Source organism: Erigeron canadensis, chromosome 9, assembly GCF_010389155.1.
Source record: "Erigeron canadensis isolate Cc75 chromosome 9, C_canadensis_v1, whole genome shotgun sequence".
NCBI classification, from domain to species: Eukaryota; Viridiplantae; Streptophyta; class Magnoliopsida; order Asterales; family Asteraceae; genus Erigeron; species Erigeron canadensis.
The window spans coordinates 27,232,070-27,290,597 of NC_057769.1; the positions used below are offsets into that span (position 1 = coordinate 27,232,070).

At 33.8% G+C, this 58,528-nt stretch overlaps 4 protein-coding genes and 1 long non-coding RNA gene across 5 annotated transcripts; all 5 read right to left on the reverse strand.

The window, feature by feature from the left end:
* Positions 1–2,908: 2,908 nt before the first annotated feature.
* Positions 2,909–5,586, reverse strand: LOC122582830 (glucan endo-1,3-beta-glucosidase-like). The gene is made up of 2 exons (XM_043755266.1): positions 5,509–5,586; positions 2,909–3,987 (listed from the first exon to the last, which is right to left on the reverse strand). Exons 1-2 carry the CDS (start codon positions 5,564–5,566, stop codon positions 3,029–3,031), a joined length of 1,017 nt encoding a protein of 338 aa, XP_043611201.1. The 5' UTR covers positions 5,567–5,586; the 3' UTR covers positions 2,909–3,028.
* A 25,008-nt stretch (positions 5,587–30,594) lies between these two features.
* Positions 30,595–33,391, reverse strand: LOC122582910 (glucan endo-1,3-beta-glucosidase A-like). The gene is made up of 2 exons (XM_043755340.1): positions 33,294–33,391; positions 30,595–31,609 (listed from the first exon to the last, which is right to left on the reverse strand). Exons 1-2 carry the CDS (start codon positions 33,349–33,351, stop codon positions 30,672–30,674), a joined length of 996 nt encoding a protein of 331 aa, XP_043611275.1. The 5' UTR covers positions 33,352–33,391; the 3' UTR covers positions 30,595–30,671.
* Positions 33,392–34,469: 1,078 nt separating this feature from the next.
* LOC122583457 lies at positions 34,470–42,134 on the reverse strand. The gene is made up of 15 exons (XM_043755859.1): positions 42,126–42,134; positions 41,819–42,012; positions 41,615–41,735; positions 41,355–41,531; positions 41,195–41,263; positions 40,971–41,081; positions 40,601–40,658; positions 39,757–40,104; positions 39,364–39,678; positions 38,839–39,277; positions 37,799–38,742; positions 37,363–37,711; positions 36,861–37,266; positions 36,395–36,815; positions 34,470–36,133 (listed from the first exon to the last, which is right to left on the reverse strand). Exons 1-15 carry the CDS (start codon positions 42,132–42,134, stop codon positions 34,470–34,472), a joined length of 5,625 nt encoding a protein of 1,874 aa, XP_043611794.1.
* Positions 42,135–42,169: 35 nt separating this feature from the next.
* LOC122581042 lies at positions 42,170–42,666 on the reverse strand. Its single transcript, XR_006320959.1, has 3 exons — positions 42,550–42,666; positions 42,347–42,431; positions 42,170–42,244 (listed from the first exon to the last, which is right to left on the reverse strand). It is a non-coding gene; the product is annotated as an uncharacterized LOC122581042 (long non-coding RNA).
* Positions 42,667–42,770: 104 nt separating this feature from the next.
* Positions 42,771–43,424, reverse strand: LOC122583458. Its single transcript, XM_043755860.1, has 3 exons — positions 43,349–43,424; positions 42,963–43,236; positions 42,771–42,862 (listed from the first exon to the last, which is right to left on the reverse strand). Exons 1-3 carry the CDS (start codon positions 43,367–43,369, stop codon positions 42,771–42,773), a joined length of 387 nt encoding a protein of 128 aa, XP_043611795.1. The 5' UTR covers positions 43,370–43,424.
* Between the last annotated feature and the right edge of the window lie 15,104 nt (positions 43,425–58,528).

The following is a 58,528-nucleotide window of genomic DNA, read 5'->3' on the forward strand; positions in this document are numbered from 1 at the left end:
GTTTCAGGTTCACATCATCTATGTCGTTTAAGCAGTAGAACCTTTCTGACATTCTATTGTAGTGTTTCTCCAAGTCTTTTAGTTGGAACGAACAACACTTCATTTTTAGAAATTCTTCTCTGGCGCGGACAGTGTGTTGTGTCGGGTCCCCAATGAACTCTAATATAATAAAGTTCATAAAAACTTCTGCAGATTATGCATAAAGCAGCTGATGGGCTCTGTAATCACCAAGACTCATATACCAGTCCCTGAGCCTGCCTTGGCATCTGGTTAAGAATCTTTTGATGACTATGTCTATGTTGTAATATTGGAGTTCAGCTGTACACCAAGTCAACATTTCAATACTTCTTTCTTTCCATTTTGATGGCGGGATGCCATCAAAAGTGAACTGTATGTTTGAATCGTTGCTCGAATGCCTGTGCATGTTTTCAGTGTTTTCATTTTGAGTTGTTCCAGACATAGCGTCATCAACCTCAGATTAAAAATCGTTCTTTATAGTGGCCTTCTCTGGTTCTGCCATGAACAGATGTTCGAAGGCAGTTGTTGGTGGTAAGTCTTCATAAGAGCCATTTTCAGTAATGATGGGAGCTACCGTTTTCAGTGGTTTTTGATCTTCCCGACATAAGTTATAAAGGTAGAGAAACTGGAGCCTTGGAAGAGGCTATCATCATGCTGTCATCAACTACTTGCTCTTTTATGTTGCTTGATGATGATGGTTGGTTGACATAGCTGGGAGGGTTCTGTGTTGGGGAAGCCTTTCTGGCTCTCTGTTTGATCTGGGTTTGCTCTTTTGACCATAGTTTCATTGATGGAGACGGTGTTGCAAACAGTGATGTTGACAACGGTTGCGGATCAAAAGCTGGTCTAACAAATGGGGTAGTAGACACCCTCCATGGATCATCAGAAAGAGTGTCTAATCGTTGCTGTTTGTGTTGTCTTTCCAGATCAGTTAGTTGTGCTTTAAGGAACTTCATCTCTTCTTCTTTTTTGACAAGATGCTTAGGTCTATGGGAGAATGAGATATCTTTTACCATCTCAAAGAGTTCACCATGGACTTCAAGAATCTTAGACTTAAGATCATAAATGATTCCTTCTAAGCCTTGTACTCTTGTCAGTATTGCTTGCTGTTCTTTTGAGGCCGTCTGTTGTTGGGTAATGATTGTTTGAAGGGCCTTATTCTGAGCAACAACGTTTTCACTTTGCCAGTTTAGTGTAGCTTCAGCAGGAGAGATGTTATTTGTGACACCATTGGGACCAACAATATTTGGTGTTTGGACTTTCCAGCTGTGTTTGGTTTTTTGTTGGGGATTTTCAAAGGAGGACAACGGAGGGAATTCTGTTTGGTATTCTGAGGATGTTGGGGATGGGGTAATGACGAAGCATTCTTTCCAATTATAATCTGGTTGGATCTCAGGTTTTGTGGGTGATGAAGGTTTAGGTGGTGAGTCTTCATATGAGACAAAAAAGTCAAATTTTTCGGACGGTTCACCAAGAAGACCAACAGTAGGGTCTCCAGCTTCATACCTCTTTTTTAGAGATGTTTGTGATCCTTTTTTCTTTCTCTTGGGAAAAAGATGGGAAAAAAAGAGTGATTTTCGGTTATGATGGAAGAGATCATATGGAGAAAATGAGTGTAAATGAATATGGTTTGATGAAAATAATGTTTATAGGGGTTGTTTTTGTAAAATTGGAAAAAAATTTAAAAAAGAAAAAGAGGTAGTCGTTGGAAGGGGGGGGGGGGGGGAGACGTTGGTGGTGTTTGGTCAAAATAAGTGTATTAGGCGTCCAAATTCGAACTGTGAAGCCAAATTTTTGGCCTAGAGCGATGTGTTGAGCGTTCCACGAGCTTTTTTTGGTGTCCCTTGGGAAGGGCACGCCTCACTCCGTTCGGCCTAACTGGTTTTGACATCAGTTGGTTCAGTATTGAATACCTTCCCTAATAATATAAGTGACATCTTAGTCTAGTGGTAAGAGGTGTTCAGTTATGGTTAAGGATCTTGGTGACACACTGACTCATGACCCATGAGCGAGCCCGATTAACCCAACATATCAAGCCTAGTTCTTCATCACCCTTGATCTAATATATAAACCCACAGACATGATTGAATAGAATAGATTGTCGAAATTGGCGGACTCACTATTTTTACCAACAACGACAAGCCAGTTAAAAAATGATCATCATAGAGTTACATGTTTTATCCAATCTAGAAACATCTTATCAATCAAGGTAATTACTTTATACCTTATCTTAATATATACGTAAAGTCAACTGACCTAACATCAATTAACCAATTACAGCTCTCAATTTTTCAAAATTAATTAAATCAGCACATGTCTAAATTAATTTACACATTTTGATTTTTCATCACCAATTTATATTTTTAAACATTTTTCTTAAAGTAATAACTTTATTAAAAAATAGATAATATATAAAACTTATGTGTATCCCAAATATCCAACTAACTAAAAAATAAAATACAGTTTTTTAAAAGTTAAAAATATTCAATTTTGTTTACAATTAGTCTTCATATAGCTATAATTATAAGTTATTATAAATAAAATAATATATCTAACAAATAACAACTATATAATCCAAAACTTACATTAATTATATTTAAATTTACCAATTAATTTTGTCATAACTTTAATTACTTCTTTTTTTTTATTTTTTTTATAGTTGAATTCATTGGTTTGTTTTTTCACAATTTTTCTTGGATTATATATATTTAATTTATCTCTAATATGACATAAACAATCCGTGTATTTGACACAGGTCTAAATCTATTAATATCAAAATCACAAAGCCTATTTTATTATAAGCGAATTATATCCAAACATGCATTATTAATATGCTCCATTGTAAACATTTAAATGTATAACAATGCTTTTTTTTTATTTCAATGTCTTAACAATAGCAAAATATTACATCCCTTGAATAATATTACAAGTATATTAGAAACAAGAGTTTTGTTTCATTATTTTATAGTATATAGATAGATTATCAGAAAACCTTCTGAGATTTTTTTTCTTAAAACCTTAGGTTATACTTGGATCTTTGATTAGGATAGAAAACACCGAAATGTTTCTCAGACTCCTTTCCCCTTTTATCATTTTCATCGAACATTGCAAACAAATATGTCTCTATAGATCTTCCTGGTCTTAAAGGTGTCCCTTTTGCACTCTTGACATGTGCAATCAAATTTCTATAGTAAGTTCCTGCGATTTCTAATGTTGTTCCATCAGTGCCCCCGGCAGACGGCCATCCACTTTCGGACACAACAATGGGCACATTAGCTCCACCAAGACGTGCTTGAGCCGCATAATGAGCATCATACATTGCATCAAAGAGGTTTGAGTAATCACGACCATTATCGTTGAACTCTATGCTAGGATTGGTGAAAAGTGCATATGAGAGTTTTAACTTAGGGTTAGTCCCATCATAAGCAAAGTAAGGGTAAATATTAGCAAGCATTGGCGAGTTGTTTTCGGCTAAAAAGGTAATTATTGGTTGGATATATCCTATAACATTGTCATGGAATACACCTTGACTAGGCGGATATGAGGTTTTTAGAAGACCTGTGTAGGTTGCAGTTGAGACCTTGATTTGGGTACGACGCGCGTCTTGAAGGGCTTGTTGAACATTTCTCATCGCTGGAAGTACAAAACGTGTAAAACGTCTATTTTCATTATTATTGGGATCGACTTCATTTCCAACAGAGATGTATCGAAAGTTGACTCTAGGATAATTTAAAATGTTGTTTTGGACCCAATTTTTTGCTCCACCTCCAGCTAGGGACTCAAGATCATTGTTTGGAACGTCGAGAATAAGTTCAATATTGGTTCCCCCAAGAGCTCGAAGAGTGGCTGGATCAGGGCCGTAGATCCGCATCCTGGTTATGCCACTTCTTTGGTAAAGGTTTACCACATCTTGTGGGGAAGGTAAATTGTTTCCGACCCTCCCATTACAAACGCCTACTGATTGCGCATCTGCATGTGTACACCAATCACCAATGTAATAAAGATATATTATGAATAGTATATATATTTGCGTATATAAATAAAGTCTTAAATTACTAATAATTAGATCATTTATATCTATATTACATTATAAAGATTTCATTACAACGTACATGTTAAAAATTTATTAATTTTTTAAATAATATATACCTTATATATATATATATATATATATATAGGGGTTGGGTATTGTAAAACAAGTATTAAAGTAAAACAAATAAGACATGATCTTGACCCTTGGATCATAGTTAAATTGATGCACGAAGATTCACGAAGCAATTGATACACAATGATTTTCATGCTGCACGGTGATCTTCAGTGAAGAAAAACCTATTGTTTTATTTGTTTTATTTTAATACTTGTTTTATTTTACCTAAAACCTATATATATATACTACTTATTAAAAAAAATACCTCCATGTTGAAAGTTACATGAAGGGAAATGTCTAAAATGCCCTTCCATGTAATATTTTCATCTACCACCCTTAAGATATGTAATAATTTTACTTAGCACTAAAATATTTTTACTTACACTATCCCTTAACATTAATGATTAAGTTATACTATCGATCCTTTATTTTTTAAAATATCCCCATTAATAATTTACATCAATCGACGTCTCATCTACCACAAATAGTCGCATCTACCACCACATCCTCGCCGTCACGACTACCGCCACATTGCGCGGGTAATGTGCTAGTATATATATATATTATATATATATATATTCAACTTTATTTTAAATAGTAATTAATATTTTTCATATATGTTTCTTTCCGTTTCTACAATTATATTCTATCATAGGATTAACAACGGGATACTACAATGTAAGTTAAAAAATACATATATTTCATACGAGAATCTCAATATATACCATTTGCTCACTACGTACAATTTTTCCTCCACTAAATCATTATTTTATGAGTCTTGTTAATGAAATCTAAATAAATTGTGGTACATTTTATTATGAAAAATATTAAACAAAGCTCTTAGAGCTTCATTTAACGTGTATAAAATTAAAGATTGTAAATTTTAATATTAAAAATTCACCCCTGAATTTTATAATAAGTATACAACTAATTAATGCAGTTTAACGAAAATCCTAACGGCTTCGTTTAGCAAAACTCTTTTTTTAATTAACAGCCACATTTCTATAATAACACAAACTATTTCTCACATGGAGACGCATCTTATAATAAAGGCTATCTCTTCCATTATATAGATTTACTAAAATAATTCTAAATTCATTCTCCTAACGCAACGAATCTTATAACAATAGTATATGTAAAGAATGAAAAATGATGATTGGGCTATTAATCCGGTAATTTAAATCGACACCATAAAAAATATTTGTTCTAACTAATCACGCACGTTGTATATGTACGTGGGGATGGTTGGATAGTTATCATAAAAAAGAATAATGCCCATATTAGACCTAGATTTGTCGTAAAAAAAAATGTAACTGTAATTAAAAGCTAGAGATATGATAGACCTGAAAATATGAGTAGTTTTAGAAAGAGCAAGGAGAGTAGTAGGAATTTAGCTGCCATGAGTTCAGTTTATAAATAATATGTTTGAGATATGAATTTTGCTTTTGAGATGAAGCCATATATATATACTTGACAAGAATTCACATCGAAACTCGTCTAGTCAACTATGAATTTTCTTTTAAATGATGTTTGTTCACAAGTTCAACTGAGAAAAAAAAAATATCAAAATTAAAACTGGTAAAATTATATATGAAGGTATCATACCGTCATAAAATTTTTAAACTTTCAATAACATCTCTAAGAGGGGATATATTTTTGCTTAGTTGGTATTTATAAGAACATGTCATGTAAGATTTTTTATGAGTTGTCATTTTTTTATTAATTTCTTAATTTTAAGGTATCATATGTTTATCCATGTCATTTAAATTATTCCTAATCATCATTATAATTATTAAAAATAACTTCTTCCGTTATTTGTTATTCATATGAAGTTGGCTGCATCGTATCATAAACCTACAAAATTAATATATAATAAGTTGCACAAATATTGATTCAGTAAATTAGTATATAATAAGTCGGTTGCAAACCTATATCATCTTGAATCAAATTAATGCTATCATATAAGTTTTCTTAAATCTGTCCTAAAGATATATTAAATTTTAGTAATTATTTAAATTTAATTCTTTATATATAACTAAAAAATTATGTATTTTTAGGTGTCATCTTTGCATAGGATTTATAGATATTTACGTTTCATTAGTCATGTTTTAACATATTTAACATATATCATATAATCATATATTATAATTTTATTATTTGCATAAGTTGTAATCTAACCAATTATTTATATTATCATAAATCACGAATAAAAATGTATTTATCTGTTACGCTTTTAGTCAGTCCTGCACAACGTGCGGATTTAATTTAGTATTTTATATACAATTTTCAGATCAATAGAAATTTATTTTGATTTTACTTTTATTATGTGTTTAGATGGTTTAATTTGGCCTAGTGACGTCACTTAAGGATATCTTCAATATATACATTTGGATCTGGTTTGTAAATTAATTTGCTAATGTATATAGTTTTGAATTAACAAAAAGTAGAAAGACGAATGTATACAAAGGTTTTGGCTTAAATAAGATTAGAATTAAAATGAAACAAATCAACCAATTATATACTCTTAACTAAATACTAGCAGAAAACCTGCACAATGCGATAGTATAATGATGGTTGTGGTGGTGGTGGTGATGCGTCATGGTGGCGTGCGGTAGCGATGGTGGTGAAGGTGGCGGTGATGATGTAATGGCGGCGGCGGTGGCAGTGATAATTAGCGATGGTGGTGCTAGTGGCGGTGGCGGCAGTGTGGCGCGGTTGACAGTGATGATAGATGGTGGTGGTGTTGATGTGTGTGTATGTGTGAGAAAGAGAGATATGATCGTGTGGTTTTATGTGTTAAAATACTTAATTTACTTAATGAGGGGCAATCTGTTTATTAAGGAGTATTAAAGTATTAATTTTGTCTCATCATGAAAATGTTTATGTATCATCAAAAATTCAAAATGTAATATATATTCATTATTATACAAACCATTTTATTGTATTTAATTTATATTATAAGTTTATATATTATTCTATTTGTTTCATTAGAAGAGGTTTTGATTTTTAGAGTCTAACTTTTTCAATTTTAACATTATATGACCTTTTGTATTTGATAATATTATAAGAATTGATTGTGTTTTAAAAATATTTTCATTGTTATAGTTTTTATTAAGTTTTATATCACATAAAAGAAAAAATGTAAGGTCAAAATTTTAAAAATAAGATTTTAAATATTCAAACTAAGAACTTCTTCTAAATAAAGCAATGGTCTACTACATATTATAATAGACTAGATAATAGATATGTAGATATAAACAATGTAAACTGCCATTTTTCAAAATGGGTAGTGTTGATAAAGTTTATAATAACACATAAAGCGATTTAAAACTTCAAGATTTGAGGGTATGTGAGATGACGCTCAAAACAATAATAGTATAAATCAAGTACTTTAATTGGAAGTCATCACAGACTAGATGCTTAGGGTCTTTTTTTTTCTCCCCCGCTTTAGTATTGTTGTATCAACCTCTTAATTGTACGTACTACATATATATGAAATTAAAATTTAGTGAGATATAAAACACAAAATTGTTGAGCTATAGCTTCTTTTTTTTTTTTTTAAAAGATCAAAGTTCAATATTTGACAATGGTGTAATTTAAGATATTTAGAATAATTATAACTAGATTTTAGACCCGTATCCAACACTGGATACAAGATTAACGACATCATTAATATTAGATATTAGTACATGTAACTCATAAAAGCTTATAAGTTCAAAGTTGAAGATATAAGTAGATACTAAATGTTCAATTCAAATGCCAAAAATATTAAGCTTATAGAAAGAAAACTAATATAATAAAAGCACATTGGAAGCATAGACCCTCCTTTATCATATGAAAGACTTCTTTATAAACGAAATTTGTTGTAGTGTTTTTTGTCTTCTCATCTTTGTCACATATTAACACCTTAAAACCCCTTCTCGACTTAACTCGAGATACTGCAATGTACAATTGTTCGTGTGTGAAAACCGGGCTTTGTATATAGAAACAAATTTTAATAACATTGTAAAACTAATTATTTTTGTTGTTTGTTTTTTATTAGTTAAATAAAATTATGTAAAAAACTAAATGATCACATCAGCGAGAGTCAATTTGATAATTTGATAAAATCGAACGATATGATTTGTTAATAAGCCATTAGTTCAACAGTCTTTTAGTATATATTAAAATTAAAATAGTACAATTATTATCAAAATCTTAATATATTTACATTAAGTTTAATTTTATTTTTTATTAATTATATGATAGAAGTATAGAACATGTTATTGGATACATATTAGTTATTATTTTATTGGATAAATATTAGTTATTATTCTATCGGATATATAATAGCATTATTGTTTATTTATTATATTAAAATTATTGGGTAAAAAGTGTAAATTGGTGTGTCGACATAATAATCGTCCTCCGTCTCGTCATCAAATTTCAGCACCCTACTGGTGCTACCCAGCGCTCTGACTCTTCGCAGATGACTCATAGTTTATTGGACGTGGCTATAATTCCGGTGGATATATTCTGGATCGAACAATTGTGGGGTACTGGACGGGGATCCCCGAAAGAACCCGCCTTGTTCACCTTGTATCTGGGTTGATCGTCCCGAGTTTCCATCGGTCCGGCAATTCGCCTGTTGATCGCCATTCGTGGGTGCTTTAGTTGCTGGTCCAAATATGGGGGGAGTATTTCCCCCAGGTTCATTTTCGGCCGCCGGTTGGGAATCTTGCCTAAATCATGGCGAAACATCGACCAATTCTCCCTAATTTTGGTTCGACGCAAAAAACAAAAACGAGAGTGGTTTCGGGATCCAAGTGTGGGGTCCCACGGATGGCGCCAAATATTTGTGCACCGAACCTGGTTTAGGTTGAAGATGGGATGATTGGTGTTTTTGGTCGTTCGTTGGCGGTTCCTCGAAAATAAGGTTGTAGCCTCTTTACACCAATCGAATGAGTATGTAGTCTAAGTGTGATCAAGTGTGTGTTGAATGCCTTTAAAGGTCTTTTGGTCCTCCTTATATAGGGAGGAATCAGCTTGGAGAACAAGTAGTTCTCTTTAGGCTTTCCCAAGTCTTAGACTGAGAATATCATTTTCATAATTATGGGTGGGAAGTGATAAGGGTGAATCCTGGTTTTATAGGAAAGCAATTCTTATCCCTATTTATCTTCTGCGGAACCTTTTGTTATGGAGAGGCCTTCGTGCCTCATCACCATATTTGCTATTCCACCGTGTGGCAGGTCCTTCGTATCGCTGGGAGAATATATCATCAGTATGTGTTTGTTTTGATGATGTATATATAGTAGCAATATACTAAAATGCATCACTGATGATCTTAAAATTATTCTTCATACAACTCGAGATATAAAAAGATCATTAAAAATATTACAGTATTACTTGCTCTATATATATAACAATTTTGTCTAAGATTTATGTACAATAGGCTGCTCAAACGTTACTTCATTTTTGATAAGTATGATGCGTGACGCTTTATAACACACTTCTTATATATAGATTCTATCATATAGCAATGTAATATTGTAATGCAAAACAAGATTTTGGTAACTTGGGTATCCAATTATTTTTTAGGGATTATGACCTGGGAATGTAATTAATTATGACAAAATGTTTATATTATGTAACTAACTACAAAAACGTTTATGTAATGTATAAACTACCTGTTTTTATCTATAATATGTATAGGATTACCAGTTGAACACATAGTCGATCACCATTATGACCTGGGAATGTAACTAACTATGCCAAAATGTTTATGTTATGTAACTAACTACAAAAACATTTATGTAACGTAACAAACTACCTATGTTCGTCTATAGTATGTAAATTACTGGTTACCATTAGAAAGTAACCGGTTGTGCTTATAGACCTGGATACCGATTACTTTGATACAGTGACCCTCTTATATTTAGCCAGACAGAGTTGATTATATGGAGGTTGGCTATATACGTGTATGACAGATTATTGCTCTGCCATCTCCACTGCCACCTAATGAGCGTCTATTTTGTGATAAAAACCCCTATCGAAAGGCTTTATATCAGTGCATAAATGAGTTAATATTCCAGAACTATTGGTACTTAATGGAATCTTATGTTTATGCAGGTTCGCGGAAGATGCGAGAGAGGGTAAATGACATCAAATGACTTAAGAATGAAGCCTATGAAGTTACAAGACACAAGGAAGTGATTCGGGAGCGGAACGAAGAAGAACAAGTTGCAGCAGGAGTCGCCGCCGCCACCACATCAGCATTTAGCAGATTAATTACATTTTTCGTTCAGTTTTAGCAGGTTACTTACACACAATGACCCAAAACAAAGTTTCTTTCCTACAATAGTAGCTGAAAACAAGTTACATACACACACAGATTCTTTTCCTTACTTTCCAATGGTAACCGGGAATTTACATACTATAGACGAAAACAGATAGTTTGTTACATTACATAAACACTTTTATAGTTAGTTACATAACATAAACATTTTGACATAGTTGTTTGTACACCGAACCGAGGTTAGGATGAAGATGGGGTGGTGGATGTTTTTGGGTTGTTCGTTGGCGATTCCCCGAAGGTAGGGTTCTAGCCTCTTTACGTCAATCGAACGAGATGTGCGTGTGTATGTCTATATGAATGAGTTGTGTCGTGCCTTGGGGGTCTTTTGGATCTCCTATTTATAGGAGATAATTCGAGCGGGAGGAAAATGGCGCCAAAGTAGACTTTTCTTTAAGGTTTCCTAGGTCTTCGATCGGCCTCAACCATTTCCTTAATTATCTGCTTACAAGGATGGAATCGAATCCCTTTATTTATGGATAATTAGTTCCTTCCCTTTTTGCTTTGTGCGATATCTGACGTTCTTTCGTGCCGCAGCGCATTCTGTTGATGCTTCGTGTAGCAGGTTTTGCATATCGCAGGGTGGGTACACCATCAAGCCCCTCAGTCCAAGGGGACTAGTGTTGCGAAAGACTAGTGGTCTTGGACTTTTCTTGCAATTCCTTACTTTTCAAGGGATTTTGTCTGTAAAATGCCCCCTGATACTTTGGTTTAAATTGATTTGAAGGCTTAATTACTCTTGGTAGGTTGTCTCGCATCTCAAGGTGCCCTAATCCAACGGCTCTGAAGCGCATGCAACCATATATAAATTTGACTTCTTTTTTTCCTTTTTATTCCAACCGTCTCGAAAAATATCTCTCTCTCTCTCTTAGGGTTTCCGACGCGACTCTCATCCGATTACTTTGCTTAGGTACGTTATTTCCCTCTCGTTTTTTAAGTTTGTTTTCCTTGTGATTATTGCGATGCCGAAATCTGGTATTGAAGTCACTGAATCGACCGTGATTCGGTCGAGATTAGAGAAATTTGTAGGCAAATACTTTCCTGGTAAAATAGCATCTTTTAAACTTCCGACTGATGGCGAGACGATTTTATCCCCACCAGAGGGGTATGTTGGTTTTTATATAAAATCGATGTTTAAGGGGAACATTAGGTATCCTTTTTCATCTTTTCTTTTGGAAGTTTTGGACTATTTTGATGTGCATATCTCGACTGTCACCCCATTAGGTTTATCAAGGATAATAGCTTTTGAGGTTATGTGTAGGGCTTATGGTGGGGAACCGTCATTAGATTTTTTTAGGCATTTTGCATAGACTTGTCCATCCGGTGAGTGGGTTACTGTGGGGAATCGTTCCAAGAGTGGTTGTTTTCTGAGGGGAGGGGGGGTTAGATATTCGTGATTGGAAGAGTGATTTTGTTTTTATAGAGTCTTCTCTTTTCCCTCCTGGTTTTGATTCTGTTGTGGATAAGAATTTGTTATGTGTTCATGAAAAGTATGAGAATCCTGTTCCCAAGTTTGTTGTCGATGATTTCTGTCGATACATTCGCTCTAACCCTATAAGAGTTGTTTCGTATCCTGATGTTGTTTTGTATAAAGCAAAAGTGATTGGTTTTCTCCCTGGTGGTGTAAATATTGATGGTAAGGCTCGTTGTCTTATATTTGCTGATGGAGTGTGAATTGTTTGTATTTATGTGATCTGTCTTTTGTTTTGCAGATATGACCTTCAGGAAGTTTGTAAAAAAGGGAGTGAAGGAAGTGACTATGGTACCTTCTGGTGGTCAAAAAAGTAATGTTGCTGATAATCCATCTCAGAATGCTGAGTCTGCTGATGTTCAAAATGACGTTCCTGAAATTTCCAGTTCTGTGAATCCTTCTGGTTGTAGTGTTGATGTCTAAGATCTTGAAGTTGTGGAGGTTTCTGCTACAGATAAGAGGAGGAAGAAGAATGAAAGCTCTGTGCCCAATACTGTTGCTAGTCGTTTGAAAATGAGGAAAGTTGGAGAGGATGTGAAGGCTGCTGAATTCCGAAAGCCTTCTGATTCAAAGACAGGTACTTTGTTTTTTTATTTGTTTTTTCAGTTATTATTTGTTTTTGTTCAGATTTCTCTGAGTGTGTTTCTTTTTTGCAGGCTCCCATGGGATGTTTGGTTGGATGGAAGGTGAGGATATGAATGCTGAAGATGTGAAGAGAATTGATGCCATGGACAACGAGACTTTTCTTAAAGTTTTCAAGAAAGATCGTCAGTTGCATTCATACCTGGATTCTGTTGCTGCTAAGTGTTTCACAAGGATGTCTCTGGACCTTAGGTCTAAAAGTCTTGAAGTGTAGTCTATGTTGGCCACCATTGATGATCTGAAGGCAAAGGAAGCTCGGTTTGTTACATCTGTGGAGTCATCAGATATTGTGCAGGATTTGAAACAAAATATGAATGATCTGAAGGCTAAGAATGTTGTTTGTGGTGAGGCTGTGTACAAGGTTAATCAGGATCTGGTTGTGGAACAAAGCACTTGCAGGGCCCTTCATGATGAGTTAAATATGTTGAAGGACGAGAGGGTTAGGCTTGTGATAGAGGCTACTCCATATGTTTGCAAGTCATTGTTGTATTCTAATGAGGTAGGGCAGTTGTTGGGTGAGTTGACATTCGTAGAGAGGGCTGAGGAAAGGGCCACCGTTCTGGATGAATTTGCAGCAGAGGGGAAGTGTGATGTCAGGTGCAGAGCTGACTACGTTGTTGATGCTGCTCACCAAGTGGACCTTGTGGACCAGAAGTGGAAGGATGCTGTCTTTCCTTACATGGCTAAGGTTGTTGCTGATCCTACTGCTGCTGTGGATGACTTGCTGAAGATTGTTCCTGATACCATTGTTCCAGAACCTGAAGTTGACCCACAATGAAGTGTTTGCCGGCCTACGTGCCTTGAACTGGCGTTTGTGCCACCTTGAACATCTTTGTTAATTTCGCAGCTTGTAGTGCTGCCTGAACAATTTACTTATTCTGTTTGAATATTCTGCTTATGTTTAGCAGGTGAACGTTTTGTTAGTTTAGGGGATAATTCCAAACTTAGTATGTGAATATTTAGCTGTCTATGCAGCTGGTTCGTTATGTTTTGTTGCTTTGCTTTGTTTTTTGCAGGTGGGTGCTTGATTTGGCCTTGCAGTTTTATGACATAGTAAATTCCATGGGATAGATATTACGCGTTCAATCGCCCGAGATAGGGTCCTTCGCTCCATGATAGCCAATGTGGCCCGTCATGTCCTTCTTCAGTTATCCTTTTTTCCTTCGTCTTCAAGGTTTGGTTCCTCCGTTCGACTGGTACTTGATCATTCCGTGCATTACGGAAGGGATCATCTCAAAATTCTGAATTCCAGGTCTTCTTAGTATTGCTTTGAAGGGTGAGTCTCCTTGCACCGCGAGGAACGATATTTTTTCTGTGCGTTCCCATCGTCCTTTTCCAATGGTTACTTTCGCTGTTAGCTTCCCGATGGGCTTCTCGGTTCCCCCTGAGTATCCTTGGACCAGAGTATTGGTTTTTTTGAAATTCATTCGTGACACAGGATACAGTTTCCAAAAGGCCTTTTCGTAAAGGACATCGCACTCACTTCTCGTGTCTACACATATTCCCTTTACTTTTAAGATTTCAAGCATCGTTGTGATGGTAAGTGGGTCACGAAAGGCCCGGGTGTTGCAGATCGAAGGAAATGTGATGTGCATTGTGTTTCCCTTATATGTCTTCTGGAACGGATGTTCTGCTCCTGTTTTCTTTTTGACGATTGTATAAATGGTTTTTTATGGTCCTTTTTTCTTTTCTTTTAAGTCATCCTCCTTCTTTTGTTGCTGCCGCACGGTCTTGACCAAGTGTGACAATTTTCCTTCGTTGATTGCTTCTTCGATGGCCCTACGGAGTTGCCAGCAGTTGTTAGTGTCGTGCCCATTATTTCTGTGGAACTCGCAGTATTTTTCTGGTTCCCTTCTGTTCCTTCCGCTTAACCTAGGTGGCGTTAGGAAGGCCTTCGCGGTGGACTCAGTAATAAGTATTTCCCTGGGGCTTTTATACATCTCTGGAAGGTTAATTTTGACTTGCCCTTTTTCTTCTTTGTAATATGGGTTGTACCGGGAAGTTTTATAATCTTTTTCGTTTCCCATTTTTCTTTTCGTCCCGCAGGGGATTCTTTGTCCTGTGGAGGATTGGCATTTCCTTTCGAGGCGGTGTCCTTGGCGTCTAGGTACACATAGGCCCTCTTCTGGACCTCTTCATAGGTCTTCGGCAGATCTCTGTATAAGAACTCAACCAGTCCTGGGCTCTGAAGGCCGTGTAGCAGCGCTGAGATCCTCTGGGACTCAGGCAGATCCATTATGTCTTCAGTTTCATGACTGAATCGGTCCACAAATGTCCTACTCCCTTCTGTGCCCCCTTGCTTTATTCCGTGGGTAGCCACGTGGAGCTTCTTGTGTTTCTTTTGCTGATTGAAGCGCACTCAAAACTTTTCTTTAAGATCGTCGAAGCTGGTGATGGATCCCTTCGCTACGCTCTTCAGCCATTCCCTAGCGTCTCCCTTGAGGAGGTGTTTGAAGGCTCGGCACGCAACTGGGACGTTTCAGACTTTCACCTCCGATACCCCTTCGAATGCTTCCAAGAAATCGTCGGGGTCGCTCTTCCCATCGTACGTCCCTAAATAAGAGGGATACTTCAGGTCATTCAGGAGGGGGTAGCTTTGTATCCATGCTGTGAACGGAGAGTCTTCGATATTACATCCGACCGTCTGTAATTCTAGTGGGTTCTGGACGACCTGTGTCCTCTGTCTCGGTAGGTCATAAGATCCTGGATCGGTCACATGTCTTCTTGCGCCACGAGGGTTTTCCGGGGCTATCGGAACATAGCTCCCCTGAGGATGACCGCCTGAAGGCTGGGCCCCGTACGCTTGGGTATCATACTTACGAGCGTCTCCTTCATACAAAAAGCTTCGGTTGTTTGGGTACCTTCCCGGTTTACGAACAGCGTCACCCCTTAGATCATTATCCCGAGGGGCTTCAGAGCTCGTTCGCCCCTGAGAGTCCCTGGGGTGCTCGTTCCCTTGGTGACGGAGGCCTTTCGGATCTGGGAACTTCGCTGATCTGAAACGACCTTCGGTCTGAAGGAGTTAGGGTCCGGAGGCCCTCACTGTTGATCCCGAAACCGTAAGGGTTTCGGGGCCCGCCCTAGGGGAGTCTCCTAAGCCCCCTTAGCGATGTCACCAGATCGTACTCTTCCTCTGTTGCTTCGTCGAAATCTAGTACTCTGCTGGTGCTGCCTAAGGCGCTGATCCTTCTCAGATGCCTCATTGTTCTTTGAATGTGATCATAATTCTGGAGGACATAATCTGGGTTAAATAATGGCAGGTTTCTGCGAGGGGATCCCGCTGAGAATGTCCCTTGGTCTCCTCCCGATTGTATCGACTGGTCGGAGTTTTGATTAGCCTGACGATCGGCTTGTTGATCGTCGTTGCGTGGTACTTCAGTTGTCGATTCTGGTCCAGGCGGGATGTTTCCGGCTAGGGCATTTCCAATGGTTTGTGTGTTTTGTTCGGAGCTGGGAATGTCGGTCATTTCTCCTAAATATCGATTCGCTGTGAAAAACAAGATTAAGAGTTTGAGGGATCTGAATGTCGGGTCCCACGGATGGCGCCAAATGTCTGTACACCAAACCGAGGTTAGGATGAAGATGGGGTGGTGGATGTTTTTGGGTCGTTCGTTGGCGATTCCCCGAAGGTAGGGTTCTAGCCTCTTTTCACCAATTGAACGAGATGTGCGTGTGTATGTGTATATGAATGAGTTATGTTGTGCCTTGGGGGTCTTTTGGATCTCCTATTAATAGGAGATAATTTGAGCGGGAGGAAAATGGCGCCAAAGTAGACTTTTCTTTAGGGTTTCCTAGGTCTTCGATCGGCCTCAATCATTTCCTTAATTATCTGCTTACAAGGATGGAATCGAATCCCTTTATTTATGGATAATTAGTTCTTTCCCTTTTTGCTTTGTGAGATATCTGACGTTCTTTCGTGCCGCAACGCATTCTGTTGATGCTTCGTGTGGCAGGTTTTGCATATCGCAGAGTGGGTACACCATCAATAGTTAGTTACATTTATAGTTCATAATTTTTATTTTTTATGAACTAATTAATTCCAAGACAACTATCCGGTTTGTGAGTAACTCAAAGTAATAACGGCTGAACCATGTGAAAGTATTTATCTATAATATAACTAAAAGAGGGGGTTGGGGGTACACTTGGCACCCCTAATCCACCTCCTTGAGTCTAATCCTTCTTCTTTATTAATCCTTTAATTTTTAATATTAATCTAAATTAATTTACACTTTTTGGTTTTCCATTACCAATTTACACTTTAACCCCAATCTAAAACAATTAATTTACACTTTTTGGTTTCCCATCACCAATTTACACTTTAACTAAATTTAAAATAATTAATTTACACTTTTTGATTTTCCATTACCAATTTACACTTTAACCCAATTTATTGGATTAAGATCCTCTAAAGTTCAAGGTAAAGTTGAGGGATTTCAACCATTGGATTAAAATCAATGGTTAAGATTAAAAAGTCATCTTTGAATCTTAACCATTGATTTTAATCCAATGGTCAAGATTCCCTTAACCTAGAAAGTTACTCTAACTTTAAAGAATCTCTATGCAATTTATATTTAATTATACTTTTATATAGTTTACACTTTTAGAATATAAGAAACTATAAATTTTTTATTTAACTAAAGTTGAAAAAAGGGGTAAACTGGAATCAATATTTATATGGAGTTAGTTTTCGTATGTTTCTTCTTTGGTCGGATAATTTTTGGAGTATTTTGACCGATAGAGTGGCTATTCAGCTAGCTTATTTGCAAGTTGATTTCGGTATCTCTATTTAATATATTTGAATTCCAATTTTTTAGCTTTGATTAATATATATTGAGACTATCCGTCCATTGGACGGGTCTGAACACTAGTTATATATATAATGTAAGTTGTCTCTTAAAAAATAACAATTAATAATAAATTGTAAAAATAGACTTGTTTGATGTTCATGTCATCATGTGTATTCTTTTCAATATTGAAGAAAAGCTTGAGTTTGTTCTGTATGGCAGTATACCATCCTCATTCTTGGCAAGTGGCATATAACACTTTTGTCATATTATTTTTGTTAAATTTTTTTTTTTTTTTATCAAAACTCCTAAGTCAAAAATGTATGTCTTTTGACTCTTTTCTCTCAAACTTGATTTCAAAGTCCCTATTACTCAATTGATGAGTTGATTAGTGGGCAGATTATCAAGTCCAAGTTTGAAACGCTGTCAGCATGGTCGATGCTATATGTCCCACAGAGAGACCAAAATCAATATGAGGTTAACCTATTTGGTAGAAATATTGGTCCGGAAAAGACCGTGATCCAATCTTAAACAATGATGTTTATTGGTGTATATTAAAGTAGGTTAGGATTTGATGTTTAAAAAAAGGAGAGACCGAAATTTAAAAGGATTAGTATCCTGGAATGTAACAAACTTTGAACGAATGTCTATAGTAGGAAATAATTAAAGTTGTGTGTAATGTATGTAAATAACTTTAAAAAATGTTTATTGTATGTAAGAAAACATACGTGACAACCATATAAAGGTGTCACTTGTCTGATTTTAATTGATTAAATACATTTTCTTACATACAATAAACATTATTTTCGAGTTGTTTACATACAATACACACAACTTTAGTTATTTCCTACTATAGACATTCGTTCAAAGTTTATTACATTCTAAAATACTTATCCCAAATTTAAAAGGTACTTAAAAGACATAGTACCAAAAAGTTTTATAAAAGTTCAAATAGTATTTCAGAGCCTAGAAAAATCTTTCCCACTTTGAAGGGAGTGGTGGTATTATACCTATGGAATGATTATGGATTTATGGGTATTTTCCTTCACAGTGGGTTTTTTCTTCATAGTGGGCTTTTTAATTGGTTAGTGAAACGTATTGGGTCACAATGGGTTAGAAGTGGGTATTTTTTTTCTTTCAAAGTGGGGTTTTCTATTCTGCTCATTGGAAAATTAACTCACCAACTTATGGATTTTGTGGGCTTTCTTTGTTCGTATTGAATTGGTTGACTTTTAGTTGAAGACTGACTTTTTGTGGTTCGAATATAACAAAGGATAGTAAGGGTAAGAGTGTAGTCGGCAAATTTTTATTGGCAAAATGAATCGGCTAGTTTCGGCTCTTTGGCACGCCTATAGCACATGCATCGGCTAGTTTTGGCATGTTACATCGACTATATGTCTATATATATTGGCCACTTTTGTCCGATCCTTGTGAACGTTGGGAGCGTGTCTTGTGACCGTTTTTTTCTCTTTGTTCTTGTGCCAAAACTCTTTATATTATACCGGAAACGTATTTTTTATTATAATTTTTTTTGGTTAAGGGGGAGGGGGGGGGGGGGGTGATTTTGAGGCTAATCCTACAACTTTTTATACTTCTATTGTTGTAATCTATGTTGGAAAAACTTGCCAATGCTCCTAACGTACAAAAACCTTATTCCGGTGAGATCGGAAACCCTTTTTATGGGGTTTTCGGTGGTTGCCGGCCAAAAAGTTCACTTTTTTACGGCCAAATTGTTGTTTGGATTTGGCAAGGGTGTAGTTGACACATTATTGGCTCTTTGGCTAATCGGTTTTCCAGAGTCCCCTTTTTTGGGGTTTCCGGTGATATCCTTTTTTGGGGTTTCTGGTTTATCGTTGTTGCATGTGACCCTTTTTGGGGTTTCTGGTGTTGATTCGGTTTTTCGATTTATACAGTTTTCCGGCGAGCCCTTTTTTAGGTTTTCCGGTTAACTGCTGCTGCTTATGCTTATATACGTATATTTATATATTTTTACATTGTCGCTAATTGCATGTTTGTGATTTGCTTGGTAGTATTAATTTACCGGTAGCGTTGCCGAATTTTTTCCTTGGTAGTGTTACCGTATTTTGTTCCATTAAAGGAATAGGTAACCGGAAAATGTAGTTTTAGCCGATGATGATATAGTTAAACAGTTAGGTTGTCGGTGTTATGCTAAATGGGCGATGATGATACAAAATGTTCGTAAAAATGGGACTCAGATGATCCGGGTCGTATCTTGGCGGGGTAAACCTTCGGGTTGGCAGCCATGGCGTCCCCGCTTCTGAAATTCCGGACCCCCAAATTCTGAGCCCAAGTATCCTTTTTTACTAAAAACGGTCATTTTTTTTAATCTTTTCCGATAACCTAAGACTTTCCCGGCATCGGTATTTTGACAAGTTTTGGCTAGTTTAATTTGTTGCACTACACCATGTGATTTGACAAGTTTTGGTTAGTTTTTGACAAAAACACGTGACGTATTTTGATTCAACAAAAACTTGTCAAAGAGCCAATTTATAGCACCACACCCTAATTATTATCATAGAATTTGATTAATTTATCAAAATTATACATTGTGTGTTTGCAAAGTAGTCATACAATTTGTATAGTAGGGTAATTTATCAATATTTATACTACCAATTTTTTTTATTTAAATGGTTTTTTTAGTAATGATTCATGTATCCAAATTATATGAGTAACATGTCAAAAACATCATTGAACGACACATTATATATACTCAACGTTTTTCCGTCACTTTTCGGTCATATAGGGTTCGCTTATTGTTAAAGGTTTGAGATCGTTTTGGAGGTGATGTTTTGGAGGTGATAATCAAGGTTTGGTTCGTTTTGGATCTAGATATGGATTCTTTTATATATGGCTCTTCAAGTATCATTGTTCGGTTGTTCCCATCATATTCCTTACCCATAACAAAGTATTGTCGATATATATACTCTCAAGATTAGAATCAACTATGCTGGAATAGTGCAATAATATCTTAAAAAGTCGTCATAATATTTACCAAGTAAACATGCAAGCTATGAACAATGCATACTCGCAAAAATGACAAAGAAACAAGCTAGGGAACACACAAGACTACCTCTCTTCCCGAAAGCTTTTGCTGGGCTACTTTACGACGACGGATGACCGCCCGTAGAGTTTACTGCACACCTTGAGAAACGGAATGGCAAGATACATCAATAATGTTCAAATGCAATGACACAAGTAGAGCTGCCCAAACTAACCTGTTTTGGGAGATCCGGTTTTGGAAAACCGAAATTCGAATCGAAAAAGATCCGGTTTTTCCCAAACCGGTTCAGTTTTTGGAAAACCGCAGGTTTAAAACTGGTTTGGTTTCGGACTCGAGAATCTGTTTTTTACAGGTTTCATATCAGTTCGGTCTTTAGGAAAAAACGAAAAAAACGGACCAACCTTTTGACCAAAACCGATTTCAAAGCGGTAGTCAAAGCCGGCTTCGATTGCATTGACCCAAACCAGTTCTGGTTTTGGTTCCAAAATGGTTTGGCCCAAAACCGGTTTTTGGGCACGTCTAGACACAAGTGCTAAACGAGCCAACTACCCAGACCCTTTCAGTACATAATTCAAAGTGTTCTCTAACCTGCATCCAAAAATGGGAAGAGGCAAAGAACAATGAAACATCAACGGAATGAACTTTAAATTACAACTGCAACTAAAATAGACACTTTTATGTTCTATATTTTGGAGCAAAATCGTAATCGTTACCCAGGAACCAAACCGCCATTTTGCTAACACTAATTTTGTTGGCCGGTCATTTTACCTCTATAAATTCTTGGCACAAATACAAGAAAAGTACAATCAGAGCCTCCCTAAGCACCCTAGAGTTTAGGGTGCAGCCTAAACACCATAAACACATATCAGGAACTCACAAGTGGACCTAGCTAGAAAGAAAAATAAAAAAACCTTTAAGATTGTACTGATTGCATGAAAAGTAAGGCATAATCTTAGGGGGTGTTTGGTTCGTAAAATTCGTTGGAATTCGATGGAATTGGAATCTGAATTCTATTCCATATCCTGTTTGGTTGACAGAATGTAATTCAGATTCCATTTCATTACGTGTTTGGTTCGTAAGGCATTGGAATTGGAATCCTTTTAATTCCATTATATGAAGGAATTCAAAATTCCTTGGCAGAGTGGATGGAAATAATGGAATTCAAAATTTAACTCTTCTAAAATTATTATTATGTTTATTTCATAATATTCTATTTTTCTATTACTACTATTTATAATAATAATAATGATAATAATAATAATAATAAAAGGAATAAAAATTACTTATACTATAATTTATTTAATTCATATAATAATAAATATTATTAGTTATTATTTTTATAATATTAAAATTATAATAATAGTTATTATTATTTATAATAAATAATTTTATATAAATATAAATAATAATTATTAATAAGCATAATAAGTATTAATAATAAAAATAATAAGTATTAATAATAAAATAATAAGAATTATAACTATTATTAGTTATTAGTTATTATTAAAGTTTATACTTAATTATATTATTATAGTTATAAATAATTATCATTAATATAAATAACAACTATTATTATAATTAATGTAATAATATAATAAAAGTAATAACAATTAGTTATAATAATAATTATAATAATAATAACTATTATTATTGATAAAATTAATACAATAATTTAATAATAATAATGACTATTAATTAATATTATTATGTTAAATAATATACAATAGTAAAAGTAATAATAATATTATTTTTATTATAAATTAATATTGATTATTATTCAACAATAAGTCATAATTTTATATAAATTTACTTCTATTTTATAAAAAAATATTTTTATTTTATATTAAAATCTTAATTAATAAATAATTATTTATTTCATATATTAATAATGTTATATCATATAAATTTTATTATTTTATAAAAAGTTATTGTATTATAATATTTTTATTGTTTTATAAAAACTAATATTATTTTATAGAAAGTACTACTATTTAAATTTTATAAAATTATATTAATTATAATTATTTTTTATTATTTATATTATAAATTCCATTCCATTTAATTCCGGTCAACCAAACTGATACAAATTATAATTCATTCAAATTCCAATTTCACCAGGTTCCAATCTATTCAGTGACCAATTCTTTCAAATTCCAATTCTTTTGATAGATTCCAATTTTTTCAAAAACATTATGCGAACTAAACGCCTTTTAAAAGATGTTTGTGATTCCAAAGCCCAGAAGCGCGCATGAGCAAAACTACTCATGTTATTATATATATATATATACACACACACATATATATAATGGAAAATGATTAATCCTTCTAAAAATTAGCTTAAAAATTCTCTTAAAAGATTCAAAACATGAGTACATGACTATTTGACAAGTGTTATCTACTAATTCTCTTTTCAAATCTCACCCCCTGATTTTGCCACATGTCTCAATTTAATGAGGATCTTTAGGCTATTCTTTTAGAAGAATTTATCATTTTACATATATAATAGATGTATAAGGGGGTAATGTAAGTTAGTACCATGTTAGTACATTTTAGACAATAACATTATTTATTACATATCATTAAACAAAAACATCTAGAGGTGGATGCTCCATTAACTATGAAGGTACATTCCAACTCCTCCATACCACAATAGTGGGATTCGTTGTTAATATGATTGTCTGCTATGAGTTTACCAAATGATGCTATGAGTTTACCAAATGAAGCAAGAGGAGGAGGATGAGCCTTTTAATCATGTCATTTTGTTCAAACTACACAAAGTTGTTGGGCTTGCTGAAAAGATAACACAAAAAAGGCATCGTTTTTGAAGTAATTTGTTAGTGCATTTGGGAGGTTCAGAACCAAAAACTGTTTGAGAATGAGTCGTCATTCATCGACTAACATTGAAAAGATTTTTTAAGACGTCTTGTCTATTGGTGTCACACCGCGACTAAGGTGGAAAACTCGGGATGCGATGCATAGTACAAGCGTCATGGATATTACATAGGAAGACTAAATGAATCCACAAATATAGGAAGTCTTAACATATAGATTAACGCAAACATTCAACATTTATCCTAACACAAATAAAGCATAAACCAACTCCCACGCAGGGGATCAAAGGTTAGGCATAATGTCGTACTAATACAAAAGAGAACATAAGATAACATAGCAGCAACAAGGAATCCTAGAGTCCAAAATCTTCTATAAAGGCTTCATGCTACTCTCCTCAGCCACCTCTAATCTGTGCACCTGAAAGGATACTTAAAAACGTCAACACAATGGTTGGTGAGTTCTTAGGTTTATGTTATCAGGTTAACGTGATGCATTTCATGTATACTCAATGTGGCCATGTCACAATGTTGCCATAGATATCTCAAGGTTGACAGCACTTACGGTACCAGGCTAAGGTTGACTATGAAGGGACTTATGGTTCAACAACCAGCCGTGCTAACAATGAAGGGACTTACGGTTCAACAACCAGTCGTGCTCAAGAACATGTATCCAATACATCCAAATGTATCCATATTGTAAATCAATAGGTATCCAAGTTATGAAATCATATATGTCTCCAAAACATGTTATCAAAATGTATCTAAAATATGTTCCAAAACATGTAGCCAAAATAGGTCGTCACAATATCATATCAAATAAATACAGTTTTATAAGAAAACATTTTTGTATCCTTTCATCCCCAATAAAACACGTAAAAAGGAGACTACGAAGCTCACCTGAATGCTAGCAACAAATTTAAGCTACACAAGATATCAGGAAACAAGTAACCGGCACGCAACAATCTGTTTCTAATTATCACTATAACGTATGTGTTCATTATAGGTAAACGTGCTAATAACGTGCTGCCAATTGTTGACTATGTTGTCCAAAAGTATACTAGTTTGTCTTTGACCAAAATTTACAAGTTTGACCCATGTTGACCAATTTACGAGTTTGACTAAGTTGACCAAATCGACTAAAGTTGACCAAAGTTGACTAAACCGACCAAAGATTACCAAGGTTGACCAAATCGAGGTAGTAATCGAAGCCCAAGGTCTCAATTAATATTGAGGTCTTAAATTGAATTTGAGGTCTTATTTCACTAAAAGACAAAATTGAAAATGAAAGGCTAGATTTGAGAGGCTAAATTTGAGAGGCTAGTAAATCTGGGGTCTCAATTGGAAATACGAGGTCACATTTGAAATACGAGGTCTCAATTGGAAATACGAGGTCACAAATGATATACGAGGTCACATTTGAAATACGGGACATATTTAAAATACGAGGTCACATGTAAAATACGAGGACTCAAATTAGAGGGGTCGCAAACTGGGTTGTTCTTCCCCAAAGTTCATTCTAGAAAATCGTTTATAAAGGTGTTTTTAATATCACATTCTACTTTTAGACTGACAAATACGATAGAAAAACAATACTAACATTGGAAACTCGGAAACGGACTTTAACCCAAAAACCCATTTGAACAAAGTTTATAAAAAGTGTACAAAAATTCTTATATCTCAAGATTTTGTTCACGCGAAACTTTGACAAAAGTTGTAGTATATGATTCTAAATGTTTTGGACGTTAAAAGTTTGATACTTGGCGGATGTAGTGTGTGTATTAAAAGAAAAACCGAAAATATTCAAAAGAAGAGCATACAAAGGGTTTTGAATCTTACATCAAATCTGATCAAAATAGATGTTTGTAATGATGTTAAGATGGTAGAAACTCAGTTTTTGACACTAAACTAAACAAAAGTAAGGTTGGATTTCATTAAAACTTGATGTTTATGGAGTAGCAAAGGTGAGGTAGCAAATAAGGGGTAGCAAAAGGTGAGGTAGTAAGTATACGTGTGTGTTTTGCTTGGAGACTAAGTTTATATGTAGGGCAAAATAGAATATTCCATACAAGGCCTTAATACTAGGCCGAACCAAATACGATGCGGACACCTAAATACGAGGTCGACACAATTACGAGGCTAACTCCAAATACGATGCCAAATTAAAATTACAGTGTCAACTTAAAATACGAGTCTGGAACCTATTTACAATTGGCTTCTTATAATTAGGATTAGATGAAAACAGTGTTCAATTACTTGGGAAGTCAATTATAACTATTTTCCAAGTCGTAACCATTGGTTTATTTATTACTTTTTTTTTTCTTTCGAGCATTCAGTCGGTAACTCGGTATACAACATCAGGGAAACCTCACTGTACAATGGTGAAGCCCTGCACGTACTCTAGATAACGGGATTTTGACCATGAGCCGTTACAAGTATTCAGAGGGAAAAACCCCAAGGTTTTGTCATCCCTAGAAATCGAACTCAAGACCTTGGATAAAACTAGGAGTGTCTCTGACCAGCTGTACTATAACAACTCGATCTTTTTAACATACTGATATGATGTTTATCATTTCCTTTAACTTATTAGCTATTACCAACATTTTTTATGTCATTTTGTTCATTCAAAGGTAATTATTGAATTGGAATATAATTTGCTACTATTTTTCTCACATTGCAGGAGTTTATCGTTTAACGAGTTAAGTACTTTTTTTCATCCCTGTGGTTTATGGTTTGCATTTCGTCCTACCATTATAACTTTGCCGTTAAACCCCCCACCCCCATGCAAGTCATGAGGGGCATTTTTGTCTTTTCACTCAGTTAAGTGCAAAAAATCGTCCTCGTGGTTTGTCGTTTTTACATTTTTCATCCTCGCCGTTAACAAACAAAAATTATCGATAAGAAATTTTTTTCGGTAAAAGGCCGTTACCCCTGGTTAACTTCTATTAATAAAAAATAAGAACAAGCAACATGGCTGAATGTCAGTTGACTTAAACATTTACATAGTAAATGCCCTCAAGGGCCCCCACACTAAAAATGGGACCCATGATTCAGGAAATGAATCAAGTGAGTAACTCTGGACAGGCCCAAAACACCTAAGAACAATCGAACTAGCAATATAAACGATAAGAATGAAAAACAAAGCTAGTAGTCAATATTTATGAACCAAAACATCTACATGAACGGATGAGTGTCACCTTCAATGGATTCAACTTCATCGCTATCAGACTCATCCTTGAAATCATCATCAGCAGGAACAATAGGCTCAACTGAGGGAGTACTGACCTCATCAGTGTTAATCTGACAAAGTGCATCGTACTGGTTCGTAGTCTCAACACCAAGTGCAGGAGGGGTAAGAATAGAATCATGATTTGTAGTAGCCTGTGTACCTGAATGAGTATCTGCAACTGTAGTAGTAGCTGTATGAATCTGGAGTGGTCACTAAGGGGTTGAAGCTAGAGTAGTAGGAAGTCTAACTGGAGCTGATGAATCTATAGTAGCTGTAGTAGAAGTAATTGCTGCTGGAGCCTTTTCCTTTGAACCTTGTGTCTTCTTAGGAACATACATGACCTGAGGCTTAGGAATAGAAATTGAAGGGGCCTTTTTAGGCCTCCTTTTACATCTCTTAGGTTTCTGAAACACATCATCTGCGTGGGCCTCTGCTGGATAAACCTGTTTGGGCCCTGATGGGCCATCATTGGTCCTAGATGGACCGACCTGTGATGCTGGAGTTGCAATAGCCATACGGGTTTCCATCTCTTTCTGTGTCCTTGGTCTCACACTACAATCATCAAATTTATGCCTGAAAATCTTGCAATGTGAGCACCTAGGAAGGAGCCAATGATACTCAAGTCTGAACCTTCTCACAGAATCTAAAATCTCAGCCTTAGCAAACATAGGAATATCTCTCAAAAAGTTAAACTCAACTAAAACTCTAGCAAATACTGCCCTACCTTTCTTATTTTCACACATTTCAGTAGTAAATCTATCAACAGCAATAGGGATACCAATAGAACTGACCAAATAGCTAAGAATGTCATAACTCCACACAATGGCTGGCAAATCATAAATATTAACCCATAGGGTAACCTTATCAAACCAGATTTCAGGTTCCCATTTTCTAAGCATGATGGGAATATCATTAAACAACCATGACCCATTCTCAAACACATGCAATTGACCCTGCTCAGACTCGAACTTAAACAAAAAGAAATCCTGGTCATTCAACATCACATCCTCTAACCCAAACTTTTTCCACAAACGATTAACATGAAATTGCACAAAAAGGAAAACAGGACGTTTGCCAATAAAATGACCAACTAAAGTATTATTCCAGCATTCACTTTGTTGCAATAAAAGATCACGTGGAATAACAGCTTTAGGAACACCAGAAGTAATGACAGGTGGGATGAATCTCAATGTACCTTTCTTGCGAATGTTAGCAGCATCCTAGAAGATGGAAGCATAAGAACGAGGCTGCTGAATCTTGGGGCTGCCAGGATGCCCACTAAGATCATTCGAGTTGACATCATTCTTTGGTGCTTCTTCTGGAGTCATGTGGATATCATTTGCATGACATGCAGATGGACTAAATAAGTAGAACCTGGAGGGAACTTTGGCATATCCAGCATAGGAGGCACTTGAGTAGTACCATCATTTGCATGCAAACCATGCAAAGATGGTTCGGCTGTTGACTTCAACCCATCACCATGCAAGTCATTAAACTCCCTATCATCATCAACCCGTGGCTGTGAATCTGACCCCATGGCCTCATGTATGTCAAGAGGACTCACATGACGGGTGGCAGCCAAAACAGTAGTGGCCGATGGTGAATTAACGGTGGGCAAATCAAAATTAGGGTTTTTAGCCAAATGTTCAACTAATATCTTAATCAATTTGATCACTTGATCTTTAGAGAGTAATTTGTCATTAGCATTGAGCAATTCCATTCCACCCTTCATGATGGAGAAAAGATCATCAATTTGTTCACTATCCTCAATTGACGGTGACTCATCCGTGGTTAATGGCGGCTGCACGACAGTGGTACTATTATCTTGAGCAACATTAACCGTAACCCTAGGAGCATCAAAAGTGTCCCCATGGTGGCTGGCCATCGGTTCTTTAATCAAAACCAAGTCCACCCCATCATTTAATTGCTCCGGCGGTGGAAGAATGGTAGTTGATGGTTGCGGTACGGTGGAAGGAAACAAATTAGGGTTTTCGTCAAAAAAATCGGCTGCAACAACCCTAGGTCCGATTAATAGAGGATCAGAATTAGAGTTTGGAGCAGCCCCACCCCCGATTAAACTCCCGCAACCGTCAATCGAACAACAGCTGCCGGACAAGGTGGTTGTATGGCAGTAAGTGGCGGCGGCTGAATGATTTTGAACGACAATTGAAGGATCAGAAGACAAAACATAAGCATCCCCACCCTCAATCTGATCATGGACGACATGAAAGTGATCGGTGGAGGCCGGAATTGTAGCAGACGGTGGCGGATGGGCAGCAAACAGCGGCGGCTTGACAGAGTTGGGCAGCGGCGAGATTTCTTCATCTGTTTTTTTCTTTTTTCCTCTTTTTTTTTGTCATTGAGACATGATATGTTACATGGACTTGTAGAGAATTGTAAAAGGAACAAAATGGTGTAAAAATCAAGAACGATTTTCGGCCAAAAATGGCCGAAATTTGCTAAAAAGGCTGGCGGCCCATAAGTGTGTGTAAATCTCCCATTTTTCCAGAGAAATTAGGGTTTAACAAAAACCAATATATACCTATATTTGATGATCTAATCAATCTCCTTCAAATGCAAACACGTATATACAATGTTTTGAATACAGGTATATACCGGTCGGTATTACGGGTATCGGGGGGTATTCCGGTACAACTATTTCTGGTATTTTCCATATTTTTTGGTATTATCGTTCCGGTATTCACATTTTTTATTTTTTGATAAAACATTTTATAATATTTTAATGTTATTTTTTTTGTAATTTGTGAACTTTAAAACTTATACTTTGTTATAAAGTACCTATTTGATATTATTTTTGAGTGTATAGTAATTATATTTTGACTATTTACGTGAAAATAAAATAAATTAAATTAGCCGTACCGGCCGGTATTAAATTAGATCTTCATATGTAGTTATATATAGGTTTTTGATTTGAGTTTGATTTGGTTTTTTATTAGATTCTTGTTTGGAGGTTTGTTAAACACGAGGATGAAAAATGCAAGAACGACAAACCATAAGGACGAATTTTGTACTTAACCATAGGGACAAACCATGAAGATGAGTGAAAAGACATAAATGCCCCTCACATGAGGGGTTAATGGATCCAAGGGCGAAATGTAAACCATGAAGATAATTTTAGTCAAAAGTTAAGGACGAGGACGAAAAGTGATAAAGCGATAAACCACATGGATGAAAAAAGTACTTAACTCTTGTTTAATTGATCACATGAAGAAAATTGAAAAAAAAGATGTGAGAGTAACAATACAATATTGTCGTTGTTCTCATAATTTTTTGTAATATCACAATTCATGTTATACCCAAACACTAGTGTTTAGACCCATCTATTGGACGGGTGGTCTCTAAGATATATAATAAATCTTATAATAACTGTGAAACAAAAAGTATATGACCAATATCACAATTTAATAAATACAAAAGCTAAAGAAGAAAAATAAGAAAATTAACTCCATATAAATATTGATTCGAGTTTACCTTTTTTTTTTTTTTCAATTTTAGTTAAACAAAAAGAGATTAAAAAAGTGTATGACCAATTCACAACTTTATCAATACGAAAGCTAAAAAAAAATATATGAAAATTAACTCCATATAAATATTAAAAGAGATAATAATAATAATAACAATAATATAAGAATTTAATATTAAATAATAACAATAATAATTAAATATGAACAAAATATATAAATAAAAAAATCTTTTTGGTAGTCGATCGTAACTTTTTTTGGGGTAGTTTTTTTTTTAGGGTTGAGAATATGTAAGAGCTTTTTCTAAGTAGTATATATATAGATAATAATAATAAAGATTTTTTTATAAGATTTTTTTTATTAAATGTCGACTATTTTTTAGTAATTAAGTATTAAAAAATAGAGGATTTATAAAGAGAGAGTATTAGGCACCTAAAGGAAAAAGATTAAGGATGTCAAATATATCCTCAACCCTCTCTTTTTAGTTATCTCCAAACATTATCAACTATATTTCATATAACATCACTTTAACAAGTTACAAGTATTTTAATACACGTGACTCTTAAACTATATTTAATTGTATAACCCGTACTATTAATCCAACATCTTAACATAAGTAAAATATTACATACATGTAAAATTATAAAAACAACAACTTTATTCCATTATTATTTATCAATAGATATATCGATCACAAAAAACCTTATGGTTTTTCACTCAAAAACTTAGGTGATACTTGGGCATTTGATCGTGAGTAAAGACCCCAAAATATTGTTCTGACGGATCGTTCGGTTTTTGATTTTCATCAAACATCGCAAACAAATATGTCTCTATAGATATTCCTGGCCTTAAAGGTGTCCCTTTTGCACTCTTGACATGTGCAATCAAATTTCTATAGTAAGTTCCTGCATTTTCAACCGTTGCTCCAAAGCCTTGGTCGGACGGCCATCCACTTTCGGACACAACAATAGGCACATTAGTTCCACCAAGACGTGCTTGAGCCGCATAATGAGCATCATACATTGCATCGAAAAGGTTAGAGTAATCTTGACCTTCTACCCCTTGGGTAAAAAGTGCAAATGAGAGTTTTATATCCCTAGGGTTGTCTTTATAAGCAAAGTAAGGATAGATATTAGCAAGCATTGGCGAGTTGTTTTCGGCTAAAAAGGTAATAATGGGCCCGATAAATTGTTCATCACGGAATGTACAATTACTAGGCGGATGTGCGTCTTTTAAAAGACCTGTGTAGGTTGCGGTTGAGACCTTAATTTCTGTACGGCCCTCATCTCTAAGGGCTTGTTGAACATTATTCATTGCTGGAAGTACATAAGTAACAAAACCTTTTGTTTCGTCTTTATTGGGATCGACTTCGTTTCCAACAGAGATATATCGAAAGTTGACTCCAGGGTAACTTAAAATGTTGTTTTTAACCCAATCTTTTGCTCCACCAGCGGCTACGGATTCAAGATCATTGTTTGGAACGTCGAGAATAAGTTCAATATTGGTGCCCTTGAGATAGGTAAGAGTTTCGTTATCAGGACCATAGATCCGCATCTTGGTTATGCCTTTATTTTTGTAAAGATCTACCACGGCTTGTTTGGAAGGTAAATTATCTCCGACCATCCCGTTACAAACACCTACGACCGATTGCGCATCTGTTTGCATCATCAAGTAGCTAGATATGTCGTTAAATCTATATTTATACTTGAAAAAATAGACGATAATTTTATAAAACATATATATATATATACACACATTTAATTTCCTACGTACGAGATACCAAAGCGACAATTATGACAATTTATAATGTCACTTTTACCTAAAAATGCATGCATGGAGTTAGTTATAAAATATGGGCATGTTTTAAAAAGAAATTATTACTTATAAAAAAAGCTAGTACAATTTTGTTATAAAACTCTAAAATGATTTTTTTTTTTATAGGTAAAGTATCATCACATGTTATAAGCTAAAACATAGGAGTAACAAAAATAATAATCCTATCAAAATAATGTTAGTTGCAGTGGAGGATCTTGGCATGTGCAATGCGTAGGTCAACGCACAAGGCCTCTGCTTTAAAGCGGGCCCCAATTTTCTAAGACAGGCCCCCATTTTTAAAATATTCGTAGTTTTATATTAACGAGAGCAAGTACCCACGCGTTACGACGGTGAGATGATGGGGGTGATAGGTCATAGAGTGTGATAGCCAAATGCCTTAGCCGTACAGGCTCCGCCCTCGGATTTAAAAATTCGTCGAAAGTATATCGAATGACATCTCTAATGAAAGAGCATGAAATTTTAAGAACACCCATATAATTTTTATAATTTATCGATGTGCGGTTTTTGAGATAAAAGATTTTAAATGAATTGGAGAAATAAATGATTTATGGAGGAGAGAGAAAACAAATGATTGGTTGAGATTTGAGAAGAGAAAAATGGTATTAGGTAAATATAGAATTGAAATATGGACATTTTGGGAAAATAAATGTTAAAACTTAAAATGTAAACAGGGGAGATCTGCTTTATAATATAGTATACATATAATTTAAATATTAAAGTCATACTTGCAGTCGACAATATCACAAGAGGAGTTGAATGGATTGACAATGATAGTAATTGAGAATGATTTATTAGATAATATTGATTATAAAAGCTTGATCAATGATTTTAATTGAAAGACAGCTCGAAGAAAGACATTATTCAACCAAAAATGAAATCAATGGTAGGTTCTAACTACCTTTATGATATGACATTTCATGTTTAGGGAATCTTATAAACAATTAATACTTTTTTATACACTTATAATAATTATTGTAATATATATATATATATATATATCTTTATTTTTGTATAAGGGGCCCATTTTTTAAATTCGATATCGGACACAGAGATTGACATTCACTTGCCGGCCTTGGTTAGTGGAGAGAGTAGTAACTTAATTTGTAGCTTGTAAATGGGCAATGGTATTGAGATTCTCGTATGAGATTTTTGTAAATGAACTTTCTATTATTATTTTTCAATTATAATAAATATATATCTAAGTATAAAAATAAAATTAATATAATACGAGTATAACTATATCATGGCCCATGAAGACATTTACAAAAAGCGCATTTATGTGCCACTTAATTACATGCATGCATGATACCTAACTCGTTAAGAATTAAGAAAATTACTAATAATACTCATACTCATAAACGTGGATACTTTACGTATACAAAAAAATAAAAATAAATTTGGTTCTAATTAATCACATTATATATGCGTGGATGTTTTGGGTAGTACTAGTTGTCATAGATAAAAAGTATAATTATAAAACAGCTAGAGATATATATAATAGACCTGAAAATATGAGTAGTTTCAGGAAGAGCATAGAGAGTAGTAGGAATTTAGCTGCCATAACTTCAATTTATAAATGTTTGCGAATTTAAGATATGGATCTGTGTTTCAGATGAAGCCATATATATACTTGAAAAAAATTCACATTGAAACTCATCTAGTCAACTATATGAATTTTCTTTCAATGGTCTTTGTTTACAAGTTTAAAAGAAAAAATATAATATCAAAATTAAACTGGCAAAATTATGTATGAAGGTATCATGAAACCACAATAAACTTCCAAAACTTAAAAAACCACAATAATGCCTATACACGAATCGAAGATAAGGTTATTCGAGGTATGAACACCACTTAAAAAAATATCTCAAACCATTTGTTATAATTTAAATCTTTTGTGAGACGGAACCTTAAATTCAGTCTACTCCGAAATGACCGTCTCAAACCTCAAAATCTGCTCCTAAACAAATTAAAGTAACAAAAAATACTAATGTATCTCCTAATCAATTAAGAAAGGAGATAAATAACAACATATTATAAACACATGAAAAATAACAAATTAACCCACATATCTTGCATATTTGTGAAGAGAAAGAAGATTAATAAAATAGATGGAAAACCTATTAATTTTTTTATTTTTTTATTTTTATCAACTTATAGGGATTGTGTCGATAGATGGACTATTATTTGGAATGAGAAGGATCTATAGAAATAAATAATATATTTACGAAAACTAATGTCTCTAATCAATTCTATTTATTTTAAGAATTATTTGTCACGTACATAATTAATGGAATTAAAATATTTACTATAATTTTTCATACGGAATCTCTCTCTCTCTATATATATACTAGTTAATCAACCCGGGTTCAGCCCGGGTCTTCTAATTATAATTCTAAAACGGTATAAAATATGTACAAATCCTAAAAAGGGTAACATTATTTGAGTGTCAATGGTTTCAGTCGTTTCTCTAAAGTCACCCACCTTAGTTCTGAACAACCACCTAATGGAAGATATCAAGACTTAAAAAAGAAGTTACGGTGATCCAGGAAATTCCTCTGAAATTTAAGTGAACATTGAATGATAATTAAAGTATGAAAAGTAGAAGACTAAGTTTAAAATGGAGACATTCAAAGGTAACACATTTATGAAAACATTACCAGGCTTGATTATATGAAAATGTCAAATCTTTTGTAGCACTTCTTTATAGACGACATTGGTTGTTTTGCTTGAAGTTTTTCCACCTTTATCGACAATAAGGACCTTCAAACCAGATTTGGTCGTAACCCTTGAAAGTGCGACATATAGTTGACCATGTGTGAAAACCGGACGTTGTAAAAACAAACCCACTTGAGCTAACGACTGTCCTTGGCTTTTATTAATGGTCATGGCAAAGCAAACAACCAAAGGAAATTGACGTCTTTGAAACTTAAACGAAATTCGTATGTCTGATGGTGTAATCTTCATCCTTGGTATGTACACTACATCGTTCACATTTGAACCTGAGATGATTTTTGCTTCAATGACATGGGGAGCCATACGCACAACTTGCAATCTTGTTCCATTACACAAACCTTTAGACTGATCTATATTTCGAAGGAGCATAACAGGAACACCTGGTTTTAAAAGCAGCTTATGGTTTGGTGTGTCGGAGATCTTAAATCCATTTAGAACATCTGGTGAATATAAAGATTGTTGAAAGGCGTCAAGTGATTCGGTTTCACATGGACGATCAGAACTGAAGTATGTCCTCTCTTCTGCTTTTATCAGGGACAAAACATGGTCATTGATGCGATCAACCTCGTCGTTAGTTGGAACTAATATAGCCTTGTCACGAAAATATCCAGGTTCATGAAGGTGATCGTTAATATTGGGATAAATTGCATCAACAATGGCCTTAATATGATCACCATCAGATTTGATAAGCACATCATCCGGGAATTGAACATCAGCTTCTCCGCCTTTATTGTTATCTCCGATAGTTCCTTCACCAATTTGTATGAGCCAATCTGAAAAGGCCTTGACTTCAGTGAGTGATGATTGTGGGCTCCCTAACTTTAAACGCATGTTTTCGGTTAGCCTCAAAACAGTACAGTGACGCCATATGTCAGAAGAATTTATTGATGCGTTAACAATTTGTGCACGAGTGCCTCGTTGAATAACTGGAAGAATCTGACGGAAGTCACCCCCAAAAAGAATTACTTTGCCTCCGAAAGGTTTATCACTTGAAGCACGAGATGATGAAGCAAGTATGTTACGCAATGTTTTGTCCAACGCTTCAAAACAATGTCTATGCATCATAGGTGCCTCGTCCCAAATAATTAATCTTGTCTTTACTATCAATGCTGCTAAATCACTATCCGGAGTTATAGAACAAAAAGAATCCTCATTTATGTTGATCGGTATACGGAATCTAGAATGAGCTGTTTTGCCACCTTCTAGCAGTAAAGATGCGATACCACTTGATGCAACATTCAAGACTATCTCACCCTTTGAACGAATAGCCGATGATAAAGTCTTCCAAATATATGTCTTACCTGTTCCACCATAACCATATAAGAAAAAAACCCCTCCATCATTTTTGTCAACTGCGGCCATGACACGAGTATAAACATCCTTTTGTTCATCTGTCATTGTAGAGTACAATGTGTTGTGAAGGTCATTCATAAGTTTTTGGTCATAACAGAGTTCCCGATGAATCAACATATTGCAGGATTCTTGAATGACGATATAATCTGGAAATGGCATGTTCGGGATGTTTTTTAGACTTGATCCGTTAGCAACCAACAGTTGTTCGATTTTGGCCAAGGCATGGTTTTTTCGTGCTTGTGTAGATAGGTTCAGATCTGTATGGATGCAAGAAATGTCAGCTGAATAGTGTAATTTACGATAGTTTTGTAAAATTTTACAAAAAATGTCATTGTAAATATTAGTTTGTAAATGCGGAATTAAAAAATATGTGAAAAGCTTAGACTTTGATTGGATACGTTTTTAATATTTAAAACTACTACATTAGTGGAATGGGAAAATTGAAAAAGAAAATAGTAGTGAGGCAAATATAATAGTAGGAGCGGGGTTAGAGTTGATAGCAAGTTTATGATTCGTACCGGGGATACCAGTTTCTTTACGACGTATGTAGTTAATATCTTCGGACAGAATTTCCCATGTTTCTTCCCAAACATGTTCCGGTCTTGACAAACTATCAGACATGATCAACATAACGAATATTGACCTACAATATTCAGCACTTGCCCACTGGTTGGTTTCTTTTATGCAGCAAATATATTCGTTGTCATCATCAAGAAGTCCCAGGGCTTGGCAAGCTTCCTTGAAGGTTTCATAATATTTTCCGTCTACTGTATTGATGTCTTCATAGCTTGTTGCACCCTTAACTATGTTGAGCAAAATGCGTAGGTAATATAAGTCACCTACTTTCGGAGGTACATGGTGTAGTCTTCCAATTGAGAATCCTTTTTCTCTTGGAGTCCATTTCCTGTCCGTGGCGTTCCAGACAAACTTTGTAGGGAACTAAACATATGTAAGAGACTGCGCCCACGGATATTCTATGTTCACCTGAAACCAGCCTAGAAATTGTGATTTTGCAACAGAAGGTTTTGCAAGAGCATCTTCAATTGGCTCTTCACCATCATAGACAACAGGCTGGGAACCTTCGATATGAAATGACAAACGCTGAATTGATGGTGTTCGATAATGAATATCAAAAGCAAACAACCTCCAACACGCTTCGCATGCAGATATATACCTACAGTCATACCATTCTTCAAATTCATCTTTTTTATCTGTCGTTGGTGCTTCAGAGTTGTTTGGTTTTGGACGGCAAACTGCAGCAGTAATGCGATCATGACCCTTGTTCACGTATTTAAATAGGTATTTTATTGATCCAACTTGATTGCACCACTCGGTATTTATATGCGATTGATAGCGTTTCAGCAAAGTACCGTTGTAACCGACAACATTTCTGCATAGCAATAAAGAAAGGTGTATGACCTAAAGATTTAAGATATCATCTTTAAATAGGAACGAAAATAAGCATAGATTAAGTACAAAACCATACCTGTTATCCAACCATTTTGAACCCTTTTTGACTCTATGACCAAGGTTACGTCTCTTATAAATTGGAAATCCGTCTTCATCAAGATGCGTTTCTTCACTGAATTTTTTTGGGAATTTTTTCGAGCATTTGTCTTTTATCATGCAAGGACATTTTGGATTGTCTTCGCCACAAGGACCATGCATCATGAACTCAGACACGAGCTCATAAAGTTGTGCATCATCATCGATATTAGGTATTTCAGCTGAGATGAATCGATCGGCTTCTTGTGGGTTGGCTATTTTCTGTTCTAGAAATAAACATATATGACAATGTGGGAGGCCACATTTTTGAAATTCTACGGTGTAGACAACTGTAATTTAATAAGGAAAGAAACGTGTTAATTTAAATTACAAATAATATAACCTTATATAAAAACTATTATTAGTATTAAGCTTACTTGCTTTGACGGCCCCAATAATTTCGTTGTCTTTCAGATCAGAGATAAGCATATCAAGCTTCATCTTAAACATACATGTTGTTATATCAGGCCGGTCTTCGGGTTTAAGTCCATGTTTCTCAAGAAATCTGAGAATTTCGGGCCATTTAGGATTGCAAGTAATGGTAATGAAGAGATCAGGGTAACCATACCATTTGCATAGAGTCATTGCATCCAAATAGTTTTGTCTCATGTACCTTGTTCCTTCGGTAAATGAAGATGGAATGACGAGACGATTCCCGGTTTTAGATCCATCTGTGTTGCCTTGGTTATGAAAGGTTTTCAAATTGTTTTGTGGACAGATTCTTAATACTTTCTGGTTGAACTTAAAGTAATTAAGGCGTTGTGATTCAACCATAGTATAAATATCTACCAAGAACTGTTGGAACAATCTACGTGCCATAAGCAGCAATGACACCTCATTTGTTCTTTGTTGTATCCGATATGCAGAAAACTGCCGCATAGTGAGGCTGTTACGTTTAGAAGTACTTGCTTCTATTATATCACGATGTAAGATATCCGTACGAAATCTATCTTCAGCATAAGGAAAGAGCAATGGATATTGAAGAGCTAAGTAAGATGGATGCAACTCATTGATTCTCTGTAAAGTACCTGAATGTTTTTCAAGAATGATGTCCCTGTTATCATTTCCATCAATATCACCGACAATTAGAGCAGCTACCTCGCTTGCAGTAGGGAGGTTATATTGGCGGCCGTCTGTCTCCCTACGACCAATGAGTATCAACTTAACATCATCATTCTGGCTGAAAATTATTCGATCTTTAGCCATTCTGAATTGCTTAACTAAAGGGTTTATTTCATCCAACAGTCCCTTTAGCTGATGCGCAATCCAAAATGGAGTAGATTGAATTTCTGTAATTGATAATTTGTGGAGGTCGTTGACACTGCAAACATTATCATTACGAAGTATAAAAATATCAGAAAATAATGCAAGTAGTAGTTAGATTTATTTAAAATATCTAGAAGCAGTATTCACATACTCAAAAGCACGAAAGCGGTGGTTAAGTTCATTGTCCGTGTCGAAAATGTATAGTTGGCAAAACTTTGGTGGTTGTCCTTCCTGTGGAAACAAATCACCTATAGAATGGTAGTTTTGACCGTGTATTCTATATACATATGGACCATGACCGCTGTTAACACGGTGATCAACTTTTGCACCCAATGAAGTAAAACTAAACATTATGTTGTAACGCCTGATGTTATCCAGAAAATCCTTTGATGCAGCATGTTTACCGCTGTAAAGATCGAGCAACATAGTTGGCGGTTTTTTCAGGTTGGATAATTGTACTTTTCCGCCACCACAACAAAGTGAGAAACTTGGCTTTGTTAGGTACGGGTTGTTTGTAGTTGCTTCGTCATACCACAAAAGTGCTTTACATGTTTTACAACACTGGTCTGGGTCGCCTACATCCAAATACTCTACACAACAAACAATAGTCAAAAGGGTAAATTTACAAATATCATATTTGTTAGAAGTATAAAATATTATATATTTTTTGTATTACCTGAACAAATTCCTATAGATTTGTTCTTTTGTTGCACCATGTCATCGGTTTCTGTATCAGGAGTTTGAAACCGGGGAATTGTTGGTAAATTCATACGTCTCTTTTTTGGATATCCTGGCCTAACTGGATAGTCAGGCACATAGGCTCTTTTGCATGTCGTGCTCCTTGAATTGATATTATCAGTAGCCCTGTTTATAGTTGTAGATGACTGACCGTTATCAAAAGTGGGTGTAAGTGTAAATGGAGTTTGTGAAGAAGTAGCGTGGAAGGATATGTTTCTCGGCAATACTTGTTCATGTTGAGCATGTTGTGTGCCTGTTCAAAATAAGTGTATAATTAAGAAAGTATAAGTAACATTACTATAATATGAAAATTAGAAAAGATTGATATAACCTGCTGATGCATGTGTGTAGGGTCGTATGAGATTAACATCTGTTTGTGTCGATGAAGATCCATGAAGGTGATCTGTATTTGTATGAGTGGATGGTAAGACTGTATTTTCATGTTGTCTAGGTCCAGGACAAGCACGTTTTTTAGGATTATATTGATCTTGTCTACGTCCAGGACAAGCTCGTTTTTTAGGATTGAATTGATCTGGTCTAAAAGAATGTTGTAAACTTAGTAGATGTCGTGGACGTTTTGGAAAGGAGAGTGATTTTCTTCGTTTTTCTGATATAAGAATCCTGCGGCGTATCTTGCTTGAGTACAATAGTAAGGATCCATTAACAGAAGCTTGTAGGTCTGTTGCAATACAAATACAAAGTAAAAGTATTAGAAGAAGAACATAAATAATTATAATGATGAGTTTAAAGTAGATAATGATATAGAAATGATGAGAAATAGAAAGTAAATCAAAAGCTAAGTTAATATAGAATATTTTTTTTATTATTGAGATATAAATAACATAAGAAAATGGAAAGAAAATAAAGATCAAAATAAATAGATGTATAAGGTTAAATTATCGACCAATGTCATATAATTATATGTGAATATTTTATCACATGTAAATATACTTTAGATTTAGATTAAGTTTTTTAACTTTAGAAATTGATATATTTTTACAATATAAAAGTTGACAAATTTATGTAGAGATAGGTGAAATATAATAAGATTTTATATTCATATAGAGATAAGCCAAAAAAACTTGACTACAATTATTAATCAAAATAACTTTAATAGAATATTTGCCTACTAAGACATGCTATGTGCCAAGATTTTATTAAGGAAGACGAATTACCTCCAAAGTATCTGTTAGAAATAGAAAGTATTATGGGATCAGTACCCACATCATATCCCTAGATAGGAAATTATGACTTTCACAGACAACCAAAGAGATTATCTCATATATTGTGAATATCAAACAACTTAAAAAGGAGAAATCATAGAAACAGGATATTAGGAGACAACGATCTTATTTTATTCAATATCTAAAGGAAAAAAATGCCCAAGTAAACAAAAGTACTTGTTCGACGAACGAAAAGTCACAATAGGAAAAAACAATCTGGAATAATGAAATAGAAAACATTCAGCCATAACAGGCGAAGTGATCGTTGTCATAGATATGCATATCAAAATTTCTCCAGTTTTGGAATTTTTGGAGCTTTCACATTTGAAGGAGTTGCAGAAGTTGACCCTGAATTGAACTCTTGACTGCCATACTCAAGTCTTCTTTTGGAACTCCTAGGTGTGATATTTTCGCCCATCAGAGACATATTAGCCTACAGAAAAGTTAATTGTGTAAGTAAGGTTTCATAATATGAAGGATTCTTTAAAGTATCAAGACAAAAGTAGTTATAATGGTAGAGTAAAACCTCCTTAGAAACATCCAAACCTTGGAAGATGAATCCAATTCTTGCTGGTCTGATGTTAGCAAATGAGTATCATCTTCAGAAGGAATGTCCTGCGAAAAATAATGAGGTCAAATACTTTAATGAGTTTATTAGAAGGGTTAATTGAAAAGTAAAAGTTGGTATACAGAGGTTAATATGTACCTCAACAGTGGAGTTCTTCAGAACAACATCAATGATATCCACGTCATCTGAGAGTTTGTTAACCATATAGACACGGTAATTGTTTTTCAGATTGTATTCAGAAATGCGGATCTTGAATGCGAATCGTTTGTTAATAAACGAATTGAATTCCTCTGGGTATATTCCATTATCATCAATCTATAGACATGAGTTAAAGGATAAATAAGTTTATTAATGTACATAAACCATGTGCTCTAGATTTATAAAATAATGGTAATAACCTTCTTATATTTCTTCAACAGGACGGAAGCAGGCTTGCCAATGTACGCAGTAACATCGCGTTCAAACAGGACAAAGGAGATTGATCCGGTGTCATCTTGAACCCTAATCTGGACTTTGATTCTTTATTTTTTGAAAACAAATTAGAATTAATAATGTGAGAATACAAACAAATAGAATTTAGTATAGTATTTGTATTTCATTACCTAGGATAGACATCAGTTACTGTACCACATTCCCCACAGTCAAAGGTGGCAGTTTGAGTGACATCAGTGTCACCATCTTCAAGTGTAGTGACAGAACGATCTACTTTTTTTCCACATTTGGTGCAGGCAACATAATACCAGTCGTCATCTGCATGTATTTTGATTATTGTTGCGATGACAACACATGAAGTAGGCTACAAATAGGACAGAAGTGTTTAAATTGATTTATTTGTATGAAATTCTCAATCATGAAAGGGGAATAATAATTTGTAAAATAAATGAATAAGTTTTACCTTTGTTATGTCACAGATCTCATCAATTTTTCTAACATCGAATCTTGTCCAGTAATCTTGAGGGTTAGTGATAATTGTGTTGGTAGAAAACTGTCGATCAGAAGTGTTGATCTCGAGTTTGCTAGACATCAATCTAGGTAAAAATATATGTGATATTAAAATCTAATGAGTATAAATGTTAACTTGTTTAAATGTCAACACAAGTATTTTGTCGTATAATTATTAATGTGATTACCTTTCTTTGAAAGCAAGTGTCTCTGGAAGTTGGTCATTAATCCACAGTTTTGTTCCAAACATGGAGTTTGATACTTGGGGGTTGCCTACACAAGGTAATTTAAAACGTTTCATATAAGTTTTTACATCACATATCGATCAAATGTGGAACTATATTAGGAGGTTGTATTTATTATGTACAGTTTTTAAAAAAGGTCAACATACCCTGCCACTCGCCAAGTTTGGCATTCTGAATTATCATTAGAATTCTAGTGTCTTGGCTTGCTGGATCATTCAAGAAAGCTGATAATTCTTTAGCATGGTCATCCCATAAGCAACAGCTAATGCTTATCCCCCTGTGTTGCAAAACCATGTAAGAGGTGTAAGGGTTTAAGTACGTAATTATATAAATACTTAAAAAGGTAAGTTAAAACGTACTCGGTGTCTTACAATCGTAACGACTTAACACAATGTTCACCACCATTTTTTGAGCTCAGTATATTTGTGTCATCACATTGTATTAGCTCGCCAATGACATCTATATAAGAATACAGATTTGAGTGAAGATTAATGATATGGGGTATATATATTATGAATAATATATATAAATCCATTTAAAAAGGTCAAGAAAATTTTACCGAAAGCATAAATGGAGTCCAAATTTCTGGAAAGGATGTCATTAAAAGACATGAAGGAGAAAATTTGGGTGTCAGGCACAAAATCAGTTACAGCACAGGCTTTTACTGACGTATGTCTGTAAAAGTTGATTTTGCATGGGTGATGTATCAGAAGAAACCTCCCACTGTTGTTGGTTACACCAAAGTTTGATATTGTTTTTACAGAGCCTTCTTCAAGCAGCATATCAAACATACTTACGAGATTCCTCTTAATGGTAGCCTGGATCTTATTTGACTGTAATTGTTGAGAGAAAAACGGTAACATAAGTTTTTGTAACAGTAATTTGAAATTAACCTAAAAGTTGTATAGAACGTATAAAATAAGGCATTCAAACACGCAATAAAACCTGTTCATCCATGAGTAGCATTTCGATGCTCGCAGTATTTGATGGATTGTTTGAATAGGACTGCTTCCAGAGGTGGATAATCTTCACCTTAATTGTGCATGTAACATCCCAAACTTTTTATTTAACGGTTGACTTGAGTCGTTAAGTCAACGTAACGTGTCCGTTACGTCCATGTTAAATTTAGAGCTTATATGTAGTTAATGTGTTATGAGTGTGAGACTTGAATGTCTTATTGATTGACGTAGTAATGTGTTCAAGATGTAGTTATATGCCTTTAGAGGTGTTCAAAGTGTTTATTGAGTTGTATATAGTTCATATAGGTGTTTAGGGCTAATAATGTGACGTTTGGAAGCTTAGGGACGAGTTTTGACATAGGGTGAAAGTCAAAAACGGGATTAGGGTCAAAGAGCAGGTCTTTAGCTTCTAATATCCTTTTCTCTTTGAGCTCTAACCATTCCCCATTGCCATAATCAATTCCTTGTTCGATTTCATCTTCGTTTGGTTGATTCGAGAGTGTTTTGATCAAGTTTTTGTATCCTCTTTGTAATCTCCAGGTATTCAAGGTATAATAACATTGATTTTATGTCATTCCAATCATATAATCAGATCCATAACTGGTCTAGGTTATTAGAAGATCAATTGATGTCAAAAACGTGTGTTTTGATCGATTCGGTAACCTAAAACGTTTAATTATGTGATGCAAATCAAGTAAGGATTAATCAATGATTTCATTGCATCATTATCGTCTTAAAATGGTGAATTTTGAGGTACAAAAGTCGTTCATAAGGTTTAGGGTCGTTTGGGGTGTGTTTGGTTAAGTTTTGGAGGTTAAACAATGAGTTTTGTGCAGAACCGGGACTAGCTGCGGCGCAACTGGAAACCAGTGACACATAGGTGCGACGCAACTTGGTAGTTGCGACGCAATAGCGACGGAATTTTCAAATGGCCATAACTTTTGAACCGTTACTCCGTTTTTGACAAATAAGATATCCACGGAATCGTGAGAGAGTCTACTTTCTAATGGAAATGTTTTTGAAAGATGATTTTAATGTCAAGTTTCCAGAAAGGTTAATTTAGTGAGTGTATCCCGAGTTTCGTCGAGTTATGTAAGCTTTAAAGTATTAATCGAATGTCCGATGCATCAAGCATTGTCATGAGTCATGTTTATAGGTATTTAGACGTGAGTCATGACCATAAGTGAGTGGGTATTTATTAGCTCATTATGTCGTTTAATGATTATAGGTAGTCGGGAATACTTGCAAAGATCGGTAACTTACGTTATCATTTGTTGTGTGCTTCTACGAGGTAAGATACACTACTTTGACATACTGAGGGTTCAACAAAAGATGGTTTTCATATAATAATATCCTAAATGGTATCTTGTTTGCTTATGGGTATTCGGGATTACACGGGAGGTAATATGGGCTATGTAGATGCATATAAAAGCCTGAAATGCTACCCCAATGATACGTATTGCTATGAGATGTTATGTATGCTTAATAGATGATATGATATGAAATGATGTACGATCTAAGATGATAAATGTTATGCAATGTTGTAATGATATACGATATGCAATGATATATGACGATGTACGTGATGTAACAATGTATGCGATGTGATGATATGAAATGAAACGCTATGAAATGTGATGTATGATGATGATATGTGAAATGTGCATGATTACATGGCTTGTTCATCTAGTTCACTAGACTTATTAAGTTGCCATGACACGTGCACGTTTAAGGGCCCAAACATAAAAGATGTATATGTGATGGTTGTTTAGGTTGTGTAAACACCTAAACTATATGTGATGTGAAATCGAGCTCGTAAATTTGATGTGAAAGTGTTAAGCTTAACCCGTACTTGCCCTAGCCCGGTTAAGTGCGTTGATGTGGTTGCTTGGGTGGCTCCTTGCAACATGGTACAACGTGAAGAGTAATACGGGAGGTCTTACCAACCCCATTGTCATTGAACATACGGATTACTCCTGGATTGGCTTGCCATTCCTTAACGACATTGATGTACTACTGAATGGTGGTTCATCTAGTCGGGTGCGACTTATGTCACACTTAACGAGATGCATATGTTATATGAGATGCGTGACTTTTGTCACAATTATAAAGATGTTCAAATGTGATATGTGATGATGCAAAAGATGACTAGGCACATTTAGGATGACCCATCCTAATATGAAAGATGTTGATGCTATGATATGTATGTGAGATGATATGTTGATGATATGTGCCTTAACGACTTAATATGAATTTTATATAATGTTTTAAATGGACAAACGTTTTATAAACCATGTGTTATCTTACTTAGCTAATTCGTTAGCTAACACTTGCTCTTTTAAAATGTGTTGTGCCCTCAGGTCCAACAATAGTAAGCAGGTAGATGTGTGAAGATGTGAGGCATGGGTAGATGATCTTGAAGCTAGCTATAGATTACCTATAGTGGCTGCTCGCTTTAGACATTTGCTTTATGTTTAAATATTAATGACTTGTATTGATAATGTACTCGGTTGTTTAATGTTGGGCAACCGATGGATTTCCATTTAGACTTATTTTGATGATATGGCTAGTAACACCATTTAATGAATAAACCAAACAGATTTTACTGGTTTGGACTTTTAAAGTTAATTCCGCTTCTTTTAACGCCGTTAGGCAAAAGTTTTTGGAAATCCTTATTCTTAAATGTTAGGTGTTACAGTGCAGCCTTCTGTTTTTGCGTTAATGGTATTGATGAAAGTAATGTCATTATTATTAGCCATGTGGAATTGGTATTGTTTTTTGAGAGAATGTAAATGAAAGAATGGATGTGTGTGAATACCAATTCCCGTAATGTATTCTTTATATAGGGATCATACAGATTTTTTTATAGAAAAAGATCTGTTAAGTTGTTAAAATTTTACACAAAATATATGTTTTGATAGCTACGAATCTGTGTTAGAAAATAGATATAATAATTAATTGAATTGTTTCCAGAATCCTTTGTATGTATATAGATTGTTTCCAAAAAATAATGTACATATATATAATATATCATATAAGTTAATATAGATTGTTTCTAAAATAATTTACGTCCCTCATATTATATAAATATAACTTAAGAAAATAAAAGATTTGATATGAATTGTTTTGGAAGTTAAGAATATTTGATTATGATAGTACATAAATAAATATAAGATAAAAAGTTCTACCAATAAATTATGTCTTACGTGGATCATAAGAGGCGGCCCAAATTTTTGTCATAGTCCATGTAGAATGTTATTGTCAGTAGCCTTGCAACCAGGCTAAAAGATGGGCCAAATACGCCAGGTGTTGCAGACATAGCATGCTTTAGAAACAACATATGTGTTGCAGTATTCTCCCAAATAGGAATAGCTCCAAAGAAGATGGAATCACATGTAGATGGAAAAGTTTCTGGATTAGAGGGTGTGAGGGGTCACCTTGTCTGGATTATAAGAATGACTTTTATTACCTTTGCAGCATCATCGGATTGTTCTTAATAGGTGCGTATGCAAGCCATGGAGCTGACACCTATGAAGTCAGAACTTAGAAGTGTTTATAACAATTGCAAAAAACTAATAAACTTAGAAGGCAATTTTGCAAATTTATGCAATTAAGTGAATGATAAATTATCGTTTTACACCTATGAACTAACTAATCACTGTACTTACAGTAAAGCCAACCCTTGCTGATGGGGCCAATGTTTTAGGATAATCTTGCATCATAACCGGTTAAACCAATAAATAGCTTAAAACAAAATGGGTCAAACGGGTAAAAAGCCATCCACATGAATCATTTTAATTAAGAAGTGTTTCGGATCAACATGAACAAACACATGTTGGTTCATAAAAAACCACAACCTGGCATGGATTTCTCTACAATGATAATAAAGATTGGAACATTTATTTAATCAATTACCAAAATAAAACCACAACCTGGCATGGATTTCTCTACAATGATAATAAAGCTTATTCCAGGAGCCTGCAGTTAGTAAAAACAGAAATTAAGTGAATGAAAAGAGATGAGAGTCATGCCTAGCATCTTAGCGAAGAGTGAAACACGTGTTTCATTTTCGATTTCAACAGGCTCCTGTATCTGAAATTCCACCTCGCTGAGCATTTTGGATATAATATAAAAAAAGAAGTCCCAATTTGAAAAGAACCATATTGCAAATTCACCTGTCTAACTTCCGATTCAAAATCCCTTGTATTAATATAAGAAGCTTAATATAAGAACATAAAAAAGCTATAAAAGTATAAGACCCTGATGGTTTTCCATTCTCTTTTTCTGTTCCATTCAATTTGCCATTTGATTAAGTGTAAGTACGCGCATATAAAGTGATTAACAGCTTTGAAGGCAATCAACGAAACGTCGAAAATTGATTACGAGATATCAGTAAAAAGACTTAGTAATACACATGTTAAATGTATTAAAATGTTTATTTGCCTAAAGATATTCAGGCATCACCTAGCTATTTGGAATTGCAAATTCCTTATAAAATACTATAAACAGATAGCATTTTGAAAGTTTTAAATACTAACATAGATAAATTCAAACAACAAACACCCCTAAATAAATAAATGCATTACAATAAACAAAAAAACATACCCATAATCAATAGATTCCTGGAGCTTCACTTCAGGGTCCATTTATTTCCCCTTTTCAATTCTATCAGCATATATATAGATATACATACATATTAATACATATGCATCAAACATCAATAACCCATTAAAAACTTACTATAAAAGATCTCATTTACCAATAGAAATGACCAAAAATGACTTGACTATAAATCAGAGTAGCCCTCATGACCTATGAAATCCCAACTTTGCAGATTCTCAAAAGAGAATTAAAATAGAAAATATAAGCAGAATCCCCCAAATGTGTCGATTTGACTTTTTAGGTTTAAGACAAAAATTTAATAAGAATCGAAAATTTTTCAGGGTTTGATAACCTCTCTGTTTGGATTTTTTGCTTGATTGTATTAGGGAAGATTGGTTCATAGTGAGTCCTGGTCTGAGCGTGTTTTTGGATCGAGTGGGTTTTTTTTTTGATTTTTTTCCTGGGCGCAAGAGGTTTTTTTGTAAGGGGGAAGAGGATTTAGGTTGTGAAACATTTTTGGGGTAGGATGATGACGTAAGGTTTTCTAGAAACGTATGGCAGGAAAAGGGACAGGCTGCCACATCAGATTTTTTTAAAAAAAACCTTCTAGAAGCAATCTTCTTATATTAATATAAGGGATATCTATATAAATATTAAAACAATAGTTATCCTAGCATTTTAAAGCCTTCTACAATTTAAAGCTATTTTTAAAAATTGCCACATAGGTTTTTATCCTATATGGCATCTTTATATTTTTTTACAGTATATAAATCTACAAAATTATATTATTTAAAACTATTAAATTAAATAAAAATAAAATCTATATGTAAACAAAATCTTACAAAAATAAAAATAAAAAATCACTATCTATATCATAATAGAAACCGTATGAATTTAAAATCTATTTTTAAAATTGAAAAATATTTGGTTTTCAAATTATTTATTTCTTAATTTTACTATCCAATATAACCAATATTATATATCACATTGTAATATAGTTTTTTATCCTTTTCGTGGTGGTGATTTTACGTTTTATAAAAACTATTATCAATACTAGGTGAATTCAACGTAATTTGAATCATAGATTTGTTCTTTGTAATCTAATTATAATTTGAATTTGGTTTCTAATTATATCTAATTAAAGCTTTTCAACTTTTATGAATTTTATTATTTGATGAAGTAAGTTTTATGAAACTATTTTCTTTGAAAGAGTGTGATGAAATTCTAATAAGTCACATATCACTTTGCAAAAAATAAAAGATCGTTATGATTTTACATTATATTTACATTTTAACTTCATTTTATGTTCATTAGTATTGCATGAAGTATAATATGTGATAGTTATATTTACATTTTAACTTCATTTTATGTTCATTATTATTGCATGAAGTATAATATTTGATAGTTAATATGAATATTTGATAACGTATGTTTTTATATAAATGTAAAGATTTTCATAAATAATAAGAGTTATATTTTGAATTTATCTATTTCAATAAATGTAAAAATTTCCATTTAATGATAATATAGATTTATATGTACATGCCTAAATAATGTATAGTTGTTAAAAGTTATTATAAATATTCATATAACTAAAACTAACATTTTTAAATAACCGCATATCGTGCGGGTAAAAGACCTAGTATATATATAATTCTCTATTTCAAAGCGATGATGCGGCACATCTCTTTGTGCGCCATGTTATCTTTTTCTTACGCATTCATACGTTGTTTGTCTCTCTTATGTTGACACGTAAGCTGTTATATGTACATGTTATATTTATATATATATCATCTCTATAACTCTATTAATAATTTTAAAAATACTTCAATTGGGACTAGAACTCGCGTCGCTCGCTTGATGTCGACAACACACATAACCAATTGATCAAATATTGTTTTTACTTATATTGTTACAAACTATAATTAATACAGTATATGTTTCCAAAATCTCACATTGAATTATTTTTGCAAGATAATTTTGACAATAAACTTTCCATTAAGGTTTACGGAACTTGAATTTTCCAAATTTTAATGATCAATTTATATATAATAACTAGATTTTAGACATGTGTCAAATACACGGGATTTACAACATTATCAATATAAAAGTTAATATATGGACAAAAAAAACACTTAGACGTTAAAAAGTAATATATACTTAAAAAATAATTGAGATCTTCAAAGGTAAATACTGAATGCTAAATCATGGTGTAGCATAATTTCTTTTATTCAAACTATTCCTGAAAAGCAATATCTTAACCTTTATTACATAATTGGTCCAGTTCTCATTAATGTCTTGCAAAAAAGTAATTCTATTTTCGTTAGTCGTAGTTCTTAAGAACAACAAATGTAGTAGTTTGTTCGTGGGTATTCAATGATTTCATGTGTTGTATTTTATTTTATAATGATAAATACATACATTGAATATATAGGGAAAGTGAAAGTGAGATTGTCTCGCACCCAACATGAATGAAAAACATCTCACATATCAATTTTTTATTATTTAAAATTCAAGAGGCCCATCATTTATTCATTATTCAAAAAAAATTATAAAAAAATAGTATGTGGGAGTTTTTCACCTAAGTTGGCTGTGTGACAACCTCACACTCACTTTTCCCTAAATATATTCAATGATAATATGCTGTTAGTTTTAATAATGAGTGAGAAAATTCGATAAATACGTTGTCTTATCCGAGTCCGCTTTTCCTCAATTATATCTCGCCTCTTTTCTATTCTATTTTAGCAAAACATGTTATTATGTGTAGATAATCAAGATAATAGTTGTTGGTACTATTTTTATTGTTCTTTCTATACGTGTGGTCTTTGTTACCGTTCGATTCAAGTTATTATATGCTATATAAAAAAGAGTGATTATCAGGGGGGGAAAAAAAGCAATTAGAGTGTCTGTAAACAAATAGAAGTGTGTTACCTTTCAAACAACTTTACTACATGTATTCCCTTCTATACCGCCTGAATCAAGTTATTACATGATGTATAAAAAAGATTAATTATCTAAAAAAAATTATTAGAGTGTATGTAAACACATAGAAGTGTGTAACCTTCCAAACTTTACTATATAAAAGAGTGGGATGGTTAAAATTGTTTATAAATGTATAACGAACATGTGATTTATAATATATTCTCTTTAGGTTTGTAAATTGTTAACCACTATTGCGTTCATATGTTTTCGTTACACAACGTGTCTTAATTTAAATTTTAACTTATGTCTCTATACACTTTATGATTAGTTCTTTGAGGGTGGGCGAAGTACGTAGGGGAGCAAGGTGGTGACCGACCATTGACCGGGTGGAACACCGCCCTACCCTATAGGTACCTATGGGGCGAGGAGCAAAGTGGTAATGTTGGTTTTCGGTTTCTTCCCCATCATCTCACCTTATTTGTTTATCGTTTTCTTGGGTTTTTTTTATCTTCTTTTACGTGGGGAGATATGAGAGAGAATGGTGAAACATTCTTTCCTTGTGGAGAGGTGATGAGAAAAATAAGGAGATGGGGGGAAACATATCGCCCATTATGATATTTCTAATTTTTTTAATTGTTATAATTTTTATTACTTTGTGCTTTATTAGCATTTTACTTAAATTTCACAAAAATTATGTTCGGTTTTGAATGAGAGTTGCTCTTCCATATTGAGTTTTTATGAGTTATTTGATAAAGTTGTGCTAACTTGTGCAACGCACGGGGCAAAAACCTAGTTTGTATATATATTTTTTTCACTAGCACGGTAACTGTGTTATGCAACGGTGTTCGTGACAACGACGGCGTTGGTGGGGGACGAATGTCGTTAGTGTGTTAGAAGCGTCGTCGAGTGATATAGATAATTAATGTAAAGAGTTAATTGAGATATTCTAAAAGATTAAGACTAATAGTGTAATATAATTATATCATTAAGGGTATTTTAGACATTTTCTCTCATGTAACTTTCAACATGGGGGCTATTTTTTTATAATATAGGATAGAAGTACAGATATGTATATGTAAGATTTAATTTGATAATTATGATGAGAAATTTATGTTTTTGGGTATATATATTGTCAAAAATATATGGAGATGTCACATAGGATAATGTTAGCCTTAAGTTATGGAGTATGACGTAAAAAGCTCGAATAACTACAGTTTAAATATATATGTACTTAAATAAGTTATATATTTTTATAGATTAAAATAATAACTTTGGCATAGAAAGTAAAAGAAATGACAAGAGGGAAAGAGAAAAAGAAAATGTTTGTTATAAAACAAGATTATATTACAGCTTATGAAATGTTTATATACATAATTTGAAGGAAACAAAGAGTAAAAAAAAAAAAAAGAAATCGTTTTAAGGTGCCTACAAATATGTACAATGTTAATACAGGATGTCAAACCCAAGTTATTTTAGCTATATTTTAATAGTTAAAAGAGTGATCTTTGTAGTTTGTTAAAAATTACTGTTTTATTCTTATCTTTGCATATATTATAGTTTAATTACTGATTTTAGAGTTTCTCAACGGTTTCGTCCAAAAGTGTTCACCTTTTGACAAAAATATTAATTTTTTAAACAAAATTGTTGATTTTTGAACCAAAACTGTTGATGGCGCACTAAAGCCAAAAATCAAAAACCATAATATATGAAAGATAGAGATTAAACCTAGCTACAACTTTTATAAACCATAAGAACATTAACCTTTGTAATTAACTATTTAATTCTAAGGGAAATTTATACACCCGCCTAGCTATTTGCTAGAGAAGACCAGAATTGAATTTTTATCTTGGTTTTATGTCAAGTCCGACTCGGTGACCGGTCAAACAGGCAATGCATTATTTTCCACAATGTTAATACTATAAAAGTCTACGTTTATTTTGAAAGCAACTCGCTTGAACTAGTACTAGCTAGCTAGTGTCATATGAAGTTTTAGGAGTAATTCCTTAAATTGGTTAGATCCAACTAATTAGTAATATTACAATTTTCGTAAGATTTCACTTTAAATTAAGATAGTCACATGTATATTAATAAACCAACTCTACAATTCACTTGTACGTTAATTCAGGTCAATTTGAAACTAGCTAACAATAGCATTTTGAGGAGATTAATTAAACGGACACCTCTTATACAGCACTATACCATATATTTAGGTAAATTGATATTTGTGTTATGATACAATTAGTGCCGGCTATATTTTTAAAAACAAAATTAAAATATTCTGCGTCTTTGATTTGAGTTTTTTAAAAAATAAAACAATTTTCTTTTTATAACACCATCTATCATTCGTTCACTCATATTCTAACCACAAACCACATCCACATCCTGCCACCATCACCCCCACCATCGTCCCGCAATCACCACCATTGCCCTGTCGAATTGCGTAGACAACTTGATATATATATATATATAATAGGCATAATTTTACGTAAATATTGATAATTAATGTGATGCATGGTTTGTATAATTGGCATAATTTTACGTAAATATCATGTTATGAGCCAACTAACTCCACGGCAACCACACCCATTTGGTGAGTAGCTCGGATTCGTTGCTGTTGAAGTATGTGACCAAGGGTTATATTTTTTTCTTCTAGGAGACAAACTTAAACTTTTATGTATTTTCGTTTTAGAAACCAAGCTTTTACAATTAAATCTTAGATATTATTTATTCTATGAATAATATGTATATATATATATATTGACAATCAAATAAGAACAAAATTAAAATGAGAACACTTAAAAACTACATTTTGATGCATTAAAAGTACATAAAACTGACATAGTGCATAACTAATTATCATTATTTAAGTGTTTAACAACACATTGATAATCATAATCGAAAAAATCCCGTTTTTTTTTTATGCATCATATTGATGAATATGCATCCAAGATGGATACACAAAGAAAAAAAACGTGATTTTTTTTATTTTGACGGATCAATGTGTTGTTAAACACTTATATAATGATAATTAGTTAAACACTAAGTTAGTTTAATGGACTTTTAATGCATCAAAATAATGTTTTTAAATGTTCTCATCATTTTTATTTTAAAAGTCTTCTCACCAAAGTGTTTATGTATATATATATATATATTTTGAAAAGGGACTTGGTCCATGTGCAAGAAAAGCTTGAGTTTGTTTTATATACCTTAGAAGTGATCTCTAGTGGGATGCATCATAGAAAGCAGGGGAAATGGACCACCTTCATGGCCTCATTCTTTGGGCAGTTGGCCAACTGATAAAACTTTTTTGAAGTATTTTGTTAAACTTTTGCAAAACTCCAATTCAAAACATATGTTGTTTCTTAATTTTTTCACATGGCTATCATTTTATTATTAGGCATATCTTTAGGTTCATCAATTAGGTTGATTTATCATTATCCATATCAAAAATATATAGTCCGTGTAATTTTGTTTTCCTAGTCCTTTCTTTCAGACTTGTTTTAACTATGTTATAAAAATTATATTCCAACTCATAAAGCGTAAAACAATCTCAATGTGGTTCTACTTAACCTTATATACATACTTAGATTTTATTCTTAACTCATATCCTCCTGGATGGCCGTCTGGTTTTTTCTTCATTTTTTTTTATTGCACCTAGTGAGACCTTATCAGCTTTCCAATTTGAAATATGTGATACGCTAATGTACGCTGTATAATTCACATAATTTCTAGTATTTTCAATTCCAGTCGCATGCAATACAACAACCGCCATAATCCCATGAGACAACTATTATCACTGAAGAATCATAAAATGATTTATCCTAGCATGTAAAAAGTTCTAATAATTTTTTTTCTTCTAGCAATATGTTAAAGGCCAAAAAATACAAATAAAAAAATATATAAGAAGACAGAGCACGCTAAGAATCTTAAAGTAAAAAAAATCTAAAAAACCACCAACTTACATAGAATGTAATCTTTCCGGAACTTAATTAGCTGCTAAGATTGCAAAAGTTGTGGAAAAAAACTCACGTCAATCGAAACATGAGAATAATTGTGTAGTTCTAATTAATATTGGCTCATTTTAATTTGACATATAAAATGGTTAAATCTTATTTGCGGTTAAAGAATAGACTATTTTTCATTTATAATTATAATTAACATCTCTCACATTGTATAAAGTATACCAATATGCTCCGTAAGAAATAGTAACACAGGCGCTTAGGTTTAAGAGCTGTAGTACCAAACAAATTCTTATTTTGGTTTTTATGTCAAGTATGACGATAATGCCTTATTTTCCACGACGTTAATATATATTAATATTAATAGTCCCACAATTGTCTGTGGCAAAAAGAAAGTCATCGAGTCAACATTAAAGTATGATTGATTAATGGGGGCTAATACTTCTTAACGATAACCATGACGTCCTCCATTGTTTCTTCAATTCTGTTCCTATTAACCAAAGTTCTAACAATGTTTTGATACTTCCACATGAATATTTGTCAGAATAGGAACCAAACAATGCATAAACGTGAATAATATTTTTTATCTTTTATAACTAAACATAAATAGAGATCCTCACAAGTTACAGTAAAGTTAGAGGAATCTTTATCTTTGGATTAAAATCAAAGGTTAGATTTTAAATGTTGATTTTTTAATCTTGACCATTGATTTTAATCCAATGATCAAAATCCCTTAACTTTACTTATAAAGTTCATTTAAACTTTAGAGAATCTCTATCCTAAATTTTAATATTTCAGCCTAACCCCCGGCTTTGATTGGTGGTTGTGGTAGTGTTAAAAAACGTATACTAGTTAGTAGACTTTTGTATGCAACTATATTATTTCCTTTTTTATCGGAGAAGTTATTTAATTAAGAACCTTAAAAAAAAACGCAAAAACCATTTTAGACCACAAATTATCTTTCCTTTTCTCTCTTCAATAAAAAATGAAAATTCGTCCATATCATTCAAAATGTTTTATCCCAAAAACCGTAAATCATTAGATGGAAAAAAAAAGTGTTGTTAGTTTCAAAATTATGTCCTCTTTCATTAGAGATGCGACTTAATATATTTTTGATGACTTTTCAATTTTCATTTTTTTTCTCCTTGTACTTGTGTACTTCCACATGTGTAAAATCTTTGTTTTCACATGTAAATTACCATGTTTATACAGCAATGAAAGTTAAAGACGAAGCCCATCAATCCATAGCAGAGCCATGGTGTCCAAGGGCGAGACCCATGAGTCCATGGCAAAATCATAACGGCTAAGGGCGGAGCCCGTTAGGTAGATCAACCATCACCAATCACCTCTATGACCTATCACCCTCTATGACCTATCACGCTATGAGTTATCGCCCTCTATGATCTATTACCCCACCAGCTACCTTTTATGAAATCTTTAGTAGTACTTTAGTATTTATTTATATATCATAATTAGAGACTTTTTAGTTAATTTTATTGGTTTTTTAACATTTTGTGAAATCTTCTATTCTATTTTTGGATGGAGTGTTACATGTTGGGCTTGGGAAAATAACATAAGTAAGTAAGTAACAGCTCAGTGCGTGCCATCTTTTGCGGGTTTTGAACCCCAATATCTCAACGGTGTACGGGTGAGGTTAAGATGTAGGCAGACCTTACCTCTACCTATGTAGAGAGGTTGCTTCCAGTTTCTACCTAAATGTTAGAAAATGCCCTCCAACCTTTGCATGGGATGAGGATCGAACCCATGACCTCTGTCTCCAGAGACAAGGGTGTTTACAACTGATCCAACCATACTGCTTCATGCTTGGGAAAATAACATAAAAGGTGTTAAAAAAAAAAAGCCATCATTTTTGCAATAATTAATTTATTGGTGCATTTGGGAGGTACATAACCAAAAATTGTTTGAGGTCATCAGCAGTGAAACAAAATTTCAAGCCGTCGATTGCTTTTTTATGGTTTAGGAATGGAGAAAATCAATGTGCGATTACTTGCGAAAATTGACGTAAGTTTGATTTGATGTAATATTGTATATTATATTATTACCTAGCTTACACTATTTGGTGGTAATGGTGAAAATGTAAATGTAAATTTATTAATATTAACTTTTTTTTAAAAATAAGTCATAACGACTATATTATCTAGTTTAACCATTGGAATTATTATTAATGTAATAATAACCTTTTTTAGCATAATAATAACCGCTAATATGATGTTTATCATTCCTTCAACTTATTAGTTATTTTCAACATTTTTATGTGATTTTGTTCTCCAAAGGTAATTATTTACAAAGAATATATAACTAGTTTTTTTACCCGAGTGATGCCCGAAAAACATAACAATATGTGAAACTTGCAACATGTATAGGTTGGTGGTACATACATAACGATAAAAGTATATTACAAGAATATATAATTAAGTCAAAAACACATAAATAAGAAAATCAATAACAATATACAAATATATACTTATTATATAGAAGAAAGTCAATATTAGTATAACTTGAATCAAATCAAATTAAGTAGTCATTTTATCCGTATGTTGTTCCGGAACATGGATTTTAGATGTTAAAATTTTGGATACAAACAATATATAGTAGGATCAGTGTAACACAAATTCAATTATGTTATATTTTCAAACCCATGTTATAAAAAAGGCGACAATACAAATAACATATAAGAATAATAGAATAATAGGATGTATAAAAACATAAAATATGACAGTCCACAAATGCACAACTTGTATTAAGATTATCTAGGCAGAAAGTAAAGGGAAGGAAGTAAACAACAAGAACAATAACAAGTTCAAATGTAAAAGATCTAAGCAAGTCTAATCATATGTATCATTGATTAAACGATGAATACATGGTTGATATTAAAACTTGACTTACAAGAATACAAATGAACAAAGTAATTGCTAAGTCTAGACACACTATAAACTTAAACAATTACAAGATAAGTGACACACACTTTTTATGGTGACAAACACGCTTAATGTGTTGCGGCTGTGTTGCCTTTTATAAAGGAGAATTAGGGCAACCCAGCCTTGCATTGATAGTGACTTGATGGTGGTTGTCGATCTTCTATTGGCCCGATGTACTTGGAACCAGAAGCTTTTGTCTTCTTTACCAAAATGGGTATGAAAGAGAAAACCCTAGCTTTGGTCCTAACTGTACCTTTGTCATACAAGGCAAATTACAGTTGGAAGAACAACCATGTGACTCTTGTCTTCGTCTGGTTTGAATTCTTCCCGCCTTGACTAACAGTTTGGGCAGCATACAACCCGCTAAAGAGAGTCACTGGACTCGCTGATGATTCGCTAACGACCAACGTCAGCAAGCAAGTCTTGTCAGCGAATCCAAGACTCAACAAACAAAATAATTACCGTATTAATGCAAACAATGACACTCTCTTGATTGTGATGTGCGTCTTACTTTAAATGTTACATAAACGTAACATATAAAGATAATGCAGATTATTATAAATTAAAAACCATTATATATACGAAACAAAAGAAATTAACCAAACTAAATATTTAAAAGTAAAACCATAAATGTATGAAAGTTGTTTAATGTAAACCTGAGAATTCAAAAGTTTGGTGTTAAAAAACTGAAAATGAGAGCTTTGATAAGGGCAAAAGCTAGAATATAAAAATTTAGGAGTTAAA

What these genes read in the sequence shown, in the direction of transcription:
- LOC122582910 (XM_043755340.1), bottom strand. Translation starts at nt 33,351, where the DNA reads ATGGCAGCTAAATTCCTACTACTCTCTATGCTCTTCCTGAAACTACTC. An exon ending in GAAACTACTCATATTTTCAG is followed by an intron (nt 31,610 to 33,293) that starts GTCTATTATATA and finishes TGATGCAAACAG; the next exon opens with ATGCGCAATCGGTCGTAGGT.
- LOC122583457 (XM_043755859.1), bottom strand. An exon ending in CTACACACATGCATCAGCAG is followed by an intron (nt 39,679 to 39,756) that starts GTTATATCAATC and finishes TATTTTGAACAG; the next exon opens with GCACACAACATGCTCAACAT. An exon ending in CACCGCTTTCGTGCTTTTGA is followed by an intron (nt 38,743 to 38,838) that starts GTATGTGAATAC and finishes TAATGTTTGCAG; the next exon opens with TGTCAACGACCTCCACAAAT.
- LOC122582830 (XM_043755266.1), bottom strand. Translation starts at nt 5,566, where the DNA reads ATGGCAGCTAAATTCCTACTACTCTCCTTGCTCTTTCTAAAACTACTC. An exon ending in AAAACTACTCATATTTTCAG is followed by an intron (nt 3,988 to 5,508) that starts GTCTATCATATC and finishes GTACACATGCAG; the next exon opens with ATGCGCAATCAGTAGGCGTT.
- LOC122583458 (XM_043755860.1), bottom strand. Translation starts at nt 43,369, where the DNA reads ATGCTACTCATGGATGAACAG. An exon ending in TGCTACTCATGGATGAACAG is followed by an intron (nt 43,237 to 43,348) that starts GTTTTATTGCGT and finishes CAACAATTACAG; the next exon opens with TCAAATAAGATCCAGGCTAC. An exon ending in GGACTCCATTTATGCTTTCG is followed by an intron (nt 42,863 to 42,962) that starts GTAAAATTTTCT and finishes ATTCTTATATAG; the next exon opens with ATGTCATTGGCGAGCTAATA.